At 53.5% G+C, this 70,378-nt stretch overlaps 1 protein-coding gene across 15 annotated transcripts; it reads right to left on the bottom strand.

Moving 5' to 3' along the window:
• Nucleotides 1-19,258: 19,258 nt before the first annotated feature.
• TLE3 (TLE family member 3, transcriptional corepressor) lies at nucleotides 19,259-66,001 on the bottom strand. Of its 15 annotated transcripts, none has more exons than XM_069482364.1 (20): nucleotides 65,742-66,001; nucleotides 65,110-65,210; nucleotides 64,532-64,595; nucleotides 63,491-63,535; nucleotides 46,375-46,437; nucleotides 44,705-44,809; nucleotides 35,938-36,142; nucleotides 34,180-34,196; nucleotides 30,202-30,321; nucleotides 29,141-29,191; nucleotides 28,381-28,533; nucleotides 27,869-28,010; nucleotides 27,126-27,325; nucleotides 26,298-26,374; nucleotides 25,082-25,331; nucleotides 24,506-24,753; nucleotides 23,367-23,514; nucleotides 22,434-22,584; nucleotides 21,525-21,601; nucleotides 19,259-20,428 (listed from the first exon to the last, which is right to left on the bottom strand). In XM_069482364.1, exons 1-20 carry the CDS (start codon nucleotides 65,763-65,765, stop codon nucleotides 20,321-20,323), a joined length of 2,349 nt encoding a protein of 782 aa, XP_069338465.1. In that variant the 5' UTR covers nucleotides 65,766-66,001; the 3' UTR covers nucleotides 19,259-20,320. The 15 variants fall into 15 exon arrangements, with proteins under 15 accessions (XP_069338465.1, XP_069338474.1, XP_069338482.1 ...); XM_069482373.1 differs by having other exon boundaries at nucleotides 27,878-28,010; XM_069482381.1 differs by having other exon boundaries at nucleotides 44,735-44,809.
• Between the last annotated feature and the right edge of the window lie 4,377 nt (nucleotides 66,002-70,378).

The raw sequence follows: 70,378 nt of genomic DNA, 5'->3' as shown, positions 1-70,378 counted from the left end.
TCTGGATCCTTTTCCAGGCTTGTCAGGGCTCTCTCTTCCCAGGCTGGTCTTGCACGCTGCCTTCCTAAAAGCAAGGGCCCTTGTCTGCAAGAGTCTGGGTCTCCTTCTCTTCTGAAGCTCTGGGCCACATTTTCCCCCGTCCAACCCCTGCTTCCCTTCACCACCAGTTCCTCCTATGGCCACAGTCAGGTTGAACCGCGGTGCCCTGGGCACTCCCGCCCTCCTGAGCAAGGCTGCGGCACACCGAGCACACGGGGAAAGCAGCCGTGGCGGATGCAGCAGCTGTTGCAGCTGCCTCCTGGGCCGTGTCCTGCACAGCTGGGCCCAGGTCGCGCTGACCCCGAGCGGCACTGCCAGCTCAGCCAAGCACTTGACAGCCAAGGGCATCCTGGCAGGGTCGGACAAGAGGAGGCTCCCTCGGCATCTTCCAGAGGCAGCATGGGGGAGGGGCCGGACAAACGCACTCCAGGCCTCCTGCAGGTCCTGCTCTGTGACCTCGGGCAGCTTACCTAATCCCTGTCCCAGCTTCACCCTCTGTGAAATAGGGGACACAGTGGACATCTCCGGGGCAGCTGTGAGGATGAAACCCTCGCCGCTTGGACTCTCGGAGGCCTCCCGGCTCCCCAGCTAATGATTCCGTGGGAACCGGGGAGGGAGTCTGTGGTCCGGCTGCGGCTGCGTGAGGTGAGCATCCCGTTTCCTGGAAAACCGAGAGACAAGTGGTCACTTGCCATTGTCGTCTGAGGCACTTTTAAAGAGGAATCTCTGGCTTCATCCCAAAATGCCTTCTCCCATGTAGGAGTCGGGGCGACAGGGCAGCGTCCCTTGAAGTGAGCACTGTCCTATCCAGGCATCTCATCTTACAAGAAAACGTTTCTAGCCCAGCATCCCGTCTTACCAAAGGCAGCAACACAGCATGTGGCACCTAGGTGGGAAGGAGGCCTGAGGCCGGGAGGCGGGTCAGGCACAAAAGGGGGCTGAGCTCGGCTTGGAGGATAGACCTCCCCAGCTCCCATGTGGGGCTGAGGGCCAGCTCCAGGTGGCCGCACACCGAGATACAGTGACAGTACCCCAACCCTCATATGGGCAGTACTTGGCTGTCCACAAAGAATGTTTTTACCTCTTCTCTTCTCAACCCTCATGCCCTGGGAGATAGGTCTATTTAGACCCATTTCACAGATGAGGAAACTCGGGACCAGGGAGAGCAGGGGCAGATCCAGGGCCTGGACCCAGCTCTAGCTGCAAGCCCAGCGCTCGTTCCTGCTCGTGACCTGCCCTCACTAAGCCTCAGCTGCAACCAGCAGCCCAACCCCAGCGCCACTGCTTCACCCTGGGGGGAACTTGAGGGGGATCAAAGGCCCTAGGCTAGCAACTGTGTGTCCACACCACAAGTAGTGACGACTCTCCAGGTCCACTTAAAAACCCACATCCCTGGGGAAATTCCTGGTGCCAAAGGGGGAGATGAGAAACGCAGTGAGTGTTCCAACTCCAGCCTCCTCCTGCCCCCCCTTCCCCCAGGGAGCCTCGTATATTTTCCAAGAGCAGAGTAGCAAGGGCCATCTCAGAGTGGGATGTCCCCAGCCTATCAGGAGGGTTTGAGGACGGGGCTGCCAGCAGGGCAGGAGGAGGAGCCCACAGTGAAGTAAGCCAAGTCGCTAGAGAGGATGCCGGGGTGTAGAAGACCACTGGCCTCAACCCAGTGGGGGACCTCCGGGCCCGTGGAAATGGCTGTCTCCTTCCTCCTCCCTCCTCTCTGTGTTCCTGGCCTCTGCTGGGAGTGTCCCTTCCTGACACCCTGCAGCAGGAGCCACAGAGGCTGGGACAGGGACCAAAGAAGGACAGGCCAGACATCCACAGAGCAGAACTGGTGCACAGGCCTGGAGAAAGCAGCAGAGCCTCCGAGGACAGGCCCACGCTGGCCAAGCACTTTGACCCCAGGGGCACCTCCCGGGTGAGCGTCGGTGGCTCCTACGAGTCCCCTGCCTTATGGGTTTGTCTGTTATGTCTACCTGTAAGGGGAGGGTCTCAGTCTCCAGGAGCCCCACGGCTTTGCGATCCATGTGGTCTCCCAAAGAGAGGAGCCGCCCTCTGCTTCAGCTCAAAGGCCTCATCTCAAGACCCAGACGGACAAGCCCGGCCCCAGGCAGTGCACAGTGGAGAGGGAAGCCACCCTCAGCTTCATCACGAGACCCAGACGGACAAGCCCGGCCCCAGGCAGTGCACAGTAGAAAGGGAAGCCACCACGCTGCAAGGAACAGTGTTGTCATGGGTGTGTTGGCAGGTGTGATGCATGGGGAGAGGTCAGCTATCAGGGGAAGCCCTGGGGTTTCTCAAGGAATGGGGGCTGTAGATTTTTCTGGGGGACAGGGGCTGTGTGTGTCTCACTCATCCCCCAACGCCTACTACAGTACGTGGGATGCATTGGGCTATACCATCACCTAGCTGTGTGACCCTGGGTAAGTTACTCAACCTCTCTGTACTTCAGATTCCTCTTCTGTGAAATGGAGCTGGTACTGGGGTTGTGGGGAGGATTGGATGAGGCAGTGAAAGGACCTGGTATGCTCTCCTTACCAGCCTCCCTTGTGCCCACAGAGCAGCAGGAAACACGATGGCTGGCACCTGGGGTCCTCCTGGCCCACTGGCCGGCTGGAGAGAAGACTTTTGATCCTAGAAACCAGAACTGTCATCAAAAGAGAAGGTGAAAGGCACTGGAAAACCCGAAACCTGCGGAATGCTGTTTACCCAGAACACTTGGCGAAAGCATTGTTTCTCCGAGAAGCAGTTCTCTGAAGGCCACTTGAAATACCTTCCCAAGAAACACGCCAAGGAGCACAGTCCTCGTGCCTTGCTTTGATGGCCGCTTCAGACAAGGGACTCCCAAACCCCGCTCCATCTGATGCCAAAGGTGAAGGTGTGTCCGAGGCAGAAACATCTATTTCCAAATGGCTTCTAATTTTTTGGTGTAGAAAAATACTGCACTCTGTCACCAAACAAAAAAAAAAAAAAAAGAAACTTAGCATAGAAGCATAGTGCCTAACATATGCTAGGTGCTCAGTAAATGGCAGCTGTGATAAGAATTATTACTTATGTATTATAAATGCTAGTATTATTTATAAATATATTATAAATACCACCTTTATAATTAGAGTATTATTGCCACCCAATAAGAAATGAATGCTGCTACCGGGAAGAGTAGAGGAAATAATAGAATAATAACATTTGTTATTTTAGACCGGAGAGTCGGGGCTCAGAGGGGACATTCGGCGAGATGCGGCTGGCCGAGGTGATGCAGTCGGTCGGGCTGGAGCTGGGACAAGCATCTATCTGCCGGCGGTCGTGCTCCACCTGCCCCGTGCGGTGTCTGGGAGAAGGTGGCTCCTGTCAGGTGCACTAGCGCCTTCCTCTGCCCCGGCTCAGGGAGCCTCCCTGGAAGTCAATCCGTGTCAGCTCAGCGCTGAGGGCCTGGAGCACTGGGGGCCACACCAGCTGCTGGCCCACCCTGCTGGGACCCCAGCATCGCCAGAGCTGGCAGACCACCCCTTGCTTATAGAGGGGACAGTTACTTGCTTTGGGCCCCCAACTCGTTAGGGGCAGCAGTCCACAGGGCTTCAGGAACCAGGGAGAGTCACTGTCCGGAGACCCCGACACAGGACTTGGCGGCTACTCTCCTGGAAGGGGTGAGCCTGGTCCCAGCGCTCACTCTGCCTGGGTGAACACCACCACGTTGAAGTGAGAAAAACTTAAGTTCTAGAGTGGGCACCAGGGAGTGGGGAACGTGTAGAGAGAGGGGTGTTCAAAACCTATTTTATTTGCATACTTGGCAGGGGGGCAACAGATACAGACCCCACGGGGTTTGAAACAGGGCAGCCCACCTGCTAGCTGCTTGTGTATGGGAGGTGCATTAAGCTCTCTGAGCCTCAGTTGCCTCGTCTGTAAAATGGGGATAGTTAGGAGCCGCCTCCTGGAGTCAAGTGAGGCTGGGCTGGAGATGCTGCTCTCAGCACAGACGTCAGCCCCAGGCCCGGTGGGAGGAGCAGCAGCTGTCGTTCTGGTGAAACGTCTGAAAGAACAGTCGCCAAAATGTGAAGGGGGCAGGGAGGTTATCACCGAGGGGCAGGATTTTGGTGACTCTAATTCCTTTTCTCCTTTTCATTTTCTTTTTGCTTATCTGGATTTCCCAAATATTCCACAATGTTCCTGAATTCACTGTGTCATCTGAAAATGATAATAAAGCGAAAAACAAGCCCTAAGCCCCGCTGTGGGTGCGTGGCCGCCTGGGTGCTGGGGGAAGGGAGCCCAGGGCAGTGGCAGAGCTGGGGACAGAGCAGAGGCAGCGAAGGCGACGCCCCCTCCCCTGCGGTAGGGACGCCCCACCCTGCGGGTGGGCCCAGCTCGCTAGCTCTGGCTGCGCCTGGCTCAGACAATGGGAACACACAATCATTCATTATAACTCAATTACAGTGATTAAAGCTGGTGGCATGCAGAGGCAGAAGGGAGTGTTGCCAACAAAATTTACACTCCGTGTCATCAGCGAGAGATAACAGCAGCTGACGCGGCCAATCGCCTCCCCTGCCATCTGCTCGGCGCTGGGGCGCCCCGGGGTGAGGGCTGCTGCCTCCCTAAGGGTGGACCATGCGGCGGGAGCTGCGGAGATGGGCTGCGCCAGGCCAGGAGCACCCCCTGCAGAACGGCCCCCCCCCCCCCCAGGAAACGCAGCATCTGGAATACGGGTGTCGGGAGGCAGAGGGGCTGCTGTTCTGGGCTGTGCCAACCGTGGCAGAGGTTAGGATTCTGACATCTGGTTTTCACCCCCATGTTTCATATGGGGAAACTGAGGCACACATGCACAGAGATCACATACAGTAAGCCTGGGGCACAGCCCAAACGCAGGCCGGCCCTGGCTCTCCCGTGGATGGCACAGAGAGGCTGGGAAGTTGGGACCACTCTGATGCAGGGAGATGGAAGGGGCCAGGCTGAGACCTGAGACCCTGGGGGCCCAGGAGGAGTCAAGGTGGCGGCAGGAGGGCCCATGGGGACAGTGCAGGAGGCACTAGGCACAGGGAAGGGCTGCTGGGGGAGTGCGGGGGCTGGGGACTGGATGGCCGTCCATTGGCAGGCAGCAGACCCAGACACAGGTGGGCTGTGCTGACGGTGACCGAGAGGGACTTGGGGGGAGAGGTGGAGGCAGAGCCCATGGCTGAGGTCTGTGCTACCATGAGGTCAAGGGCTGGGGAGGGCAGAGCTGCCTTTCAAGGGGGCAGCAATGACACAGGTCACCCCAGAACACTGGGCTCCCACCTTGGTCAGCCACAGGAGCAGGGCACCCGCACTGCCCCAGCAGGTGCCGCTGGTCTCCCACGTGGGAAGGTCCCCCTCCGAGCCCTGCCAACGAGTGGTGGGGGTGGCAGAGGCGGCTGGGAGGGGCTCAGATTCTTCTTCCTCTGCTTACTCTAATATTTATTCTCCCAGTACATTTTTCTAGCCGGGCCAGGCTCTGAGGCCACAGTCACCATGCTGCCAGCTGCCTGGCACCCTCCCTCTGCCCAGCTCCGTCTGACGCCACAGGTAGAACTTGCTTCCTAATGCTCGGATTTCCTAATCCTCCTTCCTTAAACATTGACAGCTGTCAATGGCTCCCCGGTCCCCCAGAGTACATTTCACCTTTCACCTTCCCGCCAGGGGCTTTGCCCAGCTGCCCAGCAGACCGAAGCACTGCCCCCCTCTACGGCCTTCATCATCTCACTCATCCTTCAGAGCCCAGCTCAGACCTCACCTCCTCCAGGAAGCCATCCTGCCCCTGAGGACCAGAGGGTGCCCATCCTTTGGGATCCTGTCTCCACCCCCACCCTCCGTGCTAGTTCGTGCCCTGGGAGCACTGACCATGGAGTGTTGGGGTCATCTAGGGACAGGACTGTGCCCCACCCCACCCCTGACAGCAGCTGGGCACGGGGCCTGGGTCCTGTCCGCCTCTGAAGTCTGGGCCCTGAACGCAGTGGGTCTCAGGCAACGTGTGCTGACTGGACAGCCACCAAACGAGTGGGTGCGGGGCGGCCCGACAGGAGCTGGAGAGATGGCAACCTCATGGGGACTGGCTCAGGAGAGGACAGAACAGAGCCTGCAGGCAGGGGCAGAGATCAGTGTCCGCAGAGTGAAGAGCAAAGGAGGGAAGGTCAAGGGACAGAAGCCACCTCCCCCTGGCTCAGGCCTCTACCCACATCCATTTGGGGCACCTCGGTTCATGCCCACCTGCCCCCACTGTGTGCTCACCCGCTCTGGCCCCCAGGCAGGTAGACAGGGCCGGCTGACGGCCAGAGTGGGGAGGACGGAGGCGAGAGGGAAGAGGGGGCTGCAGGCTCCTCTCCCCCTGCACACACAGGCCAGGCCGCCTAGAGACTGGGATGTAACCAGCTGGTGACATTCGGAGACGGCGCAGCAAGAGCGAGATCCAGGCAGGACCGCACCGCCCCACCTGAGATGTGCAGCCCCTGGAATTCCCCGAGAAGAACTGAAAGAGGAAGCTGAGACCGCGTGGTGGAGGCCAGGGACGGGGTGAAGAGGTCTGAGGCCCCAAAACACTCAAGGGTCAAGAAACCGGGGTGTTAGTTTCAGTCTTGACTCGAGGCTGTGTGAAGTTACTCATTCCTTCATTCTGCAAATGGCCCCTGGCACTGGGGACACAGAGGGACCCAGGCTGGCAGGGGTCCTGTCTCCATGGAACTTTTATTCTAAGTCACTGTGCTCTCTGGGCCTCAGTTTCCCCATCTATCAGGAAGATGTTGAACCAGATCTGGGTTTCCCAAGCTGGAATACAGGTGTGGGGAGGCGGAGGGGCTGGGGGAGGGTTTTGTAAGTAAGACCATGAGGCATTAATCACCACTGGCCCACAGAGCAGGAAACTTCCCTTCTTCCCAACTCCCATTCAATCACTCCAATCAGGTCAGGGAGCAAGTCCCATCTGGGTGCTAATGGGTCCCACACAGCTCCCAAACACTGAGTCACCTCCCTCGTTTAACAAAGAGGGAGTGAGAAGGACTCGAGACCCAGACAGAATAATTTTCCTTGCATTTGTTAGGATGCAGATTTTAAAATTTAAGGTAAGTGACACTGGTTTTTCATTTAAGATAATGATATAAAGTTTCCTTTTTACATATTTAGATTAAAGCTTTAAAAAGTAAACTTACTTTTTTTTTTTTTTTTTTTTAATCTGTTAAGTAAATCACAGACTGGTGGGCTCCAGATCAGGGCAAATATCATAAGATGATAATTTACAAATGACTGCAGTTCTCTGATTCTGGGGGTCCGGTAGCAGTGCCCACGCTGCAGGGTAGGGCTCAGAGGCCTGAACACCTGTGCCTCCCGGAACTGGGCCAGCAGGGCCAGAGGAGGGTGCCTCACCCTGATAAAAAGGTGAGTTGAGTGGCAGAGTCTTGGGTAACATCTTTCCTCGGGGCTTCCCAGGGACTAGGCAGTATGAACCCCAGACAAGCTTGAGTGCAAATTACTTTCATTGACCAACAAGCTGATCTACATGGTAGACGCACAGCAGTTGGCAGCAGTTGGCACACAGTGCTCTGCACGGAAGGATGGCCCCTCTGTGCAGGGGAGTGACTCAGCCCTGTGGGGTCCCTCCCTCTGCCTGCTGACCCTCCTGCACCCCTCTGGGGGGACACTAGAAGTCCTCTGAGGAGTGCCCCAGCCCCAGCACAAGGGATCTCCAAACCCTTCAGGCCGAGGCAGGAACAAACCATCTCAGAGGGGCACTCAGCTCAGGACTAGTGTGTCTGAAACGCCTTTCCTTCTCTCAGCCTACAACTCTTGTTTATCCTCAAACACCCAGTCAAAGGTGCAGCCTTCACGGATAAGTCCCTTTTTGCCCCTTCTAAGAGTTGCCTGTTTTTCCCTCCTGAGGACCCCCACAACATGCTGCCCAGGCCACTAATTAGGAATTACACTGCTTTGTAATTTTCGGGGTTTGTTTTTCCCACTAACAGGTGTGTTCTGCGAGGGCATGAACCACCTACATTTACATCCCATGCCTCTCGCCTCCGACACTCGGTCTGCTCCATCTGTGTCTATTGAATTAACACATGGGTGGAGAGGCTTGGCTTAAAGTTATGACCTAGTTTTCAGATTCCATTCACTCCACTTCTCCATTTAAGGAGAGAAAACTTTTCATTGAAAGCATCATTCCTTTAGGCATTCAGTAACAATTTACCAAGCACCTATCAGGTGGCAGGTACTCCATTAGACACCAGGGACACAGGAGGGAACCGAACTTGATCTCTGCTCTCAGGAAATTCACAGCTGGGCGGTTGGAGAAATGAGGCAAGCAGCAACTGGAGAACAACAAGGGAAGAATTTGAAAATTATCTTCACTTAGGTATAAGCCACCCAGAATTTAATCTGTTCTGAAGGGAGATTTAGATAGAAAAATCAATGAGGTTAAGTAAAAAAATCTGTAACCCTAACTTTAAACTAGAGGTGCCAGGAGACTTCATGATGTTAACAAATACACAAACACACACGCACATTTCTTAGTTCTGCTGCTATACTAAAAAGTCCTAAAAGCAAGGACCATTGCATTAGTATCAAGCACCCCTGCCATCCAGATTATGGTCTCTAAACACCACTTCCCGCTAAAAGGAACCAGGGTTCGCTGGAGAAATGGCCGACTCCACGTCTAGGACAGAAAATGTACGAGATGAGCCAAGAACATCGTCTTTGACCAGAAAGCAATGCAGCTATCAAAGACTGCCAGAGTCGTATCAAAAAGACTCAGGAGGCATCTTCAAGTGGATCCCCAAAAAGGGTGATCTGAGAAGCAACAGGAATAACTCCACTTGACTGACACATATCAAATATATTTAAATCCACACATTCAAATGATATTTTAAGAAGAAAACCTCACTGGTCAACTTTTTAGGCTATTAAGGAATTAGCTTCTTATTTTGAAAACTGGCAAATAAAGCAAATGAGTCAAGCATTTATCCTGCATTTCTTATACAAACTGTACTTCAAATGGTTCATGAGGGGCAGTTTCCCTCTGTAGCAATATTTAAGCAAATGGATAGAGAAGTGATACTCAGAATGTCACCCTTTGGCAGCCCCTAATGATAATAAAACTACACAATGATCCTCAGTGACTGCCAACACACAAAAGGAGAAATATCTAGCTACTATGTGTTTCCTAATGAATCTCTGAAGTATTCTTGCCCCCAAAATCAAGCCTGGATCTAATCAAGCTCCAAGATTAACTACAATTTAGCAATCAGCAAAATTCAGACTGTGCGAGGCTCTAAAAACAAATAATTTAGTTTCTTCAATAAATAAATTTGTGTGTGCGTGTGTGTCTGAGAAAGAAAATGAGATATGAAGGGAGAAGCTAAAAGATATATCAATTATACTTGTTCTGTATGGACCTTATTGGATTCTAATTCAAATAAAAATAGTTTGTAAAAACTTATGATGCAATTGGGGAACTTTGAATACAGATTGGATATTTTATGATATCAGAAATTACTGTCAGTTTTTTAGGTGGTTTAGTAGTATTGGGGTTACATTTTTAAAATAGAGCCTCCTGGCTGGGCAGGGTGGCTCATGCCTGTAATCTCAACACTTTGGGAGGCTGAGGTGGGAGGATTGTTTGAAACCAGACTGGGCAACATAGTGAGACCCTGTCTCTAAAAATTTTTTTTTTTTTAAATTAGCTGGGCCTGGAGCCCAGGAGTTTGAAGCTGCAGTGAGCTATGATCCCACCACTGCACTCCAGTCTGGGTGATAGAGTGAGACCTTATCTCAAAAAAAAAAAAAAATAGACCTTACCTTTTTGTTTTTTTAAAATTTTATTTATTGTTATTATTTATTTCAAAATATTGGGGGGGGGTACAAGTGTTGTTACATGGATACCTTGTATAATGCTTAAGTTGGGGCTTTTTATGTGCCCATCACCAGAATCACCAGAATAGTGTTCATTGTACCTGATAGGTAAGTTTTTAGCACTCACTCACTCCTAACCTTCCCTTAACCTCCCCTCTTCTTGGTTCCAATGTCCTTTACATCTCTTTGTGCCTGTGTGTTTCCATTGTTTAGCTTCCGATCATTAGAGGGTATACGTGGTGTTTGCTTTTCCATTCCTATTAGGATAGTGGTCTCCAGTTTCATCCGAGTTGATGCAAAGGACATTATTTCATTCCTTTTTACAGCTGAGTAGTACTCCATGGTATATGAATACCACATTTTTCTTTATCCATTCATGAACTGATGGGCATTTAGGTTGATTCCATATCTTTGCAATTATGAACTGTGCTGCAATAAACATTCTAGTGCAGGAGTCTTTTTGATAAAATTATTTCTTTTCCTTTGGGTAGATACCCAGTAGCGGGACTGCTGGATCAAATGGTAGGTCTCCTTTTAGTTCTTTGAGGAATCTCCATGCTGTTTTCCATAGAGGTTGTACTAATTTGCAGTCCCACCAACAGTGTATAAGCATTCCTTTCTTTCTACATCCACACCAGCATCTTATCTTTTTGAAATAGTAAAATATTTTCTAATCCAATGATGAAATGTCTGGAATTTGCTGCATAATAATCCAGTGGTGGTGGCTGGGTGGAAATGGGCGGGTGCAGATAAGACGAGATTTGGGCCCTGCGTTGATAACGGTTGAAGCTGGATGACGGGCACATGGAGATTCATTACTCTGTTCTCTCTGCTTTTGCGTTTGGCATTTTTCATAATGAAAAGCTAAACAAATCTAACCTATGCTGTCTGTGCATGAGGGAGCTGCCCCTGCACTCACAAAACCACTAGAACCATGAAACACTCAGGCCGGAGGGGACCCAGCAATTACTTCAAGCATCACTTAAAGGACGAGAAGATTGAGGACTTAAGAGGTCCAGCGATGTGGCTCGGGTGACTCTGTGCTCTGCTGTCTGCCACTGAGTGTGTGCGATCCCACCCCGGCCCCGCTTTTGGTCACCAGAAACTACAGGAGGGGTGGGTCCTTAAATCCTGATCTTTCTGACTTTTTTTTAAAAAAAAAAAAAAAACTTTAATTATGAAATATTTCAAACATGTAGCAAAGAACAGAAAATAACATGACACCACTAAAGTCACCCCACTGATTTTTTTAAGTGTGAACATTTTAACATTCTCTTCAGATTTTTTTTAAAGTAATAATATGTGAGAGGGATGGCTGAACTCCCACCAACCCTCATCTCCTTGCCTCCCTGCCCACAGCTAAGCACTATCCTAGTGGTGGTGTGAGGTGTTCTTTCTACTCTTTTTTTTTACACTGTATGTATATGCTCAAATATTTTTACTATATATATTTGACTATATATATAAGCTTAAATATAGAATTGTTTTGTGGATTTATATTTTACATACATAGTATCATATCATGTATTTCCTTTCGAAACTTGCTCTTTTCACATAACATTGTGTTTTTGAAATTTATCCAAGTTGATACATAAAGATCTAGCACATGCATTTTAATGCCTATATACAATTTTATTACAGGAAAATGCATAGGTTTTAAAAAAAATCCATTCCTCTTTTAATGGACAGATTGTTTTCAGTTATTTTTGCTCAAACAAGGAGGCAATGAAGCTTCCGCCCATGTCTCTGTGTACTTGTGGAAGAGTTTCTCTAGGGTACATACCTGGAGGCAGACTTACAGGGTTGTGCTCCTACTTCGCGATTGCCAGACTGCTTGGCAATGGTAACCTGTTAGTAACAGTGATAGTTGCTTGGCAACCACAAATGGTTGCACCAATTTATGCTCCTACAAACAGTGTTTGACAATACTAGTCATTCCCCGCCCTCGTGGAAGCTTCATATTACCAGACTCAAAAACTTGCCAGTCCAATGGGAATGAGTTGTTCCGTTTCCTTTTTATTTGCAAATTTGCATTTCCCTGATAACTAGTGAGATAGGGCCTTTTCACATGTTTACTGGCCATTCCTGCTTCCTCTTCTGGGAAGTACCTGTTTCTGTTCTCTGCCCATTTTCCTCTTGGGTTGTTGGCTTTCATGTACTGATTTAGAAGAATTCATAATATATTCCAGATACCACTATTTTTTGTCAATTGTAGGTATTCCATTTATATTTGTCCACGATTTGTAACTTTATGGCATCTCTTGTTGTACAGGTGTTTTAAATTTTAATATGGTTTAATTGATCACTTTTTTTTTTTCATTATAGCTTTTGTTTTCTGTATCTTATTCAATAATCCTTCCCCTCCCCTGGGTCCTGAGGTTATTCTCCAATATTCTATCCTAAAAGCTTAAAGACTTCAGCTCCACGAGGATTTATTTTTGTGTACTGTGTGAAGTAGAGATCCCTTTTCCCGTAAAGATGGCCCATTGTCCTGGAACTATTTGCTGAATGGTGTTTTTCTCCCTGACACATAGGCCCTCCACGTGATAGCCACGTTCTCATCTACCCAGGGGTCTCTTTATGGACTCTCTATTCTGCTCTGTTCATCTGTTGTCTACACACGCACCAAGAGCACACTTTCCTGCTAACCACACCTTCACAGTAAGACTGGACGTCCGGCAGGCCAAGCCCTCCTTCCTTACAAAGTTATATTTGCTAGTCTTGATCACCTACTCTTCATATAAATTTCAGTATCAGATAATCAAATTACACGGAAAACATTCTATTTGGATTTTGTTTAACATGGTATTTATAAATTGTTGTGAAAGACAGCTTTTTTGATGAAATTGAATTTTCTCATACATGGCTGTGGTATAGCTTGTGATCTATAGCGGTCTTTCTAAAAAATACATCCTCTTCAATAAGATTTTATGCTTTTCTCCATAAAGATCTTACGTGGCTTTACTTCGATTTATTCACAGGTATTTTGTATTGCCATTGTAAATGCATTTTTTCTTTACGTTTTCTAATTAGTTACTGCTCATGAATAAGATGCTATGGATTAATGAATTTTGATCTTGGATCCAGCAACTTGACTGAACTCCTTATTTGTTTTAATTTCATTAATTTGTTTGTATAATCTCTCTCTATACAGCTGTATCATCTGCAAATAATTACAACTTTGCTTCATTCCAGTCATTATATCTTTATTTATTTTTTTGTCTTATTGCATTGGCTAGCACCTCTAGCACAATGTTGAATAGAGGCAGTAATAATGAATATTCTTGGGGCCTTTTGCTGACTTTAAATGATGCTTCTAAAACTTTACTATTCTCTATTATTTGGCTGCAGGTCTGGTATAGCTATCCATTATCAGATTAAAGAAGTTTTCTTTGATTCCTAGTTTGGTACATTAAGAAAAGTCATGAATGAGTGTTGAGTTTTGTAAAATGCTTTATCTGTTTCTTTTTATTGGTAAAACTTTCTAAGACTTCTAGGTATTCTGGAAAATAATGTGTGCTCTCTAATAGTTGGTTGTAGGGTTCTATGTCTCAAGCTTGTCAATCATGTTGTTCATATCTTTTAGATCCTTATAAATTTCTCTCAGCTTGATCTACCAGTTCCTCTTAGTAGTATGTTAAAACCTCCCATACCTCCTTGTAATTCTGACAATTTCTGCTTTATGTAGTTGTTGGGTATTGTTTTGAGCTAGGGAACTCCCCATGCTGCCTTTAAAGTCTTTTATTTGTCACATTAAAGAATTCCCCTTTCTTTCATGTAGGCTAGTAAAATTAATGTTAATTTTATCTAATATGCCTGGGTTCACATGGTCAAAGAGAATCCTTATTAGCTTGCTGTTTCATTTGCCAGAATTGGAAATTCCAGACCTGCTCTTTTCATGCCTTAGAACCTGTTGCCACCAAACACTTGCACAGGGCAGCTTCCATCTGTGATACCCAGGAGACAGGGCCACAGCCCCATCCTCACTCTTCCGTCTGGCCTCTGCAGTCCAGGAGCTCCTAAGGGCTCACTTCTGAGTCATCAGCCCTGCCCTGACTGACCTAAGTGGGGATGCTCAGTCCGGGTCAGGGTGAGCATGTTGTGGGCTTTTCTGGGCAAGAGGTGCCCTAATGGACGTGCAACAGGCCTGAGCTGGGAAGGCCTGTCCAGGGCCAGCCCTGCATCTGTCTCTTAGCTTTTCCTCCCATGCTCTTCACTCCAAGGTTGCTGATCTCCTCCTCCACCTGGAGGATCAATTCTTTCCAAGCTTCTGAGCCAGTCCTTATGAGGTAGCCATTCATCCATTCATCCAGCCGCCATTTATCCATCCATCCACCACCCATCCTTCTATCCACTCATACATCCACCGATCCCTCCCTTTCTCCCTCCCAGCTACCCACCCATCCACTCATCCATCCACCTATCCATCCACCCACCCAACCATCCAGTGGCAATATCACACAAACCCTACAAGCTGTGTGATCTTGGGCAAGTTGAACTTCAGTTCTCTCATCAATAAAATGAATATATAATAAAAATGACCTTATAGGACAGTTATGAATGTGAAATTAGAATGTATGTAGCACTGACTGACACATACTAGCACTCTAGAGTATTAGCTATTATCTTCATCACACACTCACTGATCCATTCAACTAACATTTCCTGAGCACCTACTATGTGCTATGCACTGGAGATACAAAACAAAGTCCCTCCGCTCAGAGAGCTCACTGTCTGGTAGGAGGGTCAGGCAGCATCAGGAAAGAGGGTGCTATCATTAAACTAATAGTGTGACAGGGTCATGTTTCAATAAACCATCATTGAGTTGAAAATATCGTAAGGCAAGAAGGCATTAATCCATTGTAAAGCTGAAAAATCATTAAGCTGAACTATCGTAAGTTGGGGACCATGTGTAGTAATAATATACTGTGCTTGACATGTGCTACATAGAGATGGCAGAGGACGGTCCAAAAGCACAAAGGAGTAGGGGAGTGGAAATCAGGAAAGGCTTCCTGGAAGAAGTGACATTGAAGCTGAGGGCTGAAGAATGAGTGGGAGTTCAAACAAGGATGCAGGACATTCCTGGCTGAAAAGAGAAGCATATGCAAAGCCTAAAGTGGGAGGGCACTGCTTTGCAAGGCATTGGGCATGTCAGGTTACTGGGGTGTGAGTGAAAGGAGAGAAGTGGTGAGGGATGGCTCTAGCCATGCAGGGCCGACCTGCAAGAGTGAAGGAGTTTAAGCACTGTGCTGTGCAGAGGGCCATGGACGGAGGGCTCCAAGCTGGGCAATGTGAGGCCAGATGTGCAGTTTATAAAGGCAACTGTGTGAGTGTGGTAGGGAGCTCAGAATAGTCTATCACCCAGATAAGGGACTGACCATGTCCCACCACCCAGTGTCCAGATCCCCAGATCTTCTAATGCCAATCACGTTGTGGACTCAGAGCCCTGGGGGTTACCTTGAACATGCTCAATCCCACCACTGTCCCCGCCAACCCACCATCTCCTCCGCATTCCTCTGACTCTCCTGGACCAGGCTGGAGCACTGCGTCCACTGCATCTCAGCACCCAGAACCATGACTGGCACGTAACAGACTCTCACTACATAAACGCTGGCAGGTGGATGGGTGGACAGAAAGATGGCGGCTAGGTACGATTCCTCACCAGGCCTGTTGGAGGAGGGGTAGGAGGCCTTACTCCCTGGATACTAATCCTCGGAACATCATCACTGAGTCCTGCCCCCAGACAGCTCTGTCCTAGCTTCCCTCCTTCCTTGCTGAGAGTGTGCTAAGGGTTTAGGGGAAGGGGAGGTGGTTCGTCATAATCTTGGCTTAGGCTGCATGACTCATGGTAAGTCACTTGCCCTCTCTGGGCCTTTACTGCCCCATCTATAAAATCAGGCTCAGTATACACACACACACACACACACACACACACATATATATATCTCCCTTCAAATACAAATGGCCCAATTTTGGTGTAATGTTTAAAAATGCATCATCAGTATACAGTATATTTTATAATAATCCTCAAAAAATCAAACGGTATCTAATAATTCTGTTAACCATACAAATTTTTTAGAAGTTCAATCAGGTTTGTTTGTTATACTTTATATTTAAAACGTTCATTTTCAAACACTGAATGTGTTCCTGAAAACCAAAATTTACACCCTATCATCGTGGGGTATTTGATGGCCAGTAGCTGACACTTAGCAGCGCTGCTAAGGACCCTTCTCACTATAGCATCTAGATCTATTTCTGTACCTTCCCACAGCCCCTACAAGTTAGAATAATTACGACCTGTGCTGGGGCCAGGGCCACCTGGGGGCAGGGAACTGGCTGGGCTGTGACTGAGAGAGAGGCCGACACTCAATCTGCCAGCTGCCGCCAGGGATGACCCGGACACTTGTACATAACCTGATGGGATTGAAACCATTAAAGCTGCCCTCTGACAACCATGCCCCTCTACTTTAAAAAAAAAAAAAAAAAAAAGGAACAAACAGATCTTGCTTTGAGCAAAGGCAGCACAATGAAGTTGAAAGAACTCCGGACGTCATTTCACTTCTCTGGGCTCGGGTGACTGAGCATCCGATGCCCCAGGTACTACGCCAGACACCGTGAATTAGGGTAATTTCAAACTAGGAAAGCTCATCCTTCACTAGTCCTGCCCTGGGCTGATGACATCCTGTGTGCTGCCCTCCAGGGAAACCGGCCTAGTTGGGAACAGACAAGCAAATAGGTGCAGGGACACGTTGCAAATGCTTTGACTGGTATAAGCCTGGATTTTTGCAAGAGGAAAAAAATAGGAAGTGACTTTTTCAAAGGCTAGGAAAGTGGTATCAGGATCTGCTATCATCCTGTTAAGGAGGAAGAGGGGGCAACCTGGGGGGGGGTTAAGAATGGGAGTAAGATCGTTTACCACGGGATGGGAGGGAGGGGCCCTTCCCCATAGAGTAGAAGAATGAGTCACAAATACCGACTTGCACTGGGCTCAAGCACAGATTCCGCTTCATTGAGACTAAAGGTGGGGGGGGGGCTGGAATTCCAGATTGCTAACAAGTTCCCAGAAGTGGTGCAGGGGTGGTGGGTGGGGTGGAGGCAGGGGTGCAGGGTGAAGATCGGCACAGGCAGGCATGGCTAAGAACCTCGGCAGGGAGACCGGGCCACCCACACGAGTCTCCCCACCCTGCACTGTGCGGTGCTGCCACACGGATGGAATCCTGGTCATCTCTCCTTCCTGCCCCGTGTCCAGGAAATCCTGGCGAACAGTCTTTCAGAGAGTCTCTCTGCGGGGATGGGATTAACACTGGCTTTCTCCCCCAGTAGGACAAGGCTGGAGTAAGCAAGCATTCACCGGTACATTTTCCTCTTGCACTCCACAGGGCCTTCAAACTCCAATCCCAACCCTACTTTGGCACCCATGGCAACCCCAAGTCCTGGGCACACACAAAATTTAATCCTGGCCAGAGCTGCAATGCATTGGTATGCACAAACCAGACAGCTGTGGTCCAAAGGGGTGATGTTTTACTCACAGACGTGCAACCACTCAAGATGGAGTTTCTGTCAGCTGCCTCATACCTGCTGGAAGCTTCTCCTCTATAAGCCCAAGGACCATCCACCTCAGCTAAATGACCCCGCCGTGTGGAGAGGCCAGCTGTCCTTCCCAGTGGTAGAATAAAGATTGTGCTTTATTAGAGATCGTTGCTCCTCCTTTTTGTAAATGTTAGATTCCCTTGTTGTAATGAAATGACAGCAGGCACTTGTTTGTGCTGATGTATGATAACTTTGACAAAATAAGGAGTTGCAGACCACGTTCGTCTCCAATTCTCTGAGAGGTTTCGCTAATGGGTGCATGAGCAGCAGGTGCCTGGGAGCCACCCCTGGGGCTTCGCCGAGGTCTGGCACTGTCCCCTTCCCTCCCAGCCCCAGCCTTGCCTCCCCAGGGACACTGGCCTGCACTTCCGGGCCTATTCCTTCTGCAAAGCCTTCCTTCTGAATCATTCAAAACGTATTTTGTGACGCAGAGATGGAGGGTCTCCCAGTCACACCACAATGTGTTGCACTTAAAACAAAATGGGGCAGGTTTTCAGGGTCCAGAGGTTCATAGACACTTTGAAGTTTCACTTGAAGTTCATGACATTTAATTTTTTTTCCAAAGAGTTTTGCATTGACAGGTGTACAATACTTTGGTGTTAACCTGGGGCTTTCTTTCCCCTCCGTGGACTCCGCCCTGCTCATCTGTCCAGAGGAATCCCAGCTCCCATCCACCACTCCCTGGCGCTTAGCCGGGAGGTGACACAGGTATGGGACTGTGAGAACCACCCCCCCACTGTCCCTTCAGACAGCTCAGGGGTTGGGACAGCAGCACAGGAGTGCCATGAAACGGGACGAGCTCTTATGCAGGGACGTTGGGCTCTTGTGACACGGGGAACGGCCCAGGCTCCAGAATGTCGGGGGAGGGGGACAGTGGCCCAGCTCTCTTCATGGGGAGGACTGACACACTGGGAGAGGCAATTAAAACGCAACAATCAAACCAACCTTTAAATAGTAACTTTTAAAAATATAAAAACAGCTCATTACAATTACTTTTCATTTTCTTTTTTTCTTCAGGAATAACTTTCTTCTACCCTCACCCTCCCTTCTGGCTAGAGCCTCAGCAGGAGGTCGCGGACGAACATCTGAGACCCAGCGAGACTCCAGGCGCCCCGAGCCCCGGCCTCGCCAAGGGACGTCCCGGCCTCCACGTGGCGTCGGGCGCCGGCTGCCCGGCCGGGAGCGACATCATCGAAGACGGGCAGTTTCCGCTGCGGCCCCTCCCTCCTCCTCACCAGACAGAATCACACGTTATAAAATAATCCATAAAAATGCAGTATAAAAATTATCTTCCATATGCTACATCCATGGAGAGCCCACCACCAGGACTCACAGCGGCCTTTAGCTTTTCTTTAAAAGAAGAAAATAAAAAGACAAAAAAAAAAAAAAAAAAAAAAAAAAAAAAAAACACCAAAAAACCCACAACAAAATCCTCATACCTCAGAATATTTTGGTACCGAAAGGTGGTACCTGCCAGACGGTCTTCTACCCATGACCTGTTTGGGCCCGTAAGAGAGGACGAAAGCTGCAGGAAGTCTCCACAGTGTGCCAGGACGTGTCCCCCCACCCCAGGCAGCCGGCCCCACGGCCCCGCACAGAGGGGTCGGGGGGGGGGGAGGGCTCACCTTTTCACTCGAGACCCTGTAGGTTAGTACACCGCCCCCCATGAGGGGGAGAGGAAGGGGCTGCAGGCTGGAAAGGGGGAGAAGGCATTTTATAAAAGGACATCACTTCTAATTCTTTTTATTCAAATTAAAAAAAAAAAAAAAAAAAAAAAGCACCCACATCAGTTGCTATTTTTCTCCGGTAGCTCCCTGAGCTGAGTTGCTATGCTTTCCTCTAACTTTTTGTCCTTTTTAGGCTTTGTCTCAAGATTAGGAAGGGCTGGAGAGGGAGTTCCCTTGAACGTCCCCGTCTCGTCACAACAACCAAGTGTGCACCAAAGAGAAAGACTGAGGCTGAAAGAGAGCCAGAGAGAACGGGCGGGGGACAGACGCCCGAGGGAGGGAGACACAGAGAGGCGGGGGACAGCCAGGGCACAGGAGGCCACAGAAAGCTGGCCCCGGCCTCGCTGCCGCCCGTCAGTCTGTCTGTCTGGCCACACTCAGTGCAGACCCATGCTCGCGGAGCCACGCTCACCGGCGGGCACCTTGCGGTCAGTCTGGCTGCCAGCTGCGGTTCCATTTTCACACCCTAAGGTTTTTCTGCCCATTCTTCATTTTGTTCCCCCTCCCTGCCTCCCCTTCCCAGATGGGAACGTCTGTTTTAAAAAAAAAAATAATAATAAAACAAAAGCCACCACCACGAGTGGGTTACAAATACAGCAGGCGAAATACATGGCGAGAGTTTCTGGTGGGAAGGGGCCTCCTCCCCTACTGATCAGTCCACAATAGGAGTCTTATTTACATTTTTCACACATCTTGTGCACTGCACAATCGGGAAAAAGAGATCCCCCCTCCCCCTGTACAATGATGTGGTCCACTCCATCGTCCCTGACCCGAGACGGAGGGGACGGGTCAAAAGAGAGGGGAGGAAAGGACAGATTCAAGACATGGGGGTCTGTGGGGAGCCGCAGCCATAAGCCTCCAAATAAATCTATTTGTAGCATGTGCCAGAGTTGTGGAGGGGGAGGGGAGGAGGAAGATCCATCCCAGTCTGCAGACACACATCAGTCCGTGCCCAGAGTCCAGACCGGGCCGGGGCATGACCCTCTCAGCCCGCCGGAGCACAGTCCGGATGCTCGGCTGCTCGCGGCCCCTCCTCTGCCGTCCTCGGGGGGCCCTCACCCCGGGGTCTCCCTGTCAGAGCCGAGTCGGTTTCTCCCAGAGTTTGACAGCCCTGCTGGAGTCCTTGTTTAGTAGATGACCTCATAAACTGTGGCCTTCTTGTCACCAGAGCCTGTTACAATATATTTGTCATCTGCCGAAATGTCACAACTCAAGACGGACGAGGATTCTTTAGACTGGAGGAGGGAGACCGGGAGAGGCAGCAGCAAGGTGGGGCGGGGTGCGGGGAGAAAAAAGACAGGAATTCATTTTCTCAGCTCGACACCCTCTCAGCGCTCTCAGAATGCGATCACCCTCCTCTCCCCACTGACGCTCCAACCCTCGCACAGCACAGCGGGAACCTCCACCCAGGCAGGGATCCTCCTTCCACCTGCTGCTCCCTAGGGAAAAGCTCATTACTGGGCTCCAGGCGATCTTTGAACTAAGTCAGAGTGATCCAAACAGGACACTTTAGCGTGAGCTGTCTCTTCTGAGCTTACGAACAGGAAGGAGCATTTCTGAGCTGGGAGCAGGCCACGTGCTCAGCCTGCTGGGTGAGGAGGAGGATGGGAAGCTGGTTTTTGAAGGCGTTGGTGTAAGGAGAGAGACCCTGACAGTGGTGTGTGACACACTGGACCCCAGACGCTGCAGCACGGGCCCAGCAAGCGGCTGCTGGCTGAGGGAGCGCACGGGAGCGTGATGTGCGGAGGGAGTGAGCATGTGTACGCAAACGAGCACGCGTGGGAGACTGTGTGCGTGCGTGTGAGGGAGTGTGTGTATGCGTGTGAGGGAGCGTGTGCGTGCGTGTGTGTGCACACGAAAGAGTGCAATACGTGGGGCCCCAGATCCTGAAAAATTATCAAATGCCTCTTCCTTCCCTCCTCTCTCTTTCCAGACCCTCCTGCTCCTGCCCCGCCTCCCTCCAGGTGGAAACACTAACTCCCGTGAACAGGTGACACGCCCGGAAAAGGCTGCCTGCCTGGTGCACCTCCTGCGAGGGCGCGGCGTCCAAGCCAGAGCAAAGAGCACATTTTGATTCCTCCTCACTCTCTCGATCCCACAGGAGCCCCTGCTTAAAAGCCCTCACCCTCTGGGGTCAGAAGCCATTAGCAGCAGAGTGTGTGTCCTGCTGAGGTCCTGTCCCCTGGAGAACACATCCTGACCCCCATCAGGTGGGGGGGGGGACGGGGCCAGGGCAGGTCTGACCCTGGCTCCAGGCACCTCCTGTTCCTCCTCCTGCTATCCTCGCCCCCATCACCACCGCCAAGTCCCGACTCCGACGGTGGGCGGTACCTGGAATATGCTGGCTCCGTAAGGCGTCCTCCAGGCGTTGAGAAGGTTGTCTTTCCCAGTGCTCACGAACCACTTGCCTGCGGGAGGGAGGCAAACGCACCGTCAGGTTGTAGCCTGCTGCCCTCTAAAGCAAGACCTGCCCCAGATATGGCCGGCTGCCATAGAAACACAGTGAGAGCCGCTAACTAGTGCTTAGCACGACTCTCCGCGTTGAGAGGCACTTTGCAAGACACATGGCCACCCACCAGAGAACGCCTTTCTCTGCAATCTAAGCAGAGGGCTGGGAGGGGCTGGGATGGAAAGAGGCAGATTTAAAGTTAATTGCAATGATTATACTCCCCAAAAAGATTCTTGTAAAGCCACAAAGGTTGACTGACCCTCCTAAATTCTACTTCTGGAAGGTGGAAGGAAGGGTTGGAAACAGCAAAGCCCTGGGGGTCTGGAGACCCGGCTGCAGACAGCAGTCAGCAGGCGCCTTTGCTCTGAGCAGGCGCTCTGCCAGGCTCCACATCTATCAGCGGCTAACGATCCCCCAAAGTCACGTGGCAAGCGCTGTGCTACTCTGGACCACAGAGGAAAATCCACTAGGGTTCAGAGAAGGTGACATATGCCCAAGGCCACACAGCTGGTCAGTGGAGAAGCAGACGTTCTAGCCCTGGGCGATGTCAAAGCCTGTGGCTGTCACCACCAGGAGGAACTGCTTTAACGGCTGATGTCCTGCTGCTCTTTGCCCTAAGACAGCAAGGACTGGCTCTGGCCCAGTGTCCCGAGAGCTCAGTACCCCATGATGACATCTGCCTTCAAGGGACAAGGATGGGGGCAAGATCCCTAAAGGGTGTTGAAGGGGCATGGGCCCGGCTGCCCTGGCTCCCGACCTCCCTCCGTCAGGCCTGGGCCCAGCAGGCTCACCGCAGTAGGCGAACTTGAGCGAGAGCACGCAGCTCTCGTGCAGGTGCAGCTGGTACTTGTCGGGCTTGGTGTGGTGCAGCACCTCCACGTTGCTGCTCTCCATGCCCACGGCCAGCCACTCGCCGGTGGGGCAGTAGCCCAGGGAGAAGATCTGCAGGGCGGGGGGCAGACACTCAGCATCCTCTGCTCTCAAGGGGAGAGGCAGCTCCAAAGGGGCGGCTCAGACACCCTGAGGGCTCAGAGTCCCTCCCCGCCCCACCCCTGCACCCCTGCCATTCGCAATACAGGACCCCACCACCCGCCCACTAACCCAGGGGCGTGGGACTTCCACGCCCATCTTGTAGGGGAGGAAGCTGAGGCCCAGAGAGGTTGCTGGCTCTAGAAAGTGAGCCGTAGAGCCCAGACTCAAACCCAGGCATGGCACAGACACTTGACTTTCAAAGTTACCCTTTTGTCTCTGTGACTGCAGTCTTTTCTTAAGAAGTCAGTAAATGAAAGACTAAAATAAATATTTAAGATTAAAATATTAAAGTAAGGAAAATAACAACACATAGCAAAGCCTGGCATTTACTGAATGCTTCCTATGAGCCAGGCTTACGGCGAAGCCTTTTAGAGAGATCATCTCAGACGCTCACATCAGACCCTAGGAGCGGGGTCATCCCATGAATGAGGACACCAAGGACCAAGTGTTCAACAGTAGTGGAGAAAGTCCTCAAATCCTGGCAGTTTGGTCAAGAATGTCCAACTCCAAGGCCTTGTCCACTCTATTTCACTGTGGCTTCCTCCAGGAAGCCTTCCCAGATGACTCACAGAAAGTTCCTTGGCAATGAGCACCCTGTGAGCGCCCCTTTGTCCCCCGACCTGGCCACTGGGGCCCAGAGGGGAAGGGGACACGCTGCTCTGTGGGAAGGGAGTAGCGTCTTGGCTGCACACCTGGGAGGTGAAGTCATGCTGCTGCAGCTGCCGGCCCTCCCGCAGGTCCCAGGAGCGAACGGTGTTGTCCAGGCCCCCGGTCCACAGCTTGGTGCCATCGTGGGAGATGTCTATGCAGCTGGCCCCGTCTGTGTGGCCCTGGAACTGCCTATGAAGGCCAAAGAGGGAGGAGGGTGAGCCCCATGGAACCACTGACTGCCGGGCTGGCAGCCGTCCTGGGGAGACTGAACAGAAGAGGAAACTGAGGCCCAGAGGCGAGTGTGCTACGTCCCTTGGTAAGTTTGCAGCACGGCTAGGCCTGGGTCCCTCTCCCACTCCACCCCAGGGTCCTGCCTGGGGGTGGTTCCCCAGGGAAATCGGGGGCAAAAAGGAGACCTCAGACCAGGCTCCTGAGTCCCTCCAGGGTGGGCCTTCAGCAGGCCCACGCTGCTCAGGACGAGGTGGAACCGGAAGGTGAGGAAGGCAGGAAGGCCCTGGAGAAGCTTCTCGTGAGACAACTGACAACGAGAAGGCAGCCCCACCGGCTTTAGGACACGGCTCCTTGGCCTGCACTCAACACGCCCTCACTTCACCGTCTTAGTCTACCCTTCCACCCTGCGTGAGCCACGGCTGAGGCCATGAGTGTGCCCACTGATGACGGGAGTGACACAGGCAGCCGGCTCGGCCAGCCCCTCCCACCTGCCTTCACACTATGGTATTGTTCAGAAGATGCCACACTGTCCCCGTTTGACACAGGGAGAAACAGACACAAAAGGGTTAGAGGACCTGCACAAGGTCAAGGTGCAGACAGGATTCAAACTCAGCAGCTTTGCTCTCAAGGCCCCACGTTTCAGCACCAAGTGATACTGAACCTGCTCATCAGTCTCCAGGCCTTGAAGCCCACCTCCCTGCCTGCTCCGCTAACTTGCACTCCACCTCCAGATCTGCTCCAGCTCCACCTTCTCCCCGGAGCCCTCTCCAGGCTCCTGGGCCCAAGAACCCTCACTCCTCTGCCCGTTCCCAACCAGGCTGAGCCATCGTTTCACCGGGGTAGCCCTATGGTGCCTCAACAGGGCCAAAGTCACGGCAAACAAGGCCAGGCCGGAGGGGTGCAAACTTCCCCAGGACGAGGCACTGACATTCCCTCCTGCCGGCCTCACCTGACCAGGGTCTGGTTGTGCAGGTCCCAGACGGCAATGTTCCCATCACTGCAGCAGGAGAAGCAGACTTTGGCATCGGGACTGATGGCCAGGGCATAACAGGCGGGCGCTGAGGACGTCAGCTCGGCCTTGATGCGGGGCGTGGGCGAGGCCAGGTCCCAGATGGTGAGCGTGCTGGCCTCACCGCCCACGATGAGCGTGCGCCCGTCGGGGAGCAGCTTGCAGGAGCGGATGTAGTTGTCCCTGTTCTGGAGGGAGCAGGGGCAGGGTTGAGAGCTGCCCACTTCCCCTCCTGGGGACACCTGAGCACCCTCACCACCCCTGCCCCCAGCCTTCCCTCGCGCCAGGCTGTCCCCACTCCTCAAGTTCACAGCCCTGCACAAACCCTCGAGGGTCCGCATCATCCCCACTTATGGATGGCACAACTGGGGCTCAGAGAGGTTAGCCAGCTTGCCCAAAGTTGCTCAGCCAATACCGGGCTGAGCTGGGCCAGGTCCCTGGGCCTCTGCCCTCTGGCCCAGGCTGCCCTGCTCTCCCACACCAACTGCAGGAGAGGCCGCAGCCTGGGAGTCTCACCAGGCAGTCCAGCTGGGAGATGGGGCTCTTGCTGCCTGGCTGGCTGATGTCCCAGATCTTCACGCAGCCCTTGCCACCTGTGTAGACGTGCCGCGTGGGGTTGCTGATGGTCACGGCACACACCACCTCCCCGTGGCTGAGCGTGTTGATCTGCCGGGCGTGCCTCGGGATGCCGGGGCCTGCCAGGGCATCGTGGGGGAAGGGCACGGGCTGCATCTGCCCATCGGCGCTCACGTGGAAAGAGTACGCTCTGAAAAGGTGAGGACCGTCACTTCTGCCATCCCCACACGGCCCCTGAGTTCCCACAGGTCCTGCCCAGCTCACCCATACTGCCCCGGACTGGCCACTCTGTGCCCGAGCCCCTGTCTCCTAAAGTTTTTAAACCCAGTAATCCCGAGTACTGGGACGGCTCCCCTAGGCTGGGGACTGCTTATCCTCCCAAACTTGATTTTTACTCCCATTTACACATCCTTGCTCCAAATCAGGTCCCAAGCGCCACATGCGCCTGGCATGCCCTCTCCACCACCTATACACCCGCACCCCCACCCCACCCCGGCACCCCCGTCCCCAGCACACCAGCCCTGGGAAGGACCCGGCTGAAATGCCACCTCCTGCTTTAGGAGCCAGTGGTATCAGGGAGGGGAATCTGTGTCCGCCTCCGAAAGCAAAACATAGAGCACACAGCAGAGCCGCTGGGGAGCCCGAGTGGCCTGTCTGCTGTTTCAGGCCACGCTGGGTGCTCGCTCAATTAACATCGAGATTTTCGCTGACACGTCAGCACTGCATCAGGCAGCATCCCAGCATTACACGAGTGCTCAACCTCCTCATTTCCCAACAATCCAAGGAGTGAATGGCTGCAGGTAGGTAACGGCCTGTGCCCAGCAGCCGGGGGGGCCTTGCCAGCAGCTAGAACCCATGGGTGTCCCCAAGGCCCTGGGCAGCTGTGTGTGATGCGGTTAGGGGTGCTCCTCCTCTCCCGGGGCCCAGTGACCATGCACTCAGCAGCCCTCAGTGCCTCTTTCAGAGGGTGCCTCCAAGGCGGGTCAGGAGTGAGGCGTGGTGGCAGTTTCCCAGGGTGCAAGCTGGCCTAAGTGTCTCTAGAAAGACAGATACCTTCCCCAGGGGACATGCACCAGGGCAAACCCAGGGTCAGAGGATGAGGGGTGCTCTCCCCTGCCTGCCCCACGAAACATGAAACAGTATAGCCAAAGCTTACGGTTTTCCTCCGGGAATGGAGGCCAGGCTCGAGGGAAGGCCCGTGGCCCGCATTGGAGGGTGAGGGTCAAAACCAACCTGGAAGGCAGACAAGGCAGCCCTTAGTCAGTGCCACCGTCACCCCGCCTCCTCCACCCCACCCGCTGGGCACTGCCCCCACAGCTCGGCCTCTGGGGAAGCCAGGAGACAAGCAGAGCAGAGAGGGGCCCACTGTTTAGGGGACACACAGGCCCCAGAGGGGCAAGTACCCTTGCCCAGGCAGTGGCGGAGAGTGGGGACAGCCCAGATCCCCAGCTCGGAACCAGCACCCTTCCTGCTCCACAAGGCAGAGCTGGCCCCTGCCCCTCTCCCCAGTGCCCTGGTGCCTCAGCAGGCCTGTCACATGGAGAGAAGGCCACCCAGGTCCAAGAGGTAAAGAGAGAAACTGTCTCCTGAAAAGGGACCTCTTTCTGCCAACCCCAAAACTAACTGTTCATTCATAATAACAGACGATTCTTGTTAGAACCAGCCCCGTTTACCAAATGCCTGCTCTGTGGACATGCGTTCGTTTTGGGATTCCCACTCCCTCAGAACCAGAAAGGCAGGTATCAGCCCCTCTTCCCAGAACACAAATAAGCCACTGAGGTGGAACTCAGGTCTACTGACCCCAAAACGTGTGTCCTCCCAGGTAAGTCTCAAATGTTTCTGATAATCATTCTCCCTACACGGGCAGCTGCCTGGCCTTGAGACCCCGAGGGCCCCTCTAGTGTGCAGGGAGCACCACTCCAACCCCCACCAGCTCCCCACGCCGTGCCCAGTCCCCAAGAAAGGAGCCAAAAGGTCTACGTACAGCTCCAAAGCTCACCATTGGCGATCGGCCGTAGGCAGCGGCTGCGGCGGCGGCAGCGGCGCTCATCTGGGGCGGGATGTTGTGCAGGCCCGCGTAGGCGCTGGGGCTGGTGAGGGAGCCGTTCATCTCGTGGTGGCCCATCATGGCGAAGGGTGCCGCGTAGGAGCTGGTGATGGAGATGGGCGTGCGCAGGGCAGAGGCTGCAGGGAGGCGGGCAGCAGCAACAACAGGTGAGCCTTGAGGACAGGGCCCTACCCCTCCCGCCAGGACAAGGCCACAGCCGCCTCTACCCACAGCAATGCTTCCTGCATTGGAAAGCTGCCGGCTCCAGGCACTCCCAGGGGGAAGGCATCCCTGCCCTCAGAGCCCAGACAGCTTAGAGCTGAGAGGTACCCGCCTCTTTGTACAGAGCAGGGCATGGAGGCCCAGAGAAGGGGCTTGTGCAGAGCATCGCAGAACTAATGACAGGCAGGAACAGATCTCGGGGGTCCTGCCTGACTTGTCTGGTGCTCCTTCCTTACGCCTGGCCCAGCAGCGGCCCCAGGACGTCCTGACGTCAGTGCTGAAGCCCCAGGCACCCATCTCCCCCTCAAATCTGACCGCGAAGGCCCCGAAGGCAGGCCCTGGGGAAGCCCCAGCTTGGACACACTCCCTGTGCTCCGGCCCCTCTGTGTGGTGGCTCCAGCCCTGCCCTGGGGCAGACCCCCTCCCCCCATCACATCAACCCAGCCCCTGGTGCCTACCCATTATACCTATCGGGTCCATGCCCGGAGGTTTGCCCGGCATGGACCGGAGCCCTGGGGTCGTGCTGGTGCCTGGAGTCGGGGCATCGTTTCTCGGAGTTGGTGTGTTGGACTTGAGCCCAGGGGTGGAGGATTTGTCATTCTAAAGAGGGAAGACGCAGAGACCAAGGGAAGCCATGAGGATGCCTTTCTCCCAAGAGCTGGGCACAACACCTGGTACTGACCCCACACGAAGCCCAGTGCCAGCACTGGGTATGAAGCTTCCGCCGAGCAGCCTCTTAACCCTTGCCCAACCTCGCTTGGCAGGGACTGTGATCACAACCATTTTACAGAAACGTTAACTAACTCATACAGGGCCCGGCCGGCAGGTGGAAAAGTCAGGCTCTTCCAGGTTCTTCCTACTCCACCCTCTGCTCCCCAATCAGCCCCACTCCAGCTCTGGCCCCTGCACACCTCCCTCCCCACGCCCCTCCCCCAGCCTCCCTGGAGGGCAGCGGGGCAGGCCCACGTACGTGACCAAGGTCTTTGGTCTTGGAGGAAGGTGTGCTGCTGGAAGAGGCCACCGAGGCGGGGCTGGTGGGGGCATCCTTTTTCAGGCCACGGGCCTTGTCCAGCCCATTCTCAGGAGGGGAGTGTGCCGGGCTGACCCGGGGCGTTGTGGGGTCCTAAAAACACAAGTGACGCAGAGATGCACTGAAAGCTATAGCCAGGCTGGTGTCTTCCCTGCTCTGGGCGTGGGAAGGGGGGGGGCATGGTGATGGGGAAAAGAGCATGGCTGAAAGACTTGGGGGTCCAAAGGGGGGAACCATCTAGTCTGACCCTTTATCCCACTGATGGGGAGACTGAGGCCTAGGGAGGGTGGAGCAGTGACCTGCCCAAGATCAAATTCGAGTTCAGGACTACAATCAGTGCTGCTGGGCTTGGCCTAGCGCAGATTCTCTCCAGCTCCTCCTACCCTGCTAAGGCTGCCCCCCTGGGGGCTCAACTCTCACCTCCAGATGGGGCGGGGGCAGAGCTGACATGGAAGACCACGGGGAACAGAAACTGGCCTCTACCTGGGATGTTTGGGGCTCTGGGACCCACCGCACGAAGCCCTCAGTGCCCCCAAAGGCCCAGCCACCAGGCAGTGAACCCCTGCCCTGCCCCTCCTGACCTCAAGACCTCGTCACCCTGCTCAGGCTGCAGGTAGTGCCAGAACAGACAGAACAGCTCCCACCCTGGGAGGACCCATCCCAAACCGAGAGTTTCCCTGTAACCTGGGCCTGCCCGTACCTCATTGGAAACATCCACCACCAAATCATCACTCTTGTCCCCGTCACTGTCCTGCAACCAATAGAGAGAAGCCAATTGGCCAGTGAGAGGCCATGCCCTTTCCACCCCTCCTTCCACCGGCCTGGACGTGAACCTGGGCCAAACCCCAAAGTCCACGCTCCTTCTACTCCGCCCTTCCCCTCCAACGAGCTCCACTCCTCTGGGGCTGTCTCCCGGCCCAGCCTCCCCAGGTCTGGGGTTGCTCCACGCCCATGCCCACTGGGCAGCCTCACTGACCCCTGCCCCGTTACAGTATCTCTAAGACCCTCCCCCTACAGGCTCCTGGACAGCTTGTCTGTCGGAAGCCAGAACCACCTTCCCAGCTGGTTTATATTCACCATCCAATCACAAGTCAGTGTGCCACGCTCACCTCACCATTCCCCCACTGGGTGGGACAGGTGAGTCTCACAGACATGCAGCGGAACCTCGAGTGTGCCATGTGTCCACAGCCACAGAGCAGCCACGTGGCTGAGAGGGCTGAGTGCAAGACCCCGAGTCCCAGCACCATGTCTCCCCTTCTTTCTGCCCCAGCTCCCGGCCCTGCACGGCCTGGCACAGGGCAACACAGTGGCCGTGCTTCCCTGGGGGAGTCACGTGCCAGGGGCATCACATGATAAGGCCACTGAAAGCCAGGGCAGAGTAGTCGAGTGGGTGCACGTCTCAGCCAGACCAAAGATTGCAGGGTCAAAGCGTGGGGGGCACCAGGGACAGCCCCTCGGAGCAGACTGGGATTCTGGGAGTACCACGCCAGCAGTATGGTTGGCCCGTCTGTGGGAGAAACCGACAGCTCTCCCCAGACCCCACAGAGGCCAGGACGACCCCCCACCCCTGTCCACTTCCTCCTAACGGTGGCTCACACGCTCACAGAACGTGTCTGAACCTCTCCCACAAGCCGTCTGTGTGCCTCCCCAGCGGGTAGCCTCTCTGACTCACTCCCCGTCCCCAAGAGGGCTCAGGCCACGGCTCGGGCCCCACAGACACCTCCGCCCTACCCAGCACAAACCCCAGTGCCTGAGACGTACATATCGGCTCAGGCTGTCCTTCTCCTCCGCTTTCCGCTTCTTGGCTTCCATGCTGTAGTCCGCGGAGCCCCGGTGCTTCTCGCTGGCCCGGAGGCTTTCCGAGGGCGACACGGAGTTATTCTGGAAACGAGAAGGTGCAACATCTCACACATCCACAGCACAGCCAAGCGCAGGTGACGCAGGAGGTCAGAGGAAGGAAGAGCAGCTCAACACCTCAGTGTCTTGCAGACCTTGGCTCAAGCAGAGCCCTGCCAGGGAAACCTCCTCTCCCCAGACTGGTCCCCGCGGAGACGCGCTGGGAGCATCCCCACCCGCCTTTTGTAGCAATGCCACTGCTGGTAAATAATTAACCTTGCAGTGAGCCGTCTGCCTGCTGCTGGCCTGTGAGACCACACTCCGTGAGGGTCACCTGCAGCTCCTTCACCACCCATCTCAGGCCCCTTGCACTTATTTGCTCAGGAGGGGTAAGTGGAATTTGCACTGAGTCTCGTGAGGTGGATCCACCCCGACAGACGGGGGCCACGAGCCACACTGCATCTGCCCAGCAACAGGAATGGGGAGACTGATAGGGAAGGAGGGCGTCGGGCTGCCAGCAGCTTCCCAGCGCAGATCAGCAACCGAGCAGCCCCCCAGTCCCTCTCTTCCTCATCCTTTTCCTCCTCCTCTTTCTCCCTCAGCAACTATGGACGAACACCAGGGTTTTAAAGAAACAAAACACAACATCACAAAGCCTTTCCCTCTGAGGGACAGGAAAAGGTGCAAGGACGGAGAGGATCACCCCCCTATGTAGCAGTCAGAAAGGGGGACCCCGAGAGGCCAGGGGATATGCCCCAGCACCCCCAGCAGAAGGTAGCATGAAGGAAACTCAAGTTTTACAGGCCAGGAAGAGCTGAATTTCTCTCTCAACTGTAAAGCAAGTGAGGACAAGAATCCTTTGGGCTTCGAGGCCTGGGAAGGGGAAGACGAGAGACGCTCGCTCGCAGGTGGGCCTGGGAACAGGGAGCGCTGGGAGCTGAGCAAGCGGTGAGGAGCCACCCGCACCGTGCGGCTACCAGCACCAGGCCGGGGAGCAGGGATGGAAGAGCTACTAGCAAGGGCACCTGCCAGCAAACCTTTGTGCCCAAGAGCACAACATCAGGACCAATGCCCCTCTGTGATGCGGGGGAGGGGTTGTCCTTCCTGCCTGCCCAGACTTTACCTTCACTCACTCTCCCACCATTTTCTGAGCAGCCGCCCTGGGTCAAGCCTGGGGCTGCAGGCCAGGGGTGGCAGGACGAACAAGACAGGGTCCCAGGCCTCCAGAGCTTACAGTCTAGCTACGTGAAAGAAGAGGTCCACGGATCCCGATCCTAGTCCCCCGCAGCCTAGAGGTGCCCAAGGAGGTTACGTGGAGACAGAGGGGTGTCTGTGCACAAGAGCAGAGCCTCAAAAGGCAAGTGGGCTGAGCCTTCACTTCTCCTCTCCCCGTGTCACTGGGGGCCAAGGCCAGCTCGGGGGCACGGGTCCCTCGGAGGGAACAGGGAAGGGTGGCGTTTTGGGGGAACAGCACGGGAACCAGCCGCAGAACTTAATTTCCTTCCTTAAGCCGGTTTCTGGGCAGCCCTTCCCTGCCAAGTTTCTGCCTGAAGCAAATTAAAATGGCAGAGTTATCAAGCCTTGAAGAAAAAATGGAGGTTATAATGGGACTGCAGCTCAACCTTCCCCACAGCCGCGCAGCGGCGGCGATGCGCGCACAGCCGCAATTCAATTAGCTGCTGCAATCGCCGGCAGAAAAATCACCGTCGTTTCATTTCATTTCCTCCGACGGTGGCGGCCACCCCGTGCTAAGCAGAAGCGCTCCCAGCCCCTCGCGCAGGCTGCCCCGGCGGGCGGGCGGGCGGGCGGGCGGGCGGGCGGGAGGGAGGGGGCGTGCGGCTGCTTGTGTTTCTCCTGGCGACCCGGTGGTGCGCGGCTCTGGAGAACAGCGAGCTCTTTCTTCTCATGCAGTCAGGCTGAAAACCCTCGCCGCTACCGGAGAGTCATGTCAGGCATTTAGCGGCATCGATCCAGCCCGCCTCTGGCTGGCAGACGGCCAAAAAACTAAGTATTTTTTATTGCTTCGGCTGGGCAAGGAAATATGAATGAAGCTACCTCTAATTGGACTCCAGACTAACCCCTCCGGGACAGCTTCCAGCCCGTCCCCGTCCCCCGTCCCCCTCCCACTCCGACACAGCCCTGTCCTTCCTGCCGTAGGCCTCATCTGTTGACAACCTGGTTTCTAAAGCCTGATTACTCCAGTCTACACCCCACACCCCATGGCCACATGCGCACAGCCCCAGCACCAGGGGCCTGAGCCACCCAGCCACCATCCCTCCCACTGCTGCCTCGGCATGGCCTCTCCTCCCGGATTCTGCAGTGACCCATGTGTCCCCTTGCTGTGTGAGTCTGCCACACAAGGACGTCAACAAGCATGGTGGGGCAAAGAGCTCCACTCTTGGGGCTCCCCAGGGGGCTCTCTTAGCAGAAAGCTTTCACATGTAGGGCACAAAGCCAGAAGCAAATAGCAAGGAGGATGATGTGAAGGACCCATTTCACTGCAGTGGGTCCCTGTTAACCAGGTAATCTGGAGCCCGAGCCCTGTTCTAAGAGGGTCTTCCTAACAAAGCTAAGGTCGGCCAGGCAGGAATTGTTCCCATGATACAGATTTAAAAAAAACCTGAGGCTCAGAGAGGCCAAGAGAGCAACCCAGAGTCTCATAAGGCTGGGACCAGAGCTAAGCTTTAAGGTGTCCAATCCAGCCTTCCTGCTACCTAGGCAAACTGCCCCTCCAAACATGCCCCCGTTAGAGGATCAACACTAACGCATTCAGAATGGGTTTTTGGCTGCAATTATTCCTCTGGGGTACCTAGCCACTCCTCGGCTCAAGTGTGGACCCGGCTTTCTGAGCATGCAGGCAGGGTAGCAGGAGATGCCAGCATCACTGCTAAATCAGCCTGGCCGGGGGAGGGCCGGGAAGGGGAGGTGGGAGGATGGGAGGGACCTGCCGGAGAAAGCTGCTGCCTGGATGGTTAGTTAACTGCCTGACCTTCCAAGGCCTACTTAACACGAGGTAATAACCAAAGCCATCCTAACAGATTAGATGGCCCCAGATACAAGGATGGCGATGAGGAATAAAATAGCTTTGCTAATCACTAGAGGATTTTTTTTTTTTATCCAGACTCCACTGCGCTTATTCAGAAGGCTTATTCACTTGAAACAGAACCTCGGAGCCTCAGTGTGATCAGAAAGATTTACAACAAATCTCAGAGCTGGCAGACACGCAGGCGGCCTGGCCTTAATGCTTGCCTGCTAGCGCTTTCTTAAACCGAGCGAAAGCCCAAAGCAGGGAGAAACCTCAGGTGTCTGAAGGAAATAAGGATACACCATCATATAGGAGGCACCAATGTGGGGCGGGGGGCAAGATCCTTGGCCCGGGATGTGGGACCCCAGGGTCCTGAGCCCTGGGCCAGCCCAGTGACTCCACAAAGCCCTTTGGCAGGGAAGCCCCAGGGCTGGTCAGCTGACCTCTCCAGTTAATCATCTCTCATATGAAAGGGAGTTAGAGCTCATTTAGCCCAAGCTTTTCATTTGACAAATGATGGACCTAAAGCCTGGAGAGATGAAGGGCTTCCACAACAGAAGGTCGCTCTCAACAGGTGACAGCAGCTCCTATTTTATGACAGTAACTACCTCCCCCCCCCAACCCACCCCCACCAGCTCTGGATTAAGCCATCATCACCAACACATCAGCCCTGAAGCCAGGTCTCCCAGCTCTGGGCATGAGTAAAACCCTCAGCTTCAACCCAGACCAGAGCAGAGAACCCAGATAATAGCTCTGGACGTGACTGGCTGGTCTCAGGCCTGAAATTCTGGGGCTGAGCCTTCAGGCCAGGAGTTCCCTCCTCCTCCTCCTCCCAGCACCCCAAACCCCGCCGTGGGTCCCAGAGTGCCAGCACTTACCGCACTGGATTCTCTCTCTTTGGGGAAGGAAGGCCAGGGCAGGAGGAAGGTCAGGCCCCACAAGAGAAAAAGACAAAAAAGAAAGGAAGAGGTCAGTCTGAGTGCAGCTGGTTTTGTGATTTGCTAGGTCACTGGTTTAAAAATGGGCAGAAGGCCTGGCTCCCTGTCTCTGTGGGTCAGCCAAGGCAGGGCCATGAGGTGGCCTTTCTCGGTTTGGAAATTAGCCACCCCGACTCCGACCCTTCCCCCACCCAGCAGTCCCCAGGGTGGGCTGGGGAGGCCTCTGACCTAGTTCTCCCTGACCTGCCAGAGGGGTACCGACTTTCCCCTCTGGCCGCCAGGGTTCTTAAGGCCACACGCTTGGGAAGGATCATGCCATGCCAAATACCCATGGGATCCGGGAGTTGAGAACATTATTGTTTAAAATTTGAGACTGTTTTTAAAATTAACACCATTCTCTGTTTCTTTGCCAACAAGCCCCTGGAAGCTGAAGCCTCCGTCCTACTGCAGGGACAAAATCCTAGCCTCGGGTTCTCAGGACCCGCTACTGCCCTGTGGCCCAGGCCACGGAAGGATGGTGACACTTCATGTCCCTGGTGCTCAGGGGCTTGGAAGGCATTGGCCATGCGCTCCAATAAATATCCAAGGGTATAGCACACAAGGTGGCAACTTCCCAAAAGGGTCTGCCAGGGAGCCAGGCTCTTCCTTTTCTGATCCCACCAACCCCTACTCAGTGCAGCTTCCCGGGTGCACGTGGTAAGGGCTGGGGTGAAGGGTCGGGGAAAAACTTCTGACTCTAAGTCTTTCCAATCATCTCCCTGCTGGAGTGCGTATACTACCCCCACTCACAGGCACTCAACTAACAAATCATTACTTGAGCGCGACTGTGTACCTTTTCCAAGGCTCCAGCATCGGTGAGACATATATGCTAAGGCAAAACCCAGGAACTGGCCTCTGCCCTCAGAGGACCAATGCTTCTGGCAAGGACAAGAGGTTTTCCAGGGATAGGACATACAAGGGGCCGGGCGCGGTGGCTCACGCCTGTAATCCTAGCACTCTGGGAGGCCGAGGTGGGCGGATCGTTTGAGCTCAGGAGTTCGAGACCAGCCTGAGCAAGAGCGAGACCCCATCTCTACTAAAAATAGAAAGAAATTATATGGACAGCTAAAAATATATATAGAAAAAATTAGCCGGGCATGGTGGCGCATGCCTGTAGTCCCAGCTACTCGGGAGGCTGAGGCAGGAGGATCGCTTGAGCTCAGGAGTTTGAGGTTGCTGTGAGCTAGGCTGACGCCACGGCACTCACTCTAGCCTGGGCAACAGAGTGAGACTCTGTCTCAAAAAAAAAAAAAAAAAAAGGACATACAAGGATAGCAACAAGGGCTCAGTCTTGCACCCCAACTCTTAAACTCTTACAGGAATTTGAAAAAGACCCCCTGGTCCAATGGAGTGGACTGGGGCCAGCCCTTACAGGGTGGGCGGGGATGCTGCAGGAGGATGGCAGGGTGCTCCGGATGAAGGGACAGGTGTCTTCAGGGCAGAGAATACCATGTGCAAACCAGGGTTGGGAAAAGGTGCACGGGGATGGTGCTGGTTGCCAGGTGCCAGGGATTCAACAGATGGCTCCAAATCTCTTGCTAACTCTCTACCCTAGGGTGACAACAGCAGTTGCTGTGTCCACTCACTGAGGGGCCTGCAGGCACCCACGCCCTGCTCAGCCCAGCCCCACCCCTGCCCCAGCCCCAGCTCGGGCCGCACCTCTGTGGTCGAGTTCATGGTGGTTCTTCTCGTCCTTCACCGCCAGGTGGGCCTGGCTGCCCAGGGCGCCCAGCGCCAGCAGCCCGGAGCTGCTCCCCGTCACCGGGGGGATCCCTGGAGGCTGGAGGCCTGACGGGTGGGGCGGCAACTGGACGGGGGGGCCGTGCGTGGCGTGCGAGAGGTGCTGCGCCTGGAGCTGCTGCTGCTGCAATGAAGTTGGCGGTGAGCATGCTGAGCGCCAGGGCAGGGGAGGCGCAGCCACCCAGAGGGAGTGGCTCTTCCCAGCCCCCTCGCTCCTTCATTCATTCGGCTCTGCAGGCGGCAGGGGGGAGACAGCCCCAAAGCCTCTGCCCCCAGCTCAGTCCACATGCTCATCTTGCCAAAGGAAGTCTGTTAATGGACCGCAGTTTAGACACAGGATTTATGTTTTCCAGCGCCCCACCCACCCACCCCCACACCCCAGTTTCAAGAGAGAATTTCTCAATGTTTGTTTCCAAGCCCGAGATAAATAATGCATGCATTTAAAAACCACACAGTCATCGGGTTCCCTTCCAGTGGAGGGGAATCCATTTTTAAGCCTGCAGCCGTCGCCGTGTGTGCTCATGCATACATGCCTTCCACGTCAGCCGCCAGCATCTCCCACCCTGCGGCCTTAGGGAGTCCCGGGGAGGACGCCCTCATTCTGAGGGACTCCAAGCCTGCCTCACAGAGCAGGGCAGGCCAGTGCAGAAAAGTCCCTAGAGCAAGATGAGCTGGGGGCCAGAGAGCTAACGTCACCGGACACGAGAGCGGAGCACAAGGTAACAGGAAGCTTTGGGACCAGACAGACCAGGACTGAAACCCCAGCTCTGGCACTTCCTAGCTGTGTGGCCAGGGGCAGATTACGTCAACCGCCTGAGCCTCAAATTTCCTTATCTGTAAAAGGGGGAAAGTAGCGCCGACCCCCAAGGATCACTGTAAGGTGATGTACGTGGCAGCTCAGGGCACACAGCCACTACTCGTGAAGCACTGGGACAGCAGCTAACGTGTACTGCGTTTACAGTGGACACCCAAGCTGTGCTCAAAACTGGACATGCATCCACTGAGTATTATCATCAAGAGCAACAGCACCAACCCTCCCGTCTCCTCCCCATCCCAGTCAAGGACTCTGCTGCCCCAGCTCCGGAGGCCCCAGACATCCCTACCCAAAACCAGCCTCAGGGGCTTCTCCTCTCCCCTCCTTGCCCATACCCAAGGGGCCAGCTTCCCAGCGGCCGCGACAGCGTACACGTTACCATTCCTAAGACTGTGCCAAGAACTCTCGGCACTGTGGGCCAGCTACACAGTGCCAGGTATTTCTTAGGGATCAAAATACTTCTTGGGCCTTGCGTATGCTGGTATCCACCTGTGCACACATTTCTTCTCAGCTAGTTCAAGAGAAGGGAACCAACACCTACTGAATGCCTGGGCACTTTCCAGATACTATTGCTGATCCTCCAACCCCCTGGCAAGGGGCGGGGTTGTGTCCATTTCATAGACGGCAAACTGATGCTTAGGGGGCTGGAGTGTGCAGCCAGTAACTAGCCGAGTCCCAGCACTCGTAAGTGGGGTTTGGACTCACATCTGTCAACCAACCTTATCCAAACAATGCTCCGAAGCAGATCCCCAAAGCGAGAAGGGGATCACCCCAACGTCTGTGAGGGGTGACGCAGAGCAAAGATCTGACAAGCTTCAAGATCTCACGCTGACCACGGGAGCTCGCCTGTCGATGTGAAATGCTTTCCGGGAACTGCTAGCACACACCAGAGCACAGTGACAGCCCACAGCCCTGGCTGGAGGAGGCAGTAAGTTTGAGGTCATGGGGAAAGGGCTCTCCCCCAACGAAGCCACAAACTGCCAACACGGCCCCGTTCCAAAGTTAAAAGCAGCCACAGCAGCCACTGTGCTCCTGGCCCAGAGGGCTCCTTTCCCAGTGCTGGGTGAAAGGCTGGCACCGCAGCCTGCGCTCGAGACCATCAGAGTGCCTCTGGGGTGGCTGTTGCTAGGCAGTTTGTGGACATTGGTCCCAAGGGGGTGTGACCCCAGGTCTTCCCCAAGACACCACAGCAGACACAAAGCTAAGGGGGCCCCTGGTGCTGGCATCACGGGAGCCCAATGCAGAGATCCAGCCCCTCCCCAGTCAGAAGAAACTCAGGCTCCTCTAAGGATGGGAGCTCACCCACCTTCCTTTTTAAAGACAATGTAATTTTTTTAATCTTATTACAAAACTAATACATGCTCATTGTAAGAACATACTAAAAATAAGTATACATTAAAAAGTTTCTTAATCTTCAATTAAAAATTGACTTCAACCCCTCCACCCTCAAAAGAGTCCACTGCTAATCTGTCTAGATTTTCTTCTATGGAAACCTATATACTTCAAATGGATTTCTACACAAATGGGCTCTCGTGAGCCATACTGTTATACAACTTGCTTTTAATTTGAGAGTGTTCTGAAGAAATCCACTTGTCCTCTTTAATGGCTACCTATTATTCCCGGGTACGGTTGGACCACACAACTTTATCTAGACGCTCAGTTTAAAATGAATTTGCCATGAGACCTCTTTGGTTTTAGACCAGTTCTTGGTAGGCCCTTTAATATTGCTGGTGAGACCTGGTCAGTAAAATACCAGAAAGCAAGGACTGCGGTATTTAATCCACTTTTTATCGTGCGGGGCCAGTAAGATCCCGTGAGGAAGATACAAGAAAGAGGAGGGGGAGGAGGGCTCCGAAGAAGTAGCTTTGCTGTCTGCAGACACGGCTGGCTCTCTCCACGAACAGTCCTTTTCTAGAGAGACAGCTTACTGGAGATCCGTGCCTATGGCAAGACAGAGCTGAACAGATCCAGACAGCCTACCTCTTAGCTTGCCAGGTGCGGTTCCCCCTCCTGCCCAGCCTTCCAGGCTCAGCTTTGCCCAGTTCAAACTCCACTTCCTCTGGGTTCCTCTCCGCTTCCAAGAACTCTAACAGCTCAGACACTGGAGCCCAACAGCCTGAGGCTGACCTCCAAGCTCTATCCTTTATCAGCTCTTATCCTTGGACAAGTCAGCTGACCTCTGGGTCTCAGTTTCCTCAACTGCAAAATGAGGACTGAAATGGAGTCCGTCTCTTCAGGCTGTGCACGGATCACATGCATTACTACATGTAAAAACAAAGTAGGTGCGAGACCAACATTGGCAAATGCTGAGCGTGGATCACAGATATAACCACTGCTTTCATCTTTATGCACTGCTTTGGCAACTTTGGCGTTCCAGGAAGACAGGGACTTTTTCTTACCCATCCCGGCCCCTCTGACGGTGCCTGGCATGTTTGCTCAATACACATTTCTGGGTGAATAAGTGAAAATGCTGTAAAAGGTATACATGGAGAAGTTGGGAAATAAGTTGGCAAAGTGCTCTGTCCAAAGGCAATCGACTGCCTCCCAGATCTGCGCCTCCCCTCTAAGGCCCACTCAGAAGCAGCTACAATAGTTAGTTGGGACAAGAAGCATCAGTGGGGGTAGTGGGGTGTTCTGCTTCCCCAAAACACGGGCCAGTGAGCCAGTGTCAAGGACCTTGGAACTGAGGCAGTAACAGCTGTTTGGAGACAGCGGCTTTCAAAGCTGTTGAGCTTCCCAGAATGAGTGGGTGGTTTTCTGCCTTAGAGTGTCATGTAGGAGCATCCTCTTTGCAACAGAGGAAAGGAATCTTCCATGCAAAACTGAAGAGCTTTGTCTTCGAGTATAAGAACAATCTGCTCTGCACAGCCAGAAATTCCTCCAAGGTCTTCTTGGGGGTGGTTTGAAGGCACCATCAGGACTGGCCCAGCAGACTCCGGAAAGCAGGGACACAGGAGCCAACCTCCCAGGCTTCTTCCTTGGGGGAGAGCAGATGCCAGGGCTTGCTGGGCGGAGGGCCTGCTAACAACAGCCCTGGTTGCAGTAGAGTGAAACAAAGTTTCCTCCCTGGTGGGGCAGGGGGACCAGCTGAGAATCACTCACCTGACCCACCACTGTTGTCACAGCCCAGCCCTCCGCTGGCAGGCAGGGCACAGCCATCCTCAGGCTGTATTTCTACACCCTGCAGCGATCCTCTGGCTTTGAGCACAAAGTGCTGAAACACAGTGACATCTGAGTGGGAGGGTGACACTGTTCTTAACTAGGGAGCTTTTCCCCATGGTAGAGAAACGGAATCACTTTCACAGTCTGAGACCGCCTGTCTCCAGTTTCTACCATTCCTTCCAATACTGGAAACTTCTCCATCCGTGGCATGAAAGGAAGTCAACTATTCCCCAAAAGAGGGGCCAGGAGTCTGGAACCAAGCCCACCCGCGCACACGCGCTCCCTTTTCCCTCCTTTAACACTGCGTGCCAGAACACAAGCAGGTCGAGGAACGTGTCCCCTGGGGCATACGGGAGTCCTCCCGCTTCCACACGTGTGCCGAGGGCCGGTGGCCTGGGCTTGGAAGGTGTGGTCACTTACGGGACAGGCAGAAGGGGAAGGTCCTGCTTGTGGAATACGTGTAATTGGATTATGCACATCACGCTTCATGCCTTCACCGGCTGCTTTAATGCTTCACTCCTCAGGTTCACGATTTGGGTGACACGTAGTGAAACTGTCTAAGCACTTTCTGAGCCAACACCTGCCCGCGGCTCCCACCAAAGGAAGCAGACACGGGTCCGAGCTGCACAGAATGCACACCGCTGCGCTTCAAGGAAGGCGAGAGCAGCCCAGCCTCTGACTGCTCCTTCTCATTCACCATGGGGGTGAGCACCACAGCCCACACCGAGTGAGCTTTTGGGCTCGGTGACAGCTTTTGGTGCTCACCACAACCTTTGTTAACCCCACTTCAGACATGGGGACCAGGCCCAGGAGACAAGCGACGCCACTAAGCCGGCAGCAGCCAGAGCCAGGACTGGGTGCCTGGCGGAAAGAGATGGATGGATTCTAAGGCACACTCTCTTCACCATCCTTTCCCCCCCACGTAAAATTCAGTCAGCCGAATCCAGCTCGTACACATCCCGGAGGGAACACGAGGACTTTACGTACGGCTTCAAAATACCCTGTGTACTTTGTGATGAGCTACAACCTCCTTCCTCCTCCCCTCCCTCCCACTTAAAAAAAAAAAAAAAAAAAAATCAAGTCAACGCTTTATATCCTGTCTTCTGCTAATAATTCCCAAGGGAATGAAGACCAAAGTGTCAGCGGGCAAGCAGGCGAGAGCCCCCCGCTTCCTAATCCAAAGACCTTGGGCCATGATACAGCAATGTAAAAAGGGGGTTCTCCCCGGGCTGCTGCTCCCCAGGGACACCTGCCTGGGAAAGACAGACACTGCCGTATGCAAGTTGCTATCCAAGGGCCAAGTTTCCCTCCCCATGCTCAGGAATCTTGCCCTTCTAGGGCTCCCCCAATAATCTGATCCTAGAAGGAAGCGCATGGAACAGAAGCAGGTCTACAGTAACCGAGTCTGGCCACGCCCCAGCTGGAAGAGAGACAATCTTCCAGCCTGTCTCCCTGGGTGGGCATCTGAGTCCCCTGCGGGCTAGCCGGGGAGCCAGTGGGCTTGGCCAGTGAGCCTGCCTCCCCCCATCTGTCATGCTGTCCCCTCTCCACCACCCTGACCTTGGATCCTGGCCTTCCTTACCAGGAAGATCCCCGAAATACTCCAATCCTCCTAATAAATCTGCCCCTGGCTACCTCGATGCCTATGCCAGATGTACCTAAGCGATTTCTCTTTGAGCAGAGCTGAGTCACGGCCTCAGAAGCCTTCAACTCCATGCGCAAAGAAACCCCTCAACAACTGACTGGGGCGGACGTGCTGTACGAACCCTGCCTAGTCCTCCTCCACCTTTTCACAAACAGGGAAACTGAGACCTGGGGGAACAAAGTGACTTGCCCAAAGCCCACCTGACGCCCAGACCGGGGTGCCAGGCTGCTTCTCCTTCCAGAGTGGCAAGCCCACCAGTTGCTTCCCGGAGCCTCCAGGGCCCTTCCCTCTCCCGGACTGTCCTGCCGGGCCAGGGCGCCTGCCCCTTTGCCGTCAGGCCCCTGCATCCTTCCCCGCCCCACTTCCAGAGGCAGCTCAGCCGCTGGCTCTCCGCTCTCCTCGAGGAGGAGATAAAGAACGTCCTGACTAGATTATCGGCCTCCTTCGCCGGAGTGCAGTCAAGCACGGCTCCCCGGCGCGAGCACGCCTCAGCTGTCCGTAATTCCTGCCTTGTGAGGCTCTGTCAGGCGCAGCGATTAGACGGCTGCCTGCTTAATGACAGGGCGACGGCTGCATTCACTCAGAGCGGAGAAGCAATTACCTTGAAAATGGGGGTCACAGGCCCCACTCGTTGGCTTTAATTGAATTCCAATGTCTGCCTCAAGCTGCCTTGACCTGACTTGTAGCTTCCTAAATACTACTTAAAGGAAGTGGAGCTAATCCTAGCAGTGCTTCTTCCCCAGTTTCAGTCCTTTCTTAAAACTTAAAAAAAATTATTTTCATAAGAGGATTTTAATTCCAAAGAGGGAAGCAGATGGGGAGCAGGGACCCCACTGCGGCCACTGCAGGGGTGGGAGGGCTCAGCCTGGATACCTTAAGGAGATGCCCGGGAAGGGGACGGGAAGGAGGAGCTGGAAGAGGAATTCCAGAGACTGGAACTCACAGAGCACAACCCGCCGTGCATCTCCTCGACCACGAGCAGCAGAACTGCCGAGCTAGGAGCTGGTCACTGGGACAGAGGACACAGGCCACACGTTATGGCTGCGACCAGGTGGGAAGAGCCCTGGGCTGGGAGTCAGGCCTGGGCCTCTGGCCTGGCTCGCTGCTAGAGATCCTAAATCACTTCCCCTCTCTGCAAAACAAGGGCATTGGGCTAGATGAGTGGTTCTAAGCCAGGGGCCATTCTCACCGCACCCCCACCCCCAGGCGTCTGGCATTGCCTAGAGACATTTTGGGGTGTCACAAGTTTGTGTGACACACAGGGGGTACAATTGACACACAGTGGCTATAAGCCAAGATGCTGCTGAACATCCCCCAATGTACAGGACAACAAACACTGGCCCCCAATTTCAACACTGTCAAGGCTGAGGAACCCTGGGCTAGGTGGTCGCTGAAGATACTGCAAACTTCAAAATATTACGGTTTTCTCCTCTGGGGGTGCTGACGTCCAGCACCAAACATGTCCTCATGTTCCAGTTTCCACGCTCTTCTCTGCCCCGCCGCACAGTAGGTGAAGGTCTGCTCTTCCCCCAACATGGCCAGAATTCAAACGAGGCAGCCGCTTCCCTCCTCTCCCCCAGCAGCGCTGAGTGGCTTTCACATGTGGGCTCAGAACAGGACAGACCCACTGGGCCACCTGGGCCACATGCTCTGTAACCATTACGGGTCCTGACAGCGTGCTGGAGGGGTAGGCCCCCCAAGCATCACCTGATGGCGCTGACGCCTCCCTCCTGGTGTCCTGGGAGGTGGGAGGCACAGACAGATGAGCCGGCTCACCTTCTCGTTTTACGGATACAGACAATGGGGCACAAGGAGGAGCAGGGGCTTGCCCAAGGTCACTTGGAGAACCATGACTAACTACAAGGCCTCCAGGTTTCTGCCCCACACAAAAAAGTCAAGAGTCATCATTTATCCCACCAAGCACAAGAAAACTCTGAGGCCTTTAGTCCCACCTTGAGATAATGATCTAAGAACTACAAGGGGATGAAAACCAACCAGGGTCCCAGAATGTGGGAGTTAAAGGGACCTCGGACAACCAGTCCACTGCCTCCCAAGCCTGACACTTCAGAAAGATCTGGAAAACTCAGGAACACGGATTCCCAGTCTGACCCCTGGACCTACGGAAAAGACCTCTGGGGCAGGTAACCTGGAATCTGTACTGTCCAGACACTCCCTGCAGCACAGCAACCCCACACCTGTGGGCTGGGAAGCAGTGATCTCACCAAACCCCTTCGCTTTAGGGTGACAGGTGGATAGGTACACCCCAAAAGGAAGAGCCTTGCCCCAAGCCACACTAAAAAACCTGTTTTTCCTCTGGTGACTGTCTTAAATATCCTTAGCCTCGCACCAAAGCAGCAAGCAGGAGAAAGATGCTGTTTGAATCCAAGCAATGCATTAAAGATGCAAGCCAGGTTGGAGCACAGAAGGGGAGAGGTCTGGCCCCTCTTTTCCACTGAGGGGACAGACCAGCAGTGGGCCTCACAGAGCTCTCATGAATGTTTTTTCCTGTGAGATGGGACTTCTAGAAGGTCAGGAAGAGCCCTCTAGCAGTCCCAGCTGGAAGTCACAAGGGCACACAGTGAACACTCAGCCAGGCAGCTCAGCGCAGGGGACGGCAAGACCCAAACCCAGATTCCACAGCATGTTGCACAGTACAGTACAGCAGAGACAGTTCTGATCCCAGGTGGCCAAAGAAGGGCAGACCTCTGCCAGGGAGGAGGCAAACAGGCCCAGGGGAGGCATGAGGCACCAGCCGGCTACCGGTCAGTTGGCCTGGCCTTGGAGGTGATCCCAGGCCCCCGTCGTCCTTAATGGCAGGGACACCAAAAGCCAGGGGAGGACAAGGCTGATGAGGATAGAGGTGGATTTCAGGTGTATCTGTACCCCTTTAGTTCGGGGACTGGGAGGCATTTGGGGAGCCAATGGGGAGAGAGCCCCAAATGGGTCCAAGCCCATGGGATGCCTGCAGAAGCCGGAGCCCTGGGGCCGCCATTCTTTGAGGCCAGCTAAGGTCAGGGTCAATCTCTGGTTATGGTAAATGAGAGGAATAAAAGGGCTATACACACGGTGAGAGGCAGACTGGGGAGTCCACGTACCCCGATGATGGCGTTCAGCTCCGTCATGGTGACCTGCTTGGCGCGTTCCACCGCCTGTGCCACCTGCTGCTGGTGCTGGAGGGAACAGGGCGTGCGTTAGAGGTGGCCGTCCTCCCCAGCAGAGCGGAGGTGGGGGCTGCATGGCACAGGCAGGGCCTCGAGGGACAGAGTCCCCCAGAAAGGACAGAGGAGCCACACTAAGCAGTGATAGGACCCAGGTGGGGGTGGGGGTGGGGGTGGTGACAGGCTATTTTACTTTCTCCTTTAAACTTTTTTCAATGAGCATGTATTACTTTTATAATCCAAACTTCCTTTTAATTGTTTGAAGTTCTAAAACAGAGATGCATGCCAAAAGATGGTTATTAGTCAACCACACAAAAAATTTTTTTCAGGTAATTTGAATATGCACTGGGTATCAGATGACATTACAGAATGATTATTTTCTAAACATGGCAACAATATTGTAATCATGAAGGAGGGTGTTCCCCTTTTTAGGAGATTCCCTTATAGCAGTTAACAGTTGGTGGTAAATTGTCAGGGTATCTGCAATTTACATTCAAAGGGTTTGGAAGAAAAGTATGTGTGTCTATATATACCTAACCTATATCTGTCTAATACAGAGAAAACAAAGTATATTTCTAGATAGATACAGAAAAAAGTGGCAAAACACACCCCAAACTATAGATTTTGAGTGATTATGATGTGTCAATGTAGATTCATCAATTGTAACACATGTCCCACTCGTGTGGGATGTGGATAAGCCGGGCAGGCTATGGGAAATCTCTGTACCTCCCACTCAATTTTCCTGGGAATCTAAAACTGCTCTTAAAAAAATAAAGTTTTTTTTTTCTTTTAATTTGTTGCTTGATTCCCATTGGCCTTGAGGTAACACCAGCTACATACACAGCTGTCTTCCCTACTGGGCTGCAAGCTCTGAGGGCATCACCGTATCTGATTCTTGAATTGATTCAACCATCTATTGGTCACTACTCTGCCCAGAGACCCAGGAGTCCACGACAGAGCTAACATGGTCCCAGCCACTGAGAGGGAGTGGAGGGCAGGGCCTGCCTCAGCAGGAATGGGACCAGTTCACCTGTCTGCCCTGCACCAAGGAGCCTCCTTAGAGACACTTCCCTCAAACCACCCACGAGCCCAGCCCCTGCCTCAAGTGGGGGTCCTTTGGAAGGTGTGTTCAGAAGGTGATGTGACCCCTGGTCACACCCCCAGCAAGGACACTGTGCCTGGGGGCTGAAGTCCCTTTGATTACTGCCTCCCCTCACAAAGCTTGGCCCTGGGCATGGACTGGCTAGCCTTCCTTGTTCTCAGACTTTCCAGGTGTGGGACTAGGGTGCAGGAAAGCAGAGGCTGGGAATGCTAGTTTGGATGGGACAGAAGCACCCATTGACTACTCTCCTCTCTGGACTCAGGTGGTGGCAGAGAACCACACCTACCAGAAGGAACAAATGGTCCCCTGACGTGGCCCCCTGCTGGCTGGAGAAGGCTCTGTAAATCTCCCACTTGTCACCTTAGTCAGTATGAAGGGCCAGGGGCTGGGGCTGGGGCTGGGGCCCCAGTGAGACCCCGGCTGCCACTGGGCTGATGTGGAAAGAAAAGGAGGAAACAGTAACACAAGGACTTACCTCTTGTGACAGGAAAGGCATGATCTGTGCTAAAATTGTGTTCAGTCTCTTCGCAATCTCTGTCTGCAAAGGCAAAGAGACTGCATGAGGCTCAGGCAAATAAATCAAGTCACTGAAATGTCCCAGACAAGTGCAAAGGCAAACTCCCCCGAACCACAGCCCCTCACCACGGGCTCCATCCTGTCCACCCTCAGTCCGCCTCCTGCCAGGAGGCTCTCACTCAGTGTACAGCATGAATACCTCTCCCAACTGCCCCTGCAACCAGGCTGCCTACACGTTAGGGAGCTCCAATTTCCTATCAGAAGGGGTCTGTTTGGTACAGAATATAGTTTGTATCCTCTGGATGGAATCCTTAATTAAAAACAAAGCCAAAGAAAACAAAAACCACCCCCCACATCCCAGCAAAACCCATGACAAGAGTGAAATGCAGTTTGGTGCAGGAGGAATTGCTCTGCCTGATGGTGTCCAATGGCAACAGGACACAGGCTCTCAGACGAACTGGCAGGAGGGTGGGGGGTGATAACGGAAGCCCTCGGGTTGCATGTGGTAAAGGGCTCCCTGGGGCCAGCCTTACATGTGCCCCACTTTTTACTGTTGCCTCTCACACCCCCCCTCACCAAGACCAATCCCTCCCCCACACACGTGCCACCAGCCTGATTCAATCCTACCACTAACGCTTCAGTTAGCGCATAGCATTGTCTTGTCTAAGAAGCTGCTCAGAGAGGGAACTCATTAGATCCCTAAGCCCTCATGGAGGTTGATCCCAGAAAGATAGATCAGTTCTCGGCCTCACCCCAAACACCCAGAAAAAACCACATTTAGGAAAACATCAATTGTTTCCACCAGCGTCCTGTGAATCCCAGATCTCAGAGCAAGAACGGTGCTAAATGGTTAACTAAGTCCAGACAGAAAGGCCTAGAACCACTGACAGACAACTCTCAGAATTGCTTTTCTTATCTCATTCTGAATCCTGAGCCCGCCAGGACTGCGGTCCCAAAGCTGGCTTCAAAGCTCTCATCAGCACATAGCAATCTTTCGGAGACAAAACCATGACAACAGCCTTTAAAAATCTGTGATCATCTGCATGTCAAATGATTCTGGATGAGAAATGCTCCTGCACTTAAAATAAAAAACAATGCTGTCTGAAGGCTTACAAACAGACCCTGGGCCTCAGGAGAATTCCTGGGGCCAACACCCTCCACCCCTCCAGCCCAGCCACCATGAGAGGACGCCTCTGGTTTGTGAAGACACAGGCCATGTCTAAAGAACCTGATGGGCTTTGGAGGGCCTGTGTCCTGGGCTGCTGGCCACGGTACCAGGGCTCTCCAAGCTAGAGGGCCTGTCCACTACAGCGGGGGATCCTGGCAGGGGGACAGGGGATTGCTGCTGTCAGCTATCTGCCTGGAACACCCGGGATCCTCAAGAGCACAGCCAATGTTCCCCAGCAGGCGCCACTGCTGGCATTTGGGGTGGAACAACTCTTGTTGTGAAGGACTGGCCCTCGTATCCCAGACCAACTGTGCCAATAATGGTTCCCACTCCCAAACTTCCCAGGGGAGGAAGTAGCATCCCCAGCTCAGACCCACTGGGACCTGACATTTGCACATTTGAGGTACACTCTAGCAACGACACCAGACATCAGGGTTTCTCCACCGCCATGCTATCGACATTTCAGGCCAGATAATTCTTTGTTGTGTGGAGTTGTTCTGTGCACTGTAGGATTTTTAACAGTAGCCCTAGCCTCTACCCACTAGAAGCCCACCATTCATACCGTAAGGAACGTGGGAGGATTACTAAACAATTATTGCATAAATTATTAATTTAGGGAAGTGGGAAGAGTTCTCTAAAACACGGTCCTTTCTCACTCTGCTTACTTTTTCCTCCCCCAAATAGTAGGGACAGTAGGGAAAGGGAATGAAGTATGAAAGTCAGGGTTATATATGGCAGGTTTCTAGAAACAATCAGCTACCCTACATCTGAGTCCAAACCTACAAAGAGCAACAAGTTCACTCACCTGTCACATGTTTATCTGCCAAATAAGAATAGAAAGATACATTAAAAACAACAACAACAAAAAAAACCCAATCAAAAATAAACACAATAAACCAGGCTTATTGTTTAGGAAGCTCACGGGTCCAAGGCCTGTTACTTCAAATGACTAGTACAGCAGTGCCTGGCACAGAGTAGGCGCTCAGTAACTGTTGGCCAAAAAATTAATATCACCGGCATCTCCATATTTATTTTTTGAGACTTCATATTTGATAGTGACCCCAGGTGGTGGATCTGAGCCTGCCCCAGTGTGGGGTAGGCAGCATCCGTGGGAGAGGCCGTGGGGGACAGAATGTTGACACACGACTGGGCAGTGGCCCAAGCCCTTCACCAACAGTCAAGCCAGACTGACCACAGGCCACCTAGGTGGGTCTCTGGCCGCTGCCCCATCCCACAGCCAGGAAGGCAGGGGGCAGGCTCTGAATACTGCCATCCCATAGCCTCAGCAACTGCAACTCTCACAATCTCTGCGGGGGCAGGGTGGTTATAGAAGGGTCCCGGCCACTGCCTGCTTCTGCTAGCAAATAGGTCAAGGGTCAGAATCCTGGTAGTTAAAAAAAAATGAAAAGTAGCTGACCTTCCCCTTCCCACACCCTTTAGCAAACGCGTGGCCATGGGCTTCCCACAGGCGGGATCTTCTCGCAGGGCCTGGTCCAGAGCCCAGCACCCTGGCTGTGTGGAAAGGGGATCTGCCAGGATTTATGTCGCTGTGCCCAGTTCTAGGCTCAGTGTCCTGGCCACCGTGGCCAGAGCAAGCTCCCGCTCAGCCTCACCCTTTCACTCCACTGAGAGTCCTTCCTGCCTCCTAACACCACCTCTCAACACCACAAACATCGACAAAGGGCCATTACAGCAACTCCACACAGATACAGAACCTTCCAGAAGCCTAGGATACCAGCATTCAGATTGTCTTTCCTGGGGCCCAAACTCGATGAAACGAAGCCTCTCTGCCTACAGGAAGGACTTTGGCCAGTCACGAGACAGGACCCCACAGGGCTGGGGCAGGCAGAAGGGAGGGGCTGGTTTTACATTTGGAGACTTTTAGAACAAACCAGGGTTTCCTTGTCCTCAGCTCTTGGTTTTATTCCGGAGGAACGGAGTGTGGAGAAAGCACGCAGATCCCATCCCTCGCAGCTATAACTATGCCATCACCTGCTGGGCCCCTCCGGGTCTCCCTGAACAGTAGAAGCACAGATTGAGCCTGACCCATCCCTACCTAGGCTGCCTGACGCTGAGAACGGGCTCAGTGCACTCTGGCGAGTCAAAGCATGAACAGGAAAACCGGTCACTAAACAATTTTTTTTAATGTTTATGTTTTTGAGGGTGGCGATTGGGGGAGGGGAAGTTCCTGGAAATAGAAAGTTAGCCGAACAGAACCGCTCATAACAACAGTCATGATGGCTAACACCCGCTGACCCAAGCGTTGCAAGCAAGCACTTTGCATATGTGAGTTCACAACGCCCCTACGAGGAAGGCACTTACGCCACCTCCCTTTTTCAGATGGGGAAACTCATGCTCAGCAATGAAGCAACTTCACTAAATGACTTCCTACCAAGAAGCCAAATTCTGACATTTTGAGAGAGCTTAGAGAAATATTTTTGAAAGAAAAACCACCATTAGGGTTAATAATTGACAGCATTTCCAATTAGAACAGCTGTTGAAACAGCATTTGATCCAACTCAAACAAGCTCTAAACATCAGTTCCAAAAAAGGGTGAAAAAAAAAAAAATCAAGACGTGTGACTGAAGTCACAATTGGGACAGGTCACAAATCACAAATTGGAACCGGATCATACGCTGGAAAACTGCTTTTGGCAACTCAGTGCAACCCGTTATCGGCAAGGCGGCTGCGGCTGTGGAGGCCAACCTCCCTGCTTCCCTCCCTCCATCCCGGTCCTGCAAAGCCACCGCCTTTGAGCCAGGGCTTCAGAAGCAAGCCTGAGAGGGCTGGGAGGTGGGAAGACGGCTTCCTTTGGAAAGCGCTTTGGAAAAGGTGTTTGGGGAGGCTGGTGCCTCCTTTGAAAGTTTCTTTTCAAGTGTGGTTCAAAGAAGGAGGCTTTGCCGGTGGAAAAACGTTTCTCAGAAGGAACTAATCTACTAGACACAGGCAGAGGAGTGGTTCAGAGGTCCTGCTACATGCGGAATCTGTGCTACCAACTGGGCGCTGGGAGTAACATCTGCCCTGCGCCTCTACCGAGATTGTTAGGCAAATAAATGACAGAAAACAAGATAGTGGGGGGCAAGTGTAATTTCCCAAAGAGCAATCTGTTCAGCACGTCTTAGCAGCTCCCATTTGCGTTCTCATCTCATTACAGCAGGACCTCCGATCACTGTGCTGCAGACTGAGACTTCTCCAGCAACGCTCTGGTACTCGCATTGGCCGCTACTTCGGGCCATCCTAGCCCTTGACCCAAGAACACTGCATTAAGGGAGACAGAGTCTGTTCTTAACCCTCACCCATCAGCAACCTCTTGCTCCTGGGCTTTCGCCACCCAGCCAGTCCCTGGGCGTTATTTTTAATCTCGCTGAGTGCGCTCAACACACAGTCGAGAGCCACTTCCACCGGCCGACAGTCTCTCCGCTGGTTAGTTTTAAACTGCCCAGGTGTCTGTACCTGTGGACTCTGAGTGCACACTTCCTTTTAACCTCAACCAAATAAAAACAAGGAGAGGAGAAAACTGCCACTTTAAAGAGCACGTCAGACTCTAAAGCTACGCAGAAATGACCTGGCTTCTACTTCCAGCTCTGCCTCCGTCTAGCTGTGTGGCTTTGGGCAAATCACTTCCCTCCTCTGGGCATTAATTTTGTTATCTGCAAAATGGAGGGATGAACCAGATAACTTATAAGATCCAAGAGCCCTAATTTAGAGCTTTAGAACCCTAAATATTCCTGAACTGCTTTGCGACGTAAAATTTCCTCCATAAAGCTGCACGAATTAAAAGGACCAGCAGAGAAGAGCCCAGCTGCCTTGAGATGTGGATGGATGCTGGATGGTGGCTGGGGAACCCGGCGAGGGCCAGGACCCCAGGGCCAGTCTTCATCACACAAGGCATTCACATTTTCCCATGGGCAAAACTGCACGTAACTAAGAGCCTCCAGGCAAGAACAATGATGTCATACTTCTAGGTGTCAAGCACCTACTGTCCAGATGCTACAATTCACAAGAAAAGACGGGATGGTGAGCCTAAGACAGGCAGACAAGGTTCTTCAAGGTGGTTCATTCAGCAGGAAGTAATTCCATGCCTGTTAGACAGACAAACGGCCATCCAACGCTACTAGGCTCCTGCTTACATTTCTAAAATGAGAATTTCTTCCTCAGAGAATCAGGGCAATGTCTTGGAAAGAGCACTGTACTGTGAGTCCGGAGATCTGCTTGTGGTTGTGTGTGAGAATGATGAGATGAAGAGACCCGCCTATTGGAAATGTGAATTACACTTCAAAGCCACGGGGAAGTGATGGTTTTCACCTGAGCTGTAAGTCTGGCATGGGGTCTCCGGGCCACAGGTTACTCCTCTAAAAAACGTGTGTGTCTGGAGTGGGGTCTCAGTTTTCTCTGGGGGTGCTTGAATTTCAATCAGGCTTTACTTGGTTCTCTGAGTCCTGGGGTGTGTGAAGCCAGTCTGCCTCAACTTCAATGACAATGCCAAGGCTGCGGGGAGGGGCTGGGGAGGGGCTGGCGGAGGGAGGATGTGCAGAAAGAGGTGGCTCCAGCCCCCACATTCCCAGCAGCCCTCCAGGCGCCACAATCACCCAGTGATCAAATACTGGAAGATTCCGGAACAATGTGTCTGGGCCATTTTAACTTAAAATATCCCATTGCATTTCCTAGGCAATTCTAAATTGATAGCCCAATTATTTGACTACGAGATAATATTCCTTGCCAGGCAGTTTCTCCTTAGCCTGAGCTCCGAGAGCATCGAAATAAAGCAAGTGGGTGTTTTATCAAGAGGAAGGGAAATCCACGGGTGGGATGGTGCCAAGAAAAACCGGGGTGCGGTTTCCAGGCCCCATTCCATCCACACCATGGGCTCTGGGGGAGGCGGTGCTCCAGTGTAAGAACAGGGGGTGTCCATAAACGATCTGTGTAGAAGCCTCGGGAGATGATGCCCCCTGCTCGCCGAGGGGCTGGTGAAGGTTTACATCACGTATCACTCAGTGATAGGTGAGCCTCCTTGAAGGCCCTTTTAGCACTGACATATTGATCAAATTATATATAACTACAACGCCATTAAATATTTATGCCTTCCGAGGAAGCCTGCTGAATTCTTTATGCTGGGAGGACTCAGCACAAGAAAGGCCCAGCCCTCGGCATGACCCTGAGGATCTGTCTCCTGGGGAGGAAACGGGATGCTGCATGGGCCGGCCTGTGACCAAAACTGAGCACCCACCCCTGTGCCCTTCACACACAGTAAGGATGACAGCAAGGATGCCACGCAGGGAGGAAGGACACACTCACCCTTCCCCAGCTAGGACCAATGCCAGCAAAGAAGCCTGGGGTCCCTGGGGCTGGGACATGACCCTTCTGCACACTCCCCAAAGGGAATTCTGCCTTCCCTCTTCTTCCAGGAGTCTATGATGTGTCAATGGAAATTGGGGATGGCCAGGCCAAGAGAGTGTGCATCTGAGCCATTGACCGTGGAAAGAGCTGGCAACGTACCGTCTTGAGTCCTACATTTCTGTCCCAGATAGGCCCTGCACGTGGGCCTCAGTTTCTGTTGCACAAAGGAGGCAGATTTGAGTCCAATATAATAATCAGAGCTCTCAGAAGCGAATTAGGTGCTCTGAGTGCCCTGCCCTTGGGAGTATTCGCCGGAGACCAACAGAGACAGGGAGACAGACGCCGCTCCGGGAGAGGGAACGGGGCCTAGATGACAGCCCAAGTCCCTGCCCAACATTAAGACTCTCAGTTTCATTTCTCAGATTCTCAGTTTCCATCTACCGGGCTTCCTGTTAGCAAGATCCAATAATCTTTAAATATTTGTTCACTTTAATTTCTTGGTTCCCAAACACATTAAACTCTGCTTGCCTCCCACCACCACTTGGGGGGGGTGGCTCTCAAAGAGCTCGCTTGTGCAGACAGAACAGGGAGAGCTTTTTCAGATCACACCTTCCCCCAGCACTGCCCATTCATCCAGGCGCCACCACCCGCCTCTCTCCCTCCCCTCAGATAACCCCCTGCCCCCCTCCCCCACCTTCCCAGACTCCATTGGCCAACTCCTGCCAGGAGGAAAAATTCTCAATTCATCCCTGTGGGGTTGCCATGGCAACCCCCAGCCACCTAATCCCCCTTGGAACATTATGCAAATCTCCCCTTGTCTCTCAACAGGCTGTAAAAGTCACATTACCCTTGCAGAGGCAGCTCATTAAATTTTGGGGGTCTCTCCATCAGGTCAGCACTACAAATGAAATGCTAGCTATGACTTTTTAAGGACAGGGACTCTTTGGGAACTCCGGGTGGCAAGAAGAGAAAATGAAGTGGGGGGAGAGGACAGACTGACTGTGGACAGAGACAACAGAGCCCCATTCTGTCCACGAGACACCATGGTCACAACCAAAGAGTACATTCCTTCCTGCAATTAAAATTAAAGGGGTCAGAGGGTCCTCTTTTCTCAAATGGGGATGGAAGGAGTAGTAGCATTTCATAAGCAAAAAAAAAAAAAAAATCAAGATCAGTTATTTAGAAACTTATATGATCTGCTTCTCAAACCGGCCTCCTCCTAAAGCACCTCATTTAACTTCTCATTTTACAGATGAGGCAAATGAGGCCCAGAGAGGGAAGGAGCTGTCCTAGGTCACACAGCAAGACAAAGTGGTGACCAAGTCTCCCAGTTTAGAGCCAGAATGCTTCCCCCTGCATCACGGGATCTCAACCAGTGGTCATGTGCTCCCCAAGGGATTTTTGGCAAAGTCTAGGGACACAATCTGGATGTCACACTGGCATGGTGCTACTGACAACTAGTGGGTAGAGCCCAGGGATGCTGCTAAACATCCTAAAATGCACAGGACAGCCTCACTGCCAAGGGCTATCCATCCCCGAATGTCAGTGGTGCCGAGGATGAGAATCCCTGATCCACACATTGCTGATGCCCATGTCTTACTGAATTCTTAAAGGTTTCCCTTAGGGCCTTCCCAGCATTGGAATCAAAGCCCTGAAGTGTGGTGGGCCTGTGGGTGTGCATGTGAGAAGACCATGTAAAACCACGCCCTGATCTGGCCTATGGATAAAGATCACTGAAGCAGACCTGGTTTCCAATTCTGAACCTGCCACTGGCCCACTGCGAGACCACACGCAAGTTATTCAGTGTTCCTATCTGTCACGTGGCGCTCACGGTGCCTATGCTGCAGGACTGTAGAGCCAACAAGTGACATTTCTAGAGAATCTTATAACATCTATAACACCAACAACCTCATCCTCTCTCTTTGAGGCCTTGATAACTTGGAGAGTCGGTCCCATTGTGAGAATCCCTGCTGTGTGTGCCCTTCTGTGTGCAAGGTACCATGTACTGAGCAGTTCAGATGCATCATCTCATATCATCCTTGTATGATAACTCCCTATATGACTCCCTGTAATTTATGAAGCCACCAGACACGTGTGGCTAGCTAAATTTAATTAAAATTAAATTGAAACCTCAGCTGCTCAGTCACAGTAGCCACATTTCAAGTGCTCAACAGCCACACGTGGCCGATGGCTACCATACTGAATAGTGCAGATGGACAACATTTCCATCATTGCAGAAAGTTCTACTGGACAGCACTGCTCTAGCAAGTAGGTAATATTATTATCATTATGGCCCCTACAAATTAAAGTTCACAGAGGTCAGTCTGCCGAAAGTCACACACCAGTAAGGGCTGATTTAGGGCTCAAACCCACATTTGCCCACACCTCAGCCATCAGGACATCCCACCTCCCAGCTCCTGGTGCTCAGCACCTCACTTCCCAGGATCCCCCTGCAAGAATCAGCTGACTTCTGAGGGAGAAACTCTGAATCCAGGCACAAAGGTGACAGAAAAACTGGCTCATCAAGGACCCTCCCTGCCCACCACCCAGTAGACCTGGAAAATGCTCAATGGGTATTCAGCACCTTGGGAGTTTAAGAAAAGGGTCTGGGCAAATGGACAGTGAGGAAGAGCTGGGCAGAGGTCCCTTGAGAAGGGGGGTAAGAACCAGGTAAGAGAATAGTGAGAAATCTCAAAAAAGCTAAGAGAAAATTTTGGCCTTGAGAAGATCCTGCAGGCTGGGCTGCTAGGTTGCCATGGAGGATGGCGCCAAGCCAACAGTGGGAGGACCCTGGCAGGGGAAGGGCAGCCCTTTAGGGCTCTAAACCACGTTGCTTCTCCTTATTTCAAGTCTGGCTTCATGGAGCTCCCCCGTTTCTCTGGTATGAAGTACCAGGTCCCAAGGATCGAAGGGTGGGGGACAGGGGCTGTATTGTCAATCTCAATTCCCCCAGTCTTTCCATGGGACTTCTGCTCTGAGGCAAAGCAAAATAAGAACTGGACTGTAGCTTTCTCCCTGGAGACAGAGATCAGAGGCAGGGGCCCCCTTCTAGGAAAATAAGCAGGTAAGGGTTTGAGGACAAGCTAAAGCACCTACTGATTTGCCAATCAGTCCTCACAGGCTAACTGCTCAGAAACTTGGGAAGGCCTATGTCCTTCCCAGAAAGTCTGTATTGCTGTTAGGGTCAGGGAGAACCCTAAACTAGAACATCACTTTCCTTCTTGAGCCCCCCACAAAATGCATCCAGTACGGGCACCATGCAGGGCTGAAGGGTCTCACAGCCTCCTCATTAACACGCCTCTCCTCCCCTCGCCCCAGTTAGAGAACACAGCCCTCTAGTGCCCTGGATGTACACAGGTCATCTTCAACCCCAGGCCTTCAACCCCATGCTCTGACGCTTTTATCCTGGACCCAAATGCATTATTTTAGCTACTTAAGATGAATATGTCTAATCTGCTTTGCAATCGAGTGCCACAGAAATACAAACAGGCTATATATTATCGTAATCTATGGTATTTGGAAGATCAAATTTCTCAGACGCTTTGTCCTTAATAACAGCCTTCCCTTGGGATTATTTGGTGATAGCAGCAGCTGCCCAGAAACTGGCCCCCGTCCGTGTCACTCACGCAGTGGGAGAGTGGAAGGGGCTGCCTAGGACATGCTGACCGAGCCCACCCGTGCTCCTACCCTTTGCCAAGAGCAGCCAGCCTTAGAGAGAACAGGGTGACATGGACTCCAGACCCTGACAGGGATTCCCTGGCCTCTCAGGCCCCACCCCTGGGAACTTGGTTCTCTCTTCACCCTTCACAGGATACAACTGGCAAAGGAAACCTCTTTCCAAAGGGGTACATCTCCAAAGCAACGGTGACATGTGGCTGGGGTGAACAGGAGGGAGGTATTTACCATCAGGTAAAATCCTCAGGGTTGACCAGATAGGACCCCTGGGTAAGCCCCTAAGCCTGGTTTGAACCTGCATTTAAGAATACATGCCCCCGCTCTACCCACTCTGCTGGTTTCCGGGTGGGCCTCTGGAGCCTGTGAACTCTGCAGAAGGAACAGCCTCCTGGAATCTGATTGGGAAGGGGCTTAGCGGTCCAGGTTCTGACTCTCCAACGGACTGACCCTTCCCCCCAGCCCCCCATAAAAGTGGCCTCTGCCTAAACATTCACAGCGACAGCTCAGTAGCCCGCTGACTGTGCAACATCCTTGGCAAACAAAAGAATTCAAAATCAATGCTGGATGAGAACTGAGAGTCCCCCATTACCTCCGTGAGAAACGCAAGGTCCTAAGGAGCCTCAGCGGGCAGGGGCTGGCCCACGCTCTGCTGTCTAGAGGGCCAATACTGCAAAGCAACAGCCCTCCAAATATCCCTCACGTGGAGGCAGGACACTCCTTTCTTAAGTTTCTCCTTAGCCCCAACTTGAGGGGAACATTTATCTTTAAAGAAATTTTTTTTAAAAATTTATTTTGAAAGAAAGAAAAGAAAAAAAGGCAAGAGAAGAAAGGAAAAAAGAGAAAAGAAGAAAGCATCTTGGACGTGAGCCTCCCGAGAGCATTTGTTGAAAACAAGATATTGTCCCTTTAAGCATATAAAAACAAGGCCCTTGAGCACGCAGTTCTCACTCTGGTACACAATTATGGGTGCTTTCAGCTGTCTAGCACTACTTCAAGTGCTCTCTTAAACCAGACTGTCAATGGCATGTTGAAAGCTATTTTGCTGGCTGCTATCATTAATAGCAAAGTGGAGAGCTGGGCTGATGAGAATTAAATATGGGGGAGGGGCGGGTCATAACCAGTCATTACAGAATTACCAATACGAGAAAGGAGACGATGCCACTTTGGGGAATAAAGTTCAAATCAATGTATTATGGTGGGGAAGCGAGCGAGGGAAGGCCACAGCTGGCTCAGAGCGTCCCCCACCCCCACCCCGCAGCAGATGGACTCAGGCCAGCCCTGGAGAGCCATATGGGGACAGAGGGAGCCACAGAGTTGGGAGTCGAGAATGTGAAGGCAGAGAGGCCTTGGAGATCACGCTGCTGCAAAATGTCACCACCTCGCCTCGCTTCCCAAGTGCAGTCCCCACCCCTCATCATTCCGGAGGCTGTGGCTTCCAGAACATATCTCACTGCCTTTCCACGAGCTGTTGCCACCCTGGAGGCGCCTCCACTGCTGGCTTCTGCCTGAGCAGCTCCCACCCTCCCTTTAAGACTCGCCTCCAGGAATGGCCCTTCAGTGGAGTCTTCTCTGACGCAGCTCCCAGGCTCCCTCTCCCAGGAAGAGTACGCTGGTTCTGTCCTGGGTGCTCCTCTTGTGACACTCCGGCCACATTAGCACTTACCTCACTGCATTGCAATTACTTATTCAGACGCCTGACTCCCCAGCAGGGACAAATGGTGTCTTATTCATCTATGTAACCAACCCCAGCCCACACCTGGCACATCCCAGGCCCCTAATAACAGTTTTGGGAATGAATCCAACCCCCTCATTTTACTGATGAAGAAACTGGATGCCGAGCCACAGGAGGAAGGGTGCAGAGCCAGCGGCCAGCCCACAGTGACAACCCCTGCTTCCTACTCATAGGGCTCAGGGAATCCCAACTCCACCCTTAAACAACCTCAACAATTTTGAGTAAAGAAAAACCAACATGTTTACTGAGCACCTATTACATACTAAGGGCTACGGAGACCTCAGCAGAGGGGCTTCCTTCCTAGCTACCAAAATGAAGACAATGAGGTGTGGGAAAGACATCGTGAGTGCCAGATCATAAGGGAGACCCTGCTGAGATTAGGCCTTTGTCACCTTTTTGTCCCTGGTGTCCCAGTATTTTGTACAGACACCATAGAAAAACATTCTCCTATGCGGAAAGCAAAAGGAAATTCATTCCTTGACTGACTCACTCCTTCAACAAAATGGAAACAAAGGGCCTCTGACACTAATGGGAGGGAGAAGTCCAAAAAGAGGAAAAACTCTGTGCCCTCCTGGGCTCCTGGTCCAAGACAGTTCATGGAATGAGTCTTGAATGAGGAGCCAGGATCCCGTCCAGGCTCAGTTTCCTTGATCTGTAAAGTCAGGACAGGGACCACCCATCTCCCAGGGTCACTTTGATAATCAAATACACAATAAGGAAAAGACCCAGAGAAGCACAGAAACCCCACTCTGTACAACTCCATTGGCAACTAGACAGAAGGGGTCCAAAGAAGCCTGGGGTAGGTGGCAGTCTTGAGGAGTGGGGCAGCTCCCCCATTAGGTGGACGGGACAGGGTGAAGGGAGCTTGTGCTCAGCAGACCCCAAAGCTGAGCAAGGCAGACAACCCCTGTGATCAGAGTCATTTCCAGGCAAGAGTGAAAAGGCTGGAAAAGTCACATGGAAACCAGGGCATAGTGGGGTTCAAGGATGCCAGCACTCTGGCAAAAATAAATCAATTTCACAGCTCTACCCAGATGCCACACAAATAGGCACTGCCCTGGTCTAAGGACCTGTGTCCCCTTCTATTTTGAGAGTGGTCCCACCTTCTCCCTACCTGGTGGCTCCCTCTGGCCACCAGTGCCTTCACCATGGTCACAGAACTTTAAGCTGCTGTGCCTTCAGATCTTTAGCCAAATCCCTTGTTACTTAGGTGAGAAGATGCAGAGAGGGGCAGAGAGGGGAGGGGAGTGACAAATGGGGACTTTCCACCTCCCCCTTAGGCCCTGTGTTTATGGACACCCCTGTGACTCGGGTAAAAAGTTCACAGGTTTTACCACCTTTACCTTGTCTGTGAGGATTGCTGGTTATGCATTCTGTGTTACTGTTACACACATCAAATCATTAGTTGTGCAAATAGCTGGCAATTCAGAACAGGACTGTGGACAAAGAGGATTCAGCTGATATGGTTATACAACCCGAAATGGGGTACTTTGGACTTTGGTGGAGCCAGGTTCGTAGTCTTAGCCTCCTTGGATAATAATGCAGGAAGCAGCAACAAAAATTAAAGACACAGAGTGCTATTAAAAGAGCACTCTTTCATTTCTTGAGTCTTGCAAAAAAGGGACCTGGGGTTGGGAGGGAAGCCTGCAGGAGCAGCTTTACCACTAAAATGTGAGACTGAATGACTCTGGATACATCAGCTCCCCTTCTCTGGGCCTCAGTTTTCTCATCTGCAACTTGAAAGCGTTGCATGAGAAGCCAAAGGGCTCTTCTACCTCCAAGATGCACAAAGAAACTCACAGGAAGGGCTGCTTGGTTAACAGAAAAAGGTGGCATGACACTGCCCCCAAATCAAAATGCCTCAAGTCCACTTTCAAAACATCAGTGCTCACCAACAGAGGGTGAAAAGGTAGCCTGACCCAGCTTCCCACAGCGTCAGTGCCTCAAATGCAATGCACAACAGTCGCTCTGGAGCCCTCGTTTCTAAGCTGGCTTTGTTATTTGTGGCTGACATTGGAAAGCCTCTGCAGGAACAAGATGGCAACTGATGAGGTGGTCAGCCGTCACTGCCTCGCTGGCCTCGCTGAATCACCCTTGACATTCTGCCTGGAAGCAGGGGCTTGGAGGAGGTGGGTGACCTCTTGAGGTCTTGGGCCAGGCCTGTGCTTCTGTAATCTTTGCTTTACCATAATTAGGGAGGGAGGCAGAAGAGTAGGAGGAGAAACCATTTATTACTTCTCTGGGATTTGACAGCTTTGGAAAAAGAGAGGGAGACAGAGAAACAGCCAGGGAAGGAGCCAGCCACAGTGAGTTTAACCTCTCAGTAAAATAAAAATGGGCTGGACGCACCTCATCAGCTGCCCTCTGTCAATAGCCGGGCCCATCTGGCAGAACTTGAGGTTCCCAGCTAATTGGCATTTCCCATAGAGCCAGCAAAGAAGAGCTTTTCAAAAAATATGTGGTGGTGGTGGGTTGTGTGTGTGCACGTGTGTGTGTGTGTGTGTGTGTGTGTGTGAGCTGGCTGAGGACTGCCACACTTCCCAAGGTGCTAGCTCTGTAGATCATCTATTATATAAAAGTACAGACAGTCCCCACCCCCACCCCCGAGCTTAAAGATGAAGAATCCAGCCTGTTTGTTCCAGGCAGATGTAATCACACGAACAGTCAAGTCTAGAGGGCAGGACACTGCATGAATAATTCAAGCACTCCAGTCACTTGATTGTGTGTGCAGATAAAACACCAGTCAACCGCTAAACAGGTCAGCTGATAAACTTGTTTGCTCAGGCCTAACCACCATCCGCCAAATGCACCCAAGACCCACACTACAATTAGTGGCAGGGCTTTCTTCTACAGAACCCTCGCAAACCCAGGGAGTGGCCAGCCCCATTAGGTCAGGGTGGCGTTCTCAGGCAGGGTTTCTTCACCTCCTTGCCTCTTTGTTCCTCCACAGACACAGGGTGATTTCACCCAGCTCAGAGGCCACCTAAAGCCTAAAAAGGCAGGGCTCTCGGAGCACACACTTTCGTGCCAGGAACTGAGGCTGGAAGGCAAAGGTGAGCGGTAAGCAGGGGAAAGTGCCCAGCTGCGGAATCCAGAGGCCCGGATTTGAGTCCCAGCTCTGCCCTCCTGGCTTCCCTGAAGCCTCAGTGTCCTCACCTATAAAAAGGGGGCAAAGAATCCCTCTATCCGCCACTGGCAGCTGAGAGGATTACACGAGACAACACAGCCAAACCTCAGGCATTCTCCCCCTAAGAACCCTGTTTGGGGAATGGCCAGAAATCTCAGATGCACACAGCTGCTCTTTAGACAAACCCCACCACCAAAAGCATTTAGATGTTTAATTCTTCCTGCTTTCAGAGCGTCCTCAGGATTCAGGGAGCAGCACTTTTGCTAGTCAAGGTGGATTCTTTGTGCCAAAGAACCATCCACTCACAGACATGGGAACACCACCCATGCAGACCTCAACATCCAACAAGATATTACACCTTAATTACGAAGCTCTTAGAATAACTGCTGCTATAAATTTTAAACCTGGGTGCAATTACCCTCTTCAAACACACCCAAGATACTAAGCACTGAGAAAAAAGAAAAAGAGAGAAGGTGGAGAAAGGGAGGAAGTAGCACCTTGCATAACACCCCGAGGTCCGTGCAGCACCTGGGACCCCAGTTCCACTTCACGCATTCTTACTAGACAAGTCAGATCTGGTCAGTTCTGCCTGGAGTCGGCAGAACCTGTCTCTAGTCTATCCTCCCAAGGAGAAACATCTTTACATGTAAAGCCGTGTCTGTTTATTATTTTTGTGTGTCAAGAGTAAAAACAAGGTAGCCTTCGTGTGCCTTCCTAAGGAACTAATCCCTCAGGAAGCCACAGCCGGCTTCCCTCGTTGCTCAATAAACTCAGGCCCCTTTCTGACTGCCCGTCACCCAACACTGGGACTCCCTCCAGGCGGGGAAACGAAACTACAGGTTCAAAAGGCTCTATAGGGAGCCACTGGAGCGGGCAGGAATCTACATGTTTTCCAGGGGTCACCTGCCCTTCTCACCTGCTCTGGGTCCTGCCCCCTTAAAGAGCAAAATTTAAACCTTGTAAACGACTGTTAATTTAGAGCAGAAAATCCATTCAAGTCACGGTCACCAAAGGCCAGAATGAGTCAACAGCCTTCTGAGATTTCAAGAACACCAATTGTTAAAAAGAACCACCGGCCTGCGCCATTTATACGTGCCAAGTCAACTCTAATCGTTGGCCAAGCCAAATTATAGGCAGCCTTTCCTCGGAACACAAATACACAAACAGGCCTCTCCCACAGCCCAGCCTAGCACCGGACTAGTTACTGATATGCACTGAGATAAAGGGTGTTTGTATTTGCTCGGTTTGAGGTATACTGTTATTAGAAGGGTGACAATACGAGGTAGTTTACATAGCCATCAAACAACACCACACTCGCTAAACTGGTTTGACTTCAGGATTTCAAAGCTGAGCTCAACCCCCAGCCACCTCCAAAGCCCTGGCTCAGCTGCCCCTGGGCAAGTTACTTCACCCCCTAGCTTCAGCTTCCTTCTCTGTAAAATGGGAACACAGCCGCCTGCACATCAAGACAGAGCTGAGAAAGCTGCCTGGGCAATGCAAGGCATTAGCATTGTATTTCATCCTGGCTTTTCGTTTTTTAAGCAGTTAATGGCTTCGTTCCCTTAAATTTCTACAGCTCAGCCTGGCTTTTAAGGCTCTTGAAGTATAATCTTATCAAGGCAGAACATCACATTTTTGCAGGAAAAAAAAAGAAGAAGAAAAAGAAATCCTCTTGCATTTCCTCTTGAGAATTTTACATTAAAACAGATAAAAGCAACCAGCCACCTCTGGGCTTTCAGGAGTTTGTAAAGCAGATCCTGGAGGTTCCAACTTTCCCTTTGGTCCTTTATCTTCCACTAAGATCCAAGCCCACGACTAATTTCACAAGTTCCAATGCTAAAAGCTCAACATGTCCAAGAACTCAGCAAAGCCTGAGACCTTGCATTTCAAGGACGGGATCCATTCACTCTTCAGGGAGAAGTGGAAAGAACAGAAGAACCAGGCTCATTTTCAAACAAGAGGAAACATAAGAAAGAAGTCCACGTATGTAGGTATTTTTAAAAAATGAACTCTATTTGAAAGAGAAAAGCACTTACCTGCTTGTGCATTTCAATGTTCAAGCCATAGGACATCTCATAGTACTAAAAGGAAAAAGAATTGCCATTAACAACACAGAAATCTGTTCATTTTTCAAAATCCATTTTTTCTTGGGAAGGTTTTGGCCAAATCGTACTATTATGATACGTTAGCTGAGGCATTTTAAATCAAACCCCAAAGCCAGCTTATACAGAGGTTTAAGAGCTGACAAGGGTGAGTGTACCTCTCATCTCAACAGAACATTATATGTAGAGTAGTAAGAGGAGCTGGGCCCTCCCTCCCACAAGCACTGCCTGTGCCATATATCCTGTTTATACAAGGTTTGGGGTTCAACAGGGAATCGTGCGTACACTGGGACCCTCTTGTCCTCTGAGAGTTATTTAGCACTGTGTGGAAGCCCTCTTCTGTGGAAAGCGGTGCAGAGAGCCTGGCTCAAGTGCCTCCATGCCCTCTCACAAACGGAAGGTTTAAACTTGCTGGAACACAGCACTGCGCAAAAGGGAGACAATGTACCTACTGCCCCCGGGGCTGGCAGGATTCTCAGTAGGGGATCCCTGAGGAGAGGAGTGGAAGCAGAAGGCTTTAAAAGGCTCCTCCACTCCTCAGAAAACCCTGGGGAAGGAGGGCTTCTGTCCCACTCTGGCTAGATCCCAGGGCTGCAAAGCAGAAAAGTTTCCAAACACTCCAGGGAGGTCTCTAAGAAGATTTTTATCCACCCCTGACGTGGGCTGATCTAATCCTAGCGAAGATAGGGCAACTGGCCCCTGGGAAGCCTTCAAAACACAAATTAAAGGCACACAAAGGTAGTTCAGAAGTCCCCAGCCTGGAGTTCGGGTTTCTCTTTCTGCCTGTTCCCTCACCCACCCTCCTTCAAGCGCCCCAGCTCGGGGACGCCAGGGAAGGGGCTGGGGCACAGTCAGATCACACCAGTTCCCAGGGCTGCCCTGCGGCTGGGCCATGGTGGGGACCAGGATCCAGTCTCCCCAGATCCCTGCCGCGCCCGGCGGGGTCGGCGCCCTCCCGGCCCCCGCGCCTCTCACCATCACATAATGGCGCTGCATCTCCGTCTTCTCGTTCGCCAGCTTGTCGTACTCCACTTTGAGGCTGCGAGGGCAGGAGGAGCAGGCTCAGGCCTGGCGCCCGCACAGCCTCCCCCGAGGCCCCAACCCAGGGGTCTCTGAGAGCCACTTTTCCACTTCCCGACACCCCCGGGGGGTACCCATCATCCCGCAGCCTCAAGGCGCAAGGGGATTCGGGTCCCCACCATAGAGAGGGCGTGTGAAACAACTCGAAACTTCCCGAGGCCCAGCTGGTGGACTTATCTCCGCCGCGGGGGAGAGGAACCCTGACGCTGGCTCTGGATCCCCAGAACCCGGAGCGAACCCGCCCGCGACCCAGACCCCCAACCTGGGGCCCCGCGGGCGGCGCTGGGAGCCGGGCGGCTGCGGGAAGCAAAGGGTTAAGGCGGCGCGCTCCGAAAGGGGAAACAAAAGGCGGAGGCCCGGGCAGCCCCGCCGCCCCGGGGTCGGGAGCCCCCTCCGTCCCCGCGGGGGGTAGCAGGAGCCGCGCCAGGGACGCCCCCTCCCTGCCAGCCCGGGGCGGCCCCTGCCGGCCTTACCTGTGATATTGAGCTTGCAGGAACTGGAATTCGTCTTTGATCCTGTCACAAGACTCAGCCACCGTGAATTTAAATCCCGGCTGCCCGGGTTGATGGGGAGCCTGGAGCCCGCGAAGACGAGACAGGGGAGGGGGCGGGGGCATCAGACGTTGCTCCGAGCTGCCCCGGCTCCTCCGAGGCGGCTCCAGCCCCTCCCCGCCGGCGCCCTACCAGCAAGGCCACCCTCAGCCCAGAACCTTCCTCGCAAGTTTCTCAGCGCCCCGGCTACAGGGGGGCGCCCCATCCCTCCCTGTCGGCAGCGAGGCTCCGGCCGCTACGCGAATGGGCGCCCGGCCCCAAGTCAGGCAGGGCGGGCGGACAGTCCGGCCGAGTTGGGAGACTTGGGCGAGAGGCGGGGGCCGCAGCTCCCCCTGGAACACAGGCAGCCCCCCGCGCTGCTCGGGCGGAATTAACCTCCCCTCTCCACGGCGCACCCGCGTCCCCGTCCCCTTTGTGTGAGCGCACACGCACACACACACACACACACACGCACACCATAAAGGTAGCAACAAGCAAAATGGAGGTGCCAGATAAACTGCCTCGTTTACCGTGCCGTAATAGATGCCTAAATAAACCGAGTTGCAATTACTCACCGGATGTCTGCCTTGCGGATACATGGCAGGGAGGGGTCGTGATTCCGAGAGCGTGGAAGCGCCGAGAGCCCGGGCCGAGGGGGTGCGGGGGAGGGGGGAGCCGAGCCCGAGCGGGGGGCGGCCGGGAAACCGAGAGCTCGCCCCCGGCCCCCCCAGCCCGCTCTCGCAGCGAAATCCCAGAGTCGGGCGCCCGCCCCAAGTGTAGACAAAGAGCCGCGGAGCGGGCAGCAAAGTCGTCGGCGGGCGCCGAGCCGGGCGGCGGGCGCGGGCTTTGTGCGCCTAGGGCTCGGCGGGCTGAGGCCGGTCGCCCTCCCCGGGCTGCGTCGACAGCGTCAGAGCCCGGGGCTGCGCGGACATCGTCGGCTCCCTGGCGGGCCCGGCGCGGAGTCCCGAGGCCCGTGGCCCCTCCGGGTCACTCAGCGCGTTGCGCCGGGAGGGGGCCGCGCGGGGGCAGCCCCCAGCATCCGGGGCGCGGGTCGGGTCCTAGAGAAGGCTGGGCCCGGGCTCGCGGCGAGAAGAGGAAGGAGGCAGGCAACGAGGTGGCGGCTGGGGCCGCAGGAGCGCCGGAGGGCGAGGGCGGGAGCCCGGCGCGGGCGCTTCGACGCCCCCCCTCGGAGACCGGAGCCGCTGTTCCGTCTGCTACCGCCGCCGCCGCCGCCGCCGCCGCCGCCAGCCCTTCCCAGGGCCGGGAGGAACTCCGGGTTCAGTGCGTGCAAATCAGCCGCCCTGGCATCTTACTCCAGTGGGCACAGGCAGCCTCCGCAAAGGGTCCTCGCTGCTCCCAGCTCGAGCGCCGCGTCCCCAGCTAGGAGCGCTCAGCGCCACCGCCGCAGCCGCCTCGGAGCTCGCGGGCCGGTGAGCGCCGGCGGGGAGACGCAGCCAGACCCGGAGCTCTGCGGCTTCCTTCCTCCCCTCGGCCGGCTCTCCTCTCCGAGCCGCGACAAACCCCAGCACACACACTAAGCGCGCGCACACACACACACACACACACACCAAAAAAAGTGCCTCGGACCTGCGGATACCACACACAGACAGACTGGGGGACGAGCACGAGGTCTGAACTGCCGCGAGAGCAGTTCCAAATAGGGACTGAAAAGTAACAAAATAATGTGGCAGCTTCGTCCGGCGCTGGCCAATGGGAGCGCGGGGCCCCCACGTGGGGCCTCGGGCCGCGGCCTGCGACTGGGCGCCGCCGGGCACGACGTCACAATGCCCTCTTGTGTCTAAAACTATGCATGAAAAGTAGCAATCAGGCCCTACCCGCCGGTGACTTTCGCATGGGAGTGAAAAACAGCGCTCCTCAGATCAGGAATTAACCGAAAGACATATAATAAATAGATATATATTATAGTCCTGGGCTGCGAGGGCTTTTTTTCCTCCTCTTTTTTTTTTCCCACGATCTACTAGCAAATAATTATTTGGCAGGAGGAGGAAAGAGAGAAGACAGAGGAATAACAACAAAAGAAAAAAAGACAAGCTGTACCATCCTCAAAACCTGTGGCTGGTCGCAATGTATCAGCTCGCTCCGCGGCGGCAGCGAGAGATTCCGCCCTCTAATCTCATTAGGTCTGCAAAGCAGCCCAATTATATGCCATAAAACAAACAGAATCACTTTGTCACTTTAATGTTTTCACTTCAAGAGATTTAGGGCCGATAAAATGGTGGCTCCCAAAGTTGCCTCCGACCTTTCGAAATTTGCTTGGAACTGAGAATGTCCCCTTTTCCTTACCCCCTCCTCCTCCTGCCCCCCGTAACCTCCCAGCTTTCCTCCTTTGTTCGCTCGCCCTTCTTTTCGGAAAGCCAAACAAACAGCCCCTTCGCGGTGCGGAGGCTGCCTGAGAGGAGCTGAGGGAGTCTGCGAGGCGGGCCGCGCACAGGAAGGGCCCCGCCGCCCGCGGACGGCAGGCTCAGCTCACGGCCGGCCCCGCTCGGGCGCCTTCCCGCCGGGGATGGCGATGCCCTCGCCGCAGCCGTGCCGCGCCGGCTCCTCACAGCTCTCCCGGGCCGGGGAAGCGAATAGGGGACGGGGCCCGGGCCCTGCCCGGCCGAGGCCCGGGAACTCGAGTTCTGACCCGGTTCACTCAGCCCACAAGCAGCAGGGTCACAGTGTTGCGGAACCTGTGGATCTGTCGGTCCCCAGCCCAGATGCCCCAGGGGACGCAGCCACTCCCCCGCCCGCGCCTCCCGGACTCCCAGCGTGGCCGCACAGGCCACCTGGCTGCGGGGCCGGTTTGCATGCAAACCAACAGCCTGGATCTCCCGCGCTTGGGGTTAAGCCACGGCAGACGGGCTAGGGGGACGCGGCCCTCGGAGCGGGCATCTCCGGGGGTCGGCCCAGGAGGGCCCCGGGGTCCCTCCCCGGCATCTGCGCAAACCGGCAGCACCCGGGGGCCCGCAACGGGCGCGCGCGATCCGGCCGCGCGCCCCGATCCCTATTTCCCCTCATTAGTCGCCGGAGGTTAGCTTTTGCATCGTAATGAGGCGCCGAGAGCGAGCGGGCGCTCCGAGGCCAGTGCGCAGGGAGTTACACGTGAGCGCCGCCTCGAACTGAACCTCCTCGCGCCCGCTCCGGCCGCCGGCCCGAGCCGCGCTCCTCTCTTCATTTATTTATTCTCCTAAATAAAAACATAAATCGTGTGCGGCGCGCACCGAACAGGGGGGTAGGGAGACGCCCGACTCGACAGATGCGAGCATCTGGCCGCAGCATTCATTAGACACAAAATGGCTCCTCTTTGGAGCTTCCTTTTCCCCTCCCCCTTCTCTACCCTCCCCCTTACGTCACGGGTGGGCGCACCTCCCACCCGCCCCGCCCCTTTCTCGCTCCGGCCCCCACGTGGGGGACGCTGACCACGCCCCCGAGCAAGACTCGGAAGACCAATCACAGACCGCTGAGGGGGCTCTCCGTTGCTGATTGGTGAAGCTGGTGGGAGCTGTCAGTCGGCGGCCAGAGCTGTCAGTCAAAACCACGCGGGGTGGGGGAGCGCTGACAAATGCCGAGGCTTCTGAGCCTCCCGCTTGCAAATAGTGCTTGGAATGGCTGCTTAATTAGCTTTGAATGGCTTTTCCTTCCAGCTCAAACAATCTGTCACTACCATGTGGTATAAAGGAGCCATGCATAAAAAAGTAAGCAGAGGCTAAATATCAATTTGATTTTGTGTATCAAAGGAATATTTTATTTTTCTCCCTAGTAATGAAACGTATCAATTTAAATAATAAAAGGTAAAAACACACACAAAAACCAAAAAAAAAAAAAAGAAAAGAAAAGAAAAGAAGAAGAAGAGAAAGAAAAGCAACAGAAAAAGAAAAAAAGAAAACCCCAACTCCACGGTGTTCCGTCTCCTGCTCACGCCTGAAACAGGTCACTTCTACAGCTTACGTTCAGGAGGAAGCCTGAAATTTCCCCCTCCCTCCTTTTAAACTTGCATTTAGTGTTTTGTTGTTGTCGTCCTCCAGAAGTCTAAAAGGAGTGATGGGGGAGGGGTGGCCTGTAAAAGGGGACGTGGGGGCGGGGAGGGGGAGAACTTTAAAGGGAGCTCTTTGAAGCTGCTAATCAAAGTGGAGGGGGTTTTAAGACCCCGTAAACTGGGGATCCTACAGCAGGTCTCGATTTGGGAGCCGAGAGGAGGGGGGAGAGCGCGGGTGTGCGTCTCGCCTGGATTTATTAAACACAATGCCTTCAGGATGCCCGGAACGCGGCGCCTCGCCAGGCCTCCCTCTTTCTGTCTCCCTCCGGACTGGCTCTGACGGCGCCCGCCCACAGACGGCCGAGAAGCCCCTGGGCCCCCAGGTCAGGTCTTCGAGGATTGTGTACAGAAAAGCACAGCAGCTCTGTCTCTGGTCTGGACGGCCCTCCTGCCCCGAGGTTTGTGCTCCTGATGACCCCACGAGCCAGCGCGCTCCTGCAGGGCAGAAGCACGTCGAGTTCACCTGTGAGCCCCGGCGCCGAGCCTGGCACCCTGGAAGGGTTCGCGGCTCTGCGTCCTGGAAGTGGTTTTGTAGAGCGCAGCCTCCTCGCCGAGCCATGCAGTCAGGCAGGACAGCGCTTGAGCGCTTACTAGGTATAAGGCAGGGCGCTGCTGCCCAGGCAGCACTCTCTTCACTCCCGAAGGAAGTGGCCTGGCTGGTGGCCCCATTTTACAGTGAAGAGGAGAGGCTGAGAAAGCTCAGTAATTTGCCCCAAGCTGGGCAGGGGTCAAGGAATCCAGGGCAGCTGGCTAGATAGCCAACCTCAGCGTCCCCTTAGCTTCCGCAAGCTGGGTCCATGAGAGCATTTGCCGCAGGAAAGACATTCATTCATTCATTCATGCCCAGCCCCTTCTGAGCTTCTGGCTGTGGGGTGACAGGCCCAGCACTCCAGACTGTGGCTCCCACCCACTGCGCACCCAGCGTCGCTCCCAGTTCTCACCCGCCGCCTGAACCCTGAGCAGGAAGGGGGCGGGCAGGCCAGGATCCAGGTCAACACCTCTTTACGCTCACCACCGCTGTCCCCACACCCCCATGCCACCCCACAAATTAAAAATAAAAAAAAAAGAAGAACAAGAAGAAAAATACATGTCTTTTATGCTCCAGAAAGAGAACAGAAAAGAAAAAACATGTATACAACACCCTGTCCAAAGCGCTTGACAATTATTTTAAAG

Source organism: Eulemur rufifrons, chromosome 2 (assembly GCF_041146395.1).
Source record: "Eulemur rufifrons isolate Redbay chromosome 2, OSU_ERuf_1, whole genome shotgun sequence".
NCBI lineage: Eukaryota > Metazoa > Chordata > Mammalia > Primates > Lemuridae > Eulemur > Eulemur rufifrons.
Note: the sequence above shows the minus strand (reverse complement) of the source record. Positions and strands in the feature narration are given on the sequence as shown.

Bases quoted from the DNA above. Each gene is read 5' to 3' on its own strand.
- TLE3 (XM_069482364.1), bottom strand. From the start codon at position 65,765: ATGTATCCGCAAGGCAGACATCCG. The intron at 24,754-25,081 runs GTGAGACTCCCA...TGCTCCCTCCAG, and splicing joins TCTCCCAGCTGGACTGCCTG to AACAGGGACAACTACATCCG. The intron at 23,515-24,505 runs GTGAGGCCGGCA...TGGCCTTCATAG, and splicing joins CACAACCAGACCCTGGTCAG to GCAGTTCCAGGGCCACACAG.